This window comes from Rhinichthys klamathensis, unplaced genomic scaffold (assembly GCF_029890125.1).
Source record: "Rhinichthys klamathensis goyatoka isolate OS25496 unplaced genomic scaffold, OSU_Roscu_1.1 h1tg000487l_1, whole genome shotgun sequence".
Classification (NCBI taxonomy): domain Eukaryota; kingdom Metazoa; phylum Chordata; class Actinopteri; order Cypriniformes; family Leuciscidae; genus Rhinichthys; species Rhinichthys klamathensis.
Window position 1 is genome coordinate 1793102 of NW_026606974.1, and position 64658 is coordinate 1857759.

General features: G+C 37.2%; 5 protein-coding genes across 8 annotated transcripts; 1 reads left to right on the plus strand and 4 right to left on the minus strand.

Annotated features, from left to right (window-relative positions):
• Positions 1 to 12682: 12682 nt before the first annotated feature.
• gadd45ga (growth arrest and DNA-damage-inducible, gamma a) lies at positions 12683 to 14069 on the minus strand. Its single transcript, XM_056237546.1, has 4 exons — positions 13926 to 14069; positions 13724 to 13825; positions 13369 to 13579; positions 12683 to 13263 (listed from the first exon to the last, which is right to left on the minus strand). The coding sequence occupies exons 1-4, from the start codon at positions 13976 to 13978 to the stop codon at positions 13150 to 13152; spliced, it is 480 nt and encodes a 159-aa protein (XP_056093521.1). The 5' UTR covers positions 13979 to 14069; the 3' UTR covers positions 12683 to 13149.
• Positions 14070 to 18453: 4384 nt separating this feature from the next.
• creb3l3l (cAMP responsive element binding protein 3-like 3 like) lies at positions 18454 to 23318 on the minus strand. The gene is made up of 10 exons (XM_056237532.1): positions 23178 to 23318; positions 22404 to 22535; positions 21720 to 22050; positions 21502 to 21599; positions 21001 to 21093; positions 20787 to 20893; positions 20192 to 20260; positions 19994 to 20078; positions 19728 to 19818; positions 18454 to 18846 (listed from the first exon to the last, which is right to left on the minus strand). Exons 1-10 carry the CDS (start codon positions 23316 to 23318, stop codon positions 18458 to 18460), a joined length of 1536 nt encoding a protein of 511 aa, XP_056093507.1. The 3' UTR covers positions 18454 to 18457.
• Positions 23319 to 24227: 909 nt separating this feature from the next.
• nim1ka (NIM1 serine/threonine protein kinase a) lies at positions 24228 to 37090 on the minus strand. The gene is made up of 5 exons (XM_056237533.1): positions 36989 to 37090; positions 30399 to 30995; positions 29515 to 29866; positions 26786 to 27054; positions 24228 to 25217 (listed from the first exon to the last, which is right to left on the minus strand). Exons 3-5 carry the CDS (start codon positions 29804 to 29806, stop codon positions 24462 to 24464), a joined length of 1317 nt encoding a protein of 438 aa, XP_056093508.1. The 5' UTR covers positions 29807 to 29866; positions 30399 to 30995; positions 36989 to 37090; the 3' UTR covers positions 24228 to 24461.
• Positions 37091 to 37970: 880 nt separating this feature from the next.
• On the minus strand, positions 37971 to 44039 carry znf131 (zinc finger protein 131). Of its 3 annotated transcripts, none has more exons than XM_056237530.1 (7): positions 43899 to 44039; positions 43079 to 43232; positions 42855 to 42956; positions 40459 to 40603; positions 39675 to 40360; positions 39449 to 39579; positions 37971 to 38890 (listed from the first exon to the last, which is right to left on the minus strand). In XM_056237530.1, exons 2-7 carry the CDS (start codon positions 43200 to 43202, stop codon positions 38378 to 38380), a joined length of 1701 nt encoding a protein of 566 aa, XP_056093505.1. In that variant the 5' UTR covers positions 43203 to 43232; positions 43899 to 44039; the 3' UTR covers positions 37971 to 38377. The 3 variants fall into 3 exon arrangements, with proteins under 3 accessions (XP_056093505.1, XP_056093503.1, XP_056093504.1); XM_056237528.1 differs by having other exon boundaries at positions 39675 to 40363; positions 43899 to 44038; XM_056237529.1 differs by lacking the exon at positions 43899 to 44039 and adding an exon at positions 43505 to 43808 and having other exon boundaries at positions 39675 to 40363.
• A 10323-nt stretch (positions 44040 to 54362) lies between these two features.
• selenop (selenoprotein P) lies at positions 54363 to 57696 on the plus strand. Of its 2 annotated transcripts, none has more exons than XM_056237536.1 (5): positions 54363 to 54459; positions 55313 to 55540; positions 55730 to 55939; positions 56043 to 56160; positions 56652 to 57696. In XM_056237536.1, exons 2-5 carry the CDS (start codon positions 55338 to 55340, stop codon positions 57225 to 57227), a joined length of 1107 nt encoding a protein of 368 aa, XP_056093511.1. In that variant the 5' UTR covers positions 54363 to 54459; positions 55313 to 55337; the 3' UTR covers positions 57228 to 57696. The 2 variants fall into 2 exon arrangements, with proteins under 2 accessions (XP_056093511.1, XP_056093513.1); XM_056237538.1 differs by having other exon boundaries at positions 56652 to 57303.
• The last annotated feature ends 6962 nt before the right edge of the window (positions 57697 to 64658 follow it).

Sequence of the window (64658 nt, forward strand, 5' to 3'; positions counted from 1 at the left end):
GTCAGGCTTTCATAATGCCTGTTTGTAAACATGCTGTAAAGCTGAAGCTAATATAGCAGATGCCGGAAAAAAAAACCTGTTCCAGTTAGACATTTATAATTTGCAAAACTATATATATTTACTTTTGTATACAATATACTACTATTATATTAATTACATATTATTATGTTATATTTATAAATTAATTAATATATATTTGTATATCAATAATATTAATTGTATATACATTAAATAAATATGTATTCTATGTAGAATAATGATTTATATATTATTTTACAATACAAATTCAAATACTATGCTAATAAAAGTTAAGCTGTTTATATATGTACACACACACACACACACACACACACACATATATATATATATATATGAAGAGTTTGGTTCCAAAACGCGATAAACGCCATTTCTAAAAAAAATTAGTTACTGCAAAAATCAGTATTGTATCTGGTTGGTATTGAAAAGTCAATGTTTAATTTTAAGTAAAATGCGATATCCGCCGTGTTATACTGTCATGTTTTCTCCCTTTCTTTCCAAACCGCGACAAACGCCAGTCTCCCTTCTCTGCAGAATGCGATATATCCGCTCTCAACCAATCACAACGCACCATTCCACGCAATGTAAACAGTAACGGCAGCGCCTTAAATACACCCGGTTTCCTAGTTTTTCTTATCTATTTTGTACTTTTCGATCAACAAACAAACAAAAAAATGAATAATTTTGACGGCATTGATGAACCTGTGGTTGGGTAAGAAACGTAAGGCATCGAAATCGAATCATTTACGTGAGGAGATTAAGAAGATGAGGCACTCGGGAGGAGGAAAAATGTTTTCAATCTTCTTTACAGTTCTTAATAAAAATATTATACTAATAAACTTACGTTGTTGTGTATTTTCAACAGTTTCAATATGAAAAAAAAAACTTTTATATTGATTCAATGGATTAATTGCATTTTGATTTTTTAAAAAAAATGGATTTATTGCATTTTGGGGAAAAAAATAATCCGTTTTTATAATAAATCTTTGAAAATCAAAACCTGGATTTTTTTTTTTTTTTTGTTACGACCTACAAATGCTATGTGAAAGTTAGAAACAGAAAATAGTGGTTTTCATCTTTCCACTTTCTTGGTAAAGAAAACACATTTTTACTCAAATTAATCTAAATGGATTTATTGCGTTTTGGAACCAAACTCTTCATATATATATATATATATATATATATATATATGAATTTTTTATTATATTTTTTGAACACAGATAAATATGTTTCCTACAGTACTGCAGGATCTGTTCTTGGACTCGGAGGGGTACAATAAAAGTTGCAACAGTTCTACAGTCAGTCTCTGATTGGCTAACAGCTTAGCCTGTCTCCAAAGCAACAGTGTATCTCAGGACAAAGACATCCCATTCAAGCATCTTCAGTGTGCATCGTCTCAGAGAAAACAAGTCTGTGTATTGAACGCTCTTGAACTTTGGCAGCCAGAGAAACTGTGTTGAACCCTGACAGGACTGTTGTCATTTGTATGTTTTTGTGCCCTAAAGACACAATCAGTTACGCATTAATCTAAGTTAAATATTTTCAAAGTGAGAATTTTAGAGACACCTTTGAAGACCGAGAATGAGAAAGATATCCAAAATCAATATTGCAATTTGACCTGTAGCACACGACCCTGTTTATCCAGGATATCAAAGGCGATTCATCTGATGTGGGATGTATACCAGATCACTGGGATGCAAAAGGTAGATGATAAACACAAATGACATCATCAGCGGGGGTTGTAAACTCCGCTCACCCTTTTTGAGCCAAATAAAAACAAGCTTAATAAAAACACCTCTTTGATCAAAACAATAATAACTCTGTTCAAAACTCCTTCTCTTTGACACAGTTGACCAATCCTCCAATAGCCAATCAGAGCTCTGTTACCACCAGCAACAACCCCTACACCAGCAAGGCAATGGATCCAGGTTTCTGATTGGTCAAAACTCCACAAGCACTGCGCTGGGAGCCCCTCCCTCTACTCGTTCACATCCACACAGATTAAGCAACATCATCAAAACAAGGCAAGCTTAGTTTTGTTTTCCTGTAGCATGGCTCCGCACAACAACAGTGGGCTGTGTTTTGCTATTTGGTGGAAAGAGATTCTTGTGTAAAGGGAAGAGGAGAGTAATAGGGAGAATCCTTGTTGCCAGGGTTACAGCATTCTTTGAGGAAGCAGGAATGATGAGATCGGGTGAAATATAACATGTACTACTGAAGGCAAGGAGTTGCATCAGTTACATTATGATTCAATCATACTGGAAAAAAGCATATGCCTGCAAGTGTATATTATAGTTGTGTAAATCGCGTGAATATTTCATCCTGTGCACTTAATGGTGCAATATTTATTTATTTATTATATATTTATTTTATTTTAAATTTAAACAAATATTATTAGTACGTTTTTTTAATTAATATTTAAAATGCATTTTTATTTTATTTATTTATTTATTGTTTACTATTATACTATTTGGACCAGTTGGGTACAGCTAATCAAAATGGCTATGGTGAAAAAAAGTTACTTAATAAATCTTAATAAATTGCTAATCATGTGTAGCCTATAATATATATACACACAACGTGCATATCATTATTTGTGTGTGTTATCTTTAAACCTGTACAGGATATTTTGGCAAGTATTACTTTTTAAAAATTAAAGGCATTTTTTTATTTTTATGTTTTTTGACAAACTGGGAATTGCTCATCAAAATGGCCATGGCAAAATGTTAATTAAAAAAAACCCTAGTCAAAGTATGTAAAATGGGGTGGGGAACCTCTCCACACAATGTCAATATAAGACTGATGTTGTTGGGAAGGCATTAGAGGGAGAGAGGGAGACACATGCTTCGAGTGTCTCGCTGTTTACTGCTTGTTTGGACATGTCAAGGGCATCAGTTGGTGACCCTGACCTTTCAGATCCATCTGTCAGGAAAACAAAACTTTTCCATCCCACACTGAGCAGCTTCAAAATGTCATTTTCCCTTTTTATTTTCTCTGCAACCTGTTTTTAGCTCATTTGTTTGCTCTGTACACCTGCCTGTGTGCTAAAGGTACAGAATAAAATCAAGAGAATCTAACTCAACTGTAAGTCGTCTGTTCGTTTTGATCTATTGATCACGTCATTTGGTTGATCGCTGTAATGGCCAAGCTGTTAAAATGTTTCTCTGTGTTTGTCTTTCTATTGTCTCTTTGTTATGTAGTAAATGTCTTTGATGACAAGCAGGTGCATTAATGGAGCTTAGACCATCATAAAGATCTCTGGAGTCAGTGAGGCTTCTAGACTCTTTGATACCCCTGTGTAATCCTGTTAAACTCTAGGGCTTCTTACACCGAGACAGTTCTATCATATCCTTTTGGATTAGGGAACTATCCCTAGTGAATTGGAGAGGCCCTTTAATCTGTTTCGCTGAATCAAGCAGACTAGAAATCAGTTAGTGAAACTGTAATATTGATAACTTTAAACATTCCCCTTAACAGACAGACTGGGCATGCTGACAAAATTTGTCTAAGTACAGTGGAACAATCAATGACAATAAATACAGTGCTTCAGTCATGCTGGATGGATATACATTGACATTTTTTTGCTGGAGCTTATGAGCCCAAACTTGTAAGTTCCCCAAAGAACAGTCAAATTTAAAGTCTAGAGGTTCTCCAGAGGGTTCCTTCTTTTTTAGTGTACTACTGCTATGATCCAAGTAATTCAGGCTGCTTTGGATTACGCATGTGCTGCTTAAAACTCCTGGCCTAAATCCTGACACTTTCTCTCGCAGGGTGTTGAGATATGTTTTTAAAAGTAGATCTTCTTTAGACTTTACATGGTGGATAAAACTGACGACGCTGAAAAACCAGCGCAGCCATAAAAGACACTTTCAATCACATGTTTTTGCATTTCACATTAGGCGCTAAACTAACGTCTCACGCATGCGCACAGCATTTTTATAACGCCATGTCAAATATACTTTTAAAAACGTGACTAAAAAAAAACCCTAGATAATTTTTCATTAAGTGCTGCGTCTCGCATTTAAAAAAAAAAAAGCACACGTACTAGGCCTACTGAGTGAACTTGCCTCTTACTCTCTATTGTCATTTCATATTGAGATGATCTCAAAATCTCATAAAGCAAAGCTTCTGCCAAACGATAGTAAAGAAGCTATTGCTATAATTTATCAATCATAGGCTGCTAGGTAATTGATATCTGCCAGCACAGAAAAGTTAGTAAAGACATTGTTAAAATAGTCCAAGTGACTACAGTGGCTCAAGCTTAAGTTTATCAAGAGACGAGAATACTTTATGCAAATATAAAGGTGCAGTCACACTTACCGTTGTTCAAGAAATTTTGCAGGAGATATCATTCAACGTAGCCTATAGCCTACAGGCTACTAAGTGAAACGGCTTCTCGAACAAGAAAGAAAATAGGGCAGGACTTGATTTTGACGGTGAACGCTGTCGGTGATCGCGTCAGTGAACGCTGCAAGAGAGAGGGGTTGGTTAAAGATTAGTTTGGTTAAAGATTAAGGCACATGAATTAAAATAATACTACAAAAATGTAAAATATATATTAAAAACAACTGCTCATTCTGGAGTTTTCGCATGCGGGCGAAAAAGTTGGTCATGTGAATTTGGCACATTGACAGACAAAAAGCTGCTTCAAGGGTTTGTTCACCCAAAAATGAAAATTATGTTAGTAATTACTCACCCTCATGTTGTTCCAACCCCGTAAGACTTTCGTTCATCTTCGGAACACAAAGTAAGATATTTTTGATGAAATCTGAGAGCTGGCTCAATCCTTCATAGACTGCTAGGTAATTGATATCTGCCAGCACAGAAAAGTTAGTAAAGACATCGTTAAAATAGTCCGAGTGACTACAGTGGCTCAAGCTTAAGTTTATCAAGCGACGAGAATACTTTTTGTGTGCAAAACCCACCAAAAATAACGACTTTATTCAACTATTCATTCTTCTGTGTGGGCCTCTGAGTGAGTTCACGTAGTGTAACAGCGCAGCACTTCTGGGTTGTAAGTCAGAATGTAGGCTCACTATTGGCCAGCATCACACACATCACACACATGACCAGCGTCGGCCAATGGTGAGCTCACTCAGAGGCCCACACAGAAGAAAATGACTAGTTGAATAAAGTCGTTATTTTTGTTTGTTTTTTGCACACAAAAAGTATTCTCGTCGCTTGATAAACTTAATGTTGAGCCACTATAGTCACTCGGACTATTTTAACAATGTCTTTACTAACTCTTCTTAACTGGCAGATATCAGTTACCTAGCAGGAGGAGTGATCCTGCTCTCAGATAAGATATTTTTGTTCATCAAAAATATCTTAATTTGTGTTCCGAAGATGAACGAAAGTCTTACGGGATTGGAACAACATGAGGGTGAGTAATTACTGACAGAATTTTCATTTTTGGGTGAACTAACCCTTTAATGACTTCTGTGTGAGCTGCTTCATATATCGCAACATTATTTACAATGGACATTTGATTTTTATTGGCCCGTGACATTTCACCCAATTGTCACTAATGTGACTGCACCTTTATTGATTATACAAAAACGTTGTGCCAGATGCCAGTCAAAACATTTTTGTCACTCTAAACACCTCAAGAATTTCACCTCATACTTCTCTTTATTGGCCTCTGAATTATTCTGAAAACATTTCTTGCATTTCTGTATGAAATCTTTGTGAGAGTTCTTTTATTTAAACTCCATATGCAGCTCACATTTGGCAATCTGCTGTACCTGCAGTGGCATCTGGCATAGACTTTCAGATATCTCAGGCATGTGGAGAGGCACATAGTGCCGATATCGCAACATACCTATTGCGTTTCACGTCTGTACGGACAAATCATGTCTGTACAGTTCCGCATTTGATACTGATATTTCACGAATGGCCGCTCTGCATTCTGAAATAACTGACATACATACTTATACTGACATAGTTAGGCATCATATTTAAACAGTGCCAAATTTGTCACCATGCTTTTCCAACAATTGGGACAGCATTGGACAGACACGTGACTACAAAAGATAACCTAAAAATGTCAGGAATGCTGACGTTGTCTTCCACCCTGCAGTACTGCCTTAATAGTAGATCAATGGGAAGGAATGCAGAACAATCTGAGCAGCATGTGACCCATGAATATCCTGGCACTGCTTCGCACTCATACCACACAGTTCTGGCCTGTATGTAGTGTCTGTACCCAGGTGCTGCAATGCTATTCCGGGCCTGTTAGTTCATGTACTCTCAGATCAGAACTGGTTACATAAAGAGCAGCCAATCATAATCCAGAAGATCACAGACTTCTTTGGAATGAAAAAAGGTACTGCTTGTTCAAAAAGTACATTGAGTTTGTTTATCTGTTCCACGGTACTGTTTAAGCGTCATGCTTCAATATTACAAACTTTAAAGAGATAGTTTAGCAAAAAACTTTCTTCTAACAAAAGAAGATATGTTGAAGTTTCAATGTTTCATCCGTTTTTGCCCACACAATGAATTTTTAATTTTAATTTTTGCGTGACCTTTAAAAAGGGAAAGATTGATTTGCACAGCCAAGTTGAATTCTAAACTTGACTATCAATTTTATATCTGGACGTATTTACATTAAATCATTTAGCAGATGCTTTTATCCAAAGCGTCTTACAAATGAGGAGAACAATAGCAATCAAACCGACAATTGGGCAACAATATGCAACATATACACTATATTGACAATAGACAACTGACCTTATTTGCCAACAAAATTCCGCTAATGTGACTGCACCTTTAGTCTACCATCATGACCATATGTGTGAAATCTAACATTGAAGAGCATCTATACAGTCCAATTAGTTTAAAACAGCACTTTCAGAAAAGGCTGGTGTCGAACCCATAATCTGCTCTCAAATCTGCACATCTCACATGCTCATTAGACCCAGAGAACACTGTCTATGGCTGGTGATCAGAGTGAGCGTTAGTGCTAACAGATGCCAGTACTACTGTCTGGGTTGAGTCACTAGCTGCAGGGCTTACAAAGGAGGGGCACATGTGTGCATTGCAGACATCAAGCCAGCTGCGAAGTGGTTTTCATGGTAATGTGTATTTTTCTTGGTGTTTTGAAGCCTTGTGCACCTGTGAACACAAATGAAAAGACACATAATGTTTTAATCGGAGGGGAGTAACAAGTCAGTGCAGTTTATAAAGTGGTGAGTAGTATAACGCTGAAACTTTGAAACGCACTTTGTGCACGGGGAAGTTTGGTGACCTTTTCACTCACGTTTCCTGAAAAGTACTGTGGAACTTCAGTGTGTGGTTTTCACAGAAGGCCTCTTGGTCTCTGAGAAAAACACCAAGCTTCGGGCGGAAATATGATGAGAAATGTGATTCGTATTGAGAGCATGTGAGGGACCATCGCTAGTCACATGAAGCGCACTCTCCACTGAGCAGGTGACAGATGTGTGAGTTGCTTAAGTCATTCAGTGAATGCACTCCCACTGTAGGGGGGAAAAATGACCAAACAGTGGAGGGCAGATATATTACAACGTTTTTTTTTTTTTAAGTGTGAAATGTGTAAATGTGAAGTGTAGATACACCGTCCCTTCCCCACTAACTATAAAAGCTTTTGAGAAAAAGCATTAACTGCACCTTTGAAACAGATATAGACATTTTTCTTGAAATGGTTGTCTGCAAGCCATTGTGCAAACCATTGTGTATGTTTGTCTAGTCCTTGTGTTCTGCTTGTGGAGTGAACTGTCTGTCTGCCATGTCTAATTGGTTTTTAATTGCTCTGGTTCATATACAGGTCCTTCTCAAAAAATTAGCATATTGTGATAAAGTTCATTATTTTCCATAATGTAATGATAAAAATTAAACTTTCATATATTTTAGATTCATTGCACACCAACTGAAATATTTCAGGTCTTTTATTGTTTTAATACTGATGATTTTGGCATACAGCTCATGAAAACCCAAAATTCCTGTCTCAAAAAATTAGCATATTTCATCCGACCAATAAAATAAGTGTTTTTAATAAAAAAAAAAAAAAAAGTCAACCTTCAAATAATTATGTTCAGTTATGCACTCAATAGTCAATACTTGGTCGGGAATCCTTTTGCAGAAATGACTGCTTTAATGCGGCTTGGCATGGAGGCAATCAGCCTGTGGCACTGCTGAGGTGTTATGGAGGTCCAGGATGCTTCGATAGCGGCCTTAAGCTCATCCAGAGTGTTGGGTCTTGCGTCTCTCAACTTTCTCTTCACAATATCCCACAGATTCTCTATGGGGTTCAGGTCAGGAGAGTTGGCAGGCCAATTGAGCACAGTAATACCATGGTCAGTAAACCATTTACCAGTGGTTTTGGCACTGTGAGCAGGTGCCAGGTCGTGCTGAAAAATGAAATCTTCATCTCCATAAAGCTTTTTAGCAGATGGAAGCATGAAGTGCTCCAAAATCTCCTGATAGCTAGCTGCATTTACCCTGCCCTTGATAAAACACCAACACCAGCAGCTGACATGGCACCCCAGACCATCACTGACTGTGGGTACTTGACACTGGACTTCAGGCATTTTGGCATTTCCTTCTCCCCAGTCTTCCTCCAGACTCTGGCACCTTGATTTCCGAATGACATGCAAAACTGAGTAACAGTCCAGTGCTGCTTCTCTGTAGCCCAGGTCAGGCGCTTCTGCCGCTGTTTCTGGTTCAAAAGTGGCTTGACCTGGGGAATGCGGCACCTGTAGCACATTTCCTGCACACGCCTGTGCAAGGTGGCTCTGGATGTTTCTACTCCAGACTCAGTCCACTGCTTCCGCAGGTCCCCCAGGGTCCGGTCACCTCTTCTCGTTGTGCAGCGTTTTTTGCCACACTTTTTCTTTCCCACAGACTTCCCACTGAGGTGCCTTGATACAGCACTCTGGGAACAGCTTATTTGTTCAGAAATTTCTTTCTGTCTTACCCTCTTGCTTGAGGGTGTCAATGATGGCCTTCTGGACAGCAGTCAGGTCGGCAGTCTTACCCATGATTGCGGTCAGTGGTGGACGAAGTACACATACCATGTACTTGAGTAAAAGTAAAGATACTCAAGGTAAAATATTACTCAAGTAAAAGTAGAAGTGCTGCCTTTAAACATTCACTTGAGTAAAAGTACAAAAGTATTTGCCTTCAAATGTACTTAAGTATCCAAGTACTTTGAATTTTTTATGGCTATAATTTCCTATTATAATTTGTCACAAGACTCTTGCTTAACTCAGTCTAAGTGAAGACTAATGTCACTCTTGGCACACCAATCTATTAATGAAATTACATTAATTAGTCTGATATATATATATATATATATATATATATATATATATATATATATATATATATATATATATATACTGTATATATACACTACCGTTCAAAAGTTTGGGGTCGGTACGATTTTAAATACTTTTAAAAGAATTCTCTTCTGCTAACCATGGCTGCGCTTATTTGATTAAAAATACAACAAAAATCAGTTATAGTATTAAATATTATTCCAGTGTAAATCAGCTGTTTTCTGTGTGAATATATAGTAAAGTTCAATTCAAAATTCAATTCAAATTTATTTGTATAGCGCTTTTCACAATACATATTGTTTCAAAGCAGCTTTACAGAAAGTGCATTTCAGAAATGTACATAGAAGAATATAGTTAGTTAATCATCATGTATTAAAGTGTAAGTTATTCCTGTGATCAAAGCTGAATTTTCAGCATCACCAGTGTCAGTGTCTTCAGTGTCAAATGATCCTTCACAAATCAGTATAATATGAGGATTTGATGCTCAAGAAACATTTATTATTATTATCAATGTTGAAACAGTTGTTGGTCTGTCAGTTGTACAGTTTTTTTTTGTTTTTTTTTTTTAGGATTCTTTGATGAATAGGGTTAGGGTTAGAATCTTTTGTAACATTATAAATGTCTTTACTGTCACTTTCGATCAAATTAATTATTCCTTGATAAATAAAAGTATTGATTTCTTTCCTCCAAAAAATAAAAATAAAATTCTCACTGACCCCAAACTTTTGAACGGTAGTGTATATATATATATATAAATTGAATTAAATTTGTGTGTGTTTAATTTTGGAGGGAAGGGGACTGTTCCCATAAGGTATAAAACATTTACAGTATTTACTGCATATATTTTTCTCCAGCGCCTATGGTCATAATTATTAACATTAATGCTATGATACATTCACATAAACCTGCACAACCCCATTAAATATATATACACACACATATATATATATATATATATATATATACATACATACATACACACATAGCCTACACACACACACACACACACACACGCGCAGACACACACACGCGCACACACACACACACACACACACACACATTATATATATTCTATATTCTATGTTATGGGAGCAGCCAATTTCCCTCCAAAATTAAACACAAAAACGTTAATGCAGTGTTTCTGCTAGGCTACTCCCCAGAAAAAAAAGCTATTATATGCAATTCATTTTAGTGGCAACGTAAGCAATGTACATTATGCGTTAATACTTACCGATAATTGCTGCATTAATAGCTGCTGCTCTCTGTCCCGCTTAAAATCATTGTCAACGCGATTTGTTTGGAACTATTGAGAGCTACACGGATAACGTGACCGCGCGGCGGCGAGATCACTGTCACAACCATCTATGTTCGCAACTCTCATATTTAACGGCTCTGGTTCGCGCTTAGTAGATATCGCCAAGGCAAGTTCAAAACAAAGCACGCGCGCGCTGTACTGTGATTGGTGGCTCGTTTGGCCAGTTACGTTTTTATCCACTCATAAATAAAAAGGAACGACTGATTTTGAAAATGTAGTAGAGTAAAAAGTAAGATATTTGACTTTGAAATGTAGTGGAGTTAAAGTAAAAGTCTCCCAAAATTTAAATACTTGAGTAAAGTACAGATACGCAAAAAAGCTACTTAAGTACAGTAACGAATTACATTTACTTCGTTACTGTCCACCACTGATTGCGGTTTTGAGTAATGAAACAGGCTGGGAGTTTTTAAAAGCCTCAGGAATCTTTTGCAGGTGTTTAGAGTTAATTAGTTGATTCAGATGATTAGGTTAATAGCTCGTTTAGAGACCATTTTCATGATATGCTAATTTTTTGAGACAGGAATTTTGGGTTTTCATGAGCTGTATGCCAAAATCATCAGTATTAAAACAATAAAAGACCTGAAATATTTCAGTTGGTGTGCAATGAATCTAAAATATATGAAAGTTTAATTTTTATCATTACATTATGGAAAATAATGAACTTTATCACAATATGCTAATTTTTTTAGAAGGACCTGTATGTATACAGTGAACTGAGAGTGAATGTCAACTGATATTTAATATTCTCATTGGTCACAACTGATCTAAAATTGTTTTAGGCATGTATGAATACTCCTTTCAAAGAAAATGTCTGAGTGTGTGTTACTAGAATGACCTTAAGGGGATCTCCATGGTACCTCCATTGTAATTGACCCAGTTTCCTGATTTCAATGCATTAGCTGAATTAATGTTTACAAGTTAACTGCAAAGGGAGTGTAAGATTTTTTTTTATGCGCAGGGGCTGTCTGCAGTTTTTTTGTTTGTTTTCAAAAGCAGGTGCGTGTTGCTTTGTGCATGCATGTGCTTAGCTTTCTTGTCAGTTGACTTTCAAGTGCACAAAGACTTTTCAGCCACTACCTGAAATGCTCTTTTATGTTTTGATACACTTTGCTTCGGGCATTTGCCATTACACAACACCTGGTGCAAGTATTTGCTGTTAAACACATGCAGCTCTTTCCAGAAAATTTCCAGTGATGTAACTTCTTTCAGAGTCTGCAAGCTGAGAAGCTTACTGGACAGCGTGAGATCAAAAAGACCACAAATGAGTATCTGTCTTACTGGTAGTTTGGCACCCTTTCTCTAGTAAACCACAAACCATATGTACAAAACTTCAGTTAGTAAGGATAGTCAGCAAAGAAATAGGATTTCCATTAACTTTTTGGTACTAATGTAATAAGATTTATGCAAATTATTTGTTAATTTATAACATTTTTTATATACATTTTTCTTTTTTTTTAAATTAATGCAGAAAACAGCATATTCGATTTTTTAAAATCCTTTGTTTCCATTTTAAAATACTGACACCTTTACTGTAATTTCTACTGTTGTTTGGTGAGTTCAGTTCAATTAGTCATCTAACAGATCTGGCCCTGCCTCTGCTCCAAATGGATGGTCCAAAACCTACACATGACAGAAGTCAGTCCCCCATTTCAAAGGGGGCCCTTCAGTTGAGCAAGCGGTTTAAAGAAAGCAGCTGGTGCATGGGTGGTGAAAGGTCAGGCAGCGCTTGGAGAGATGCCAGTTCCTCTAGTCTAGTGCAATCACAACCTCTCTCTCCCTCATGTAGACTGAACTGCCCTGAAATCCCCCCTATGATGTAACTGGGTGAAAATAAAACACATAGCTGCAAGCCCACAGCTTTGAGAAGAAACATACCATAATTGCATTTTAAAAGGCATTTATTAAAAAATTTATTGCAAAAAAAAGGTGGCTTTGTCACCACAATTTGACATTGCATTGTGTATATTTGACAAAATAAAAGCACAACTTCATAATACCACCAAATACTGTAGGACCCCCCCCCCCCCCCCCCCACACACAGGATATCACAAAAGACAAGTTACACTAGTGTCCATGTAATATTTTTCAGATAAGATCCCAAGTGCCCATTCTTCAAATTCTTCAAAATATCACTTAAACTTAGTTCCTCTTTAAAATCCACATCACACCAATTCCATGGTCTCTTCACCTCCGACAATCTTATAAACGGGCTCTCACAGTCCACCTGTCCTTTTCTCTTCTATTGTCTCCATGATTCCACCACAATAGACTTGAGTGGCACAGGAGCCTTGACTTTTCCATGCTCGTCCCAAAAAAAAATCCGAACCTCAGCTTTTCCAGGACGGCCAACCGTAGCCTACGCTGGGTCAGTCCACTTAGCTTCCCGTTGTGTGGATAATCCAGACTACATCTGAAAGCTTTTTAGCTTTGCACCGGTGTACCCTTCAGGATGGATGTATTCAACTTGTTTCATTCACGTGAACATGCCAAAGGCATCTCCCATCAGCGTTCCGGCAGAGTAATAGTAGGCACCCATTCGTAGACATTGCGGCTCTCCTCACAGAACAGACCCAATTTCTCAAGCGCAGAATCTTTCCAAGAGTCAGAATTGGGGCTCTTTGGAAGAGAAAAAAAGAAGCAATATTAATATCACATGCAATTGTAAGGCGTTGGCAAATTGTAGGTGTATCATATGCAATGGAAAGGAGGTGATCTTCTCACCGTTACAAGTATGCAGTGTGCGTCCTTAGGTTCCTCATCCTGATCGCTGCCCACGATGTCAGCAAGACGTTCAATGTCATTCACACGAACAATGTTGATGTCGTTGTCAAAGCAGAAGGCTTGAATGAGAGTGAAGTGGATCTGCAAGGCGATGTCACATTCGTACTCCTCATCCGTAGCCAGGACACAGAAAGCCACACTGTCTGGGTCACTGAGGTTGCACAAAGGAGAATATTGATTAGGGAATGGTTCAACATGTTCTGCTTGCATCTATGCATAGGGAAGACTAGGCAATTGAAAAACCCATAAGGTTTGGTATTCTATGGACCTAATGAAAATAAGAACAGATACTTACACATTCATGACTTGTGCAGACTCGTATACCCCAACGGTAAGACAGTCCTGCTTTTTAGCGGAGACCAGGAGCTCCTCTAGTGCTGTTCCTGCACTCTGCATTCTGGAGAACACAACCGGCTTGTTAGTCCATTTACTATACTCAGCATTTGATTGATACAACGCAAATAACGAAAACAACATCAACTGAACAAGACACTTACCTATCGCCAGTAGTAGCTGCGTTATCTTGTCCACTAAATTCTTCAAAAGTCATTGTTTAAATCCACGTAAAGTCGCGTTTCGCGTGTTTTTTCTCTTCTGTGAGCTGTGAGTTTGTGATGCCGTGTCAAGCGCTGGCTGTGTTTTTATACGGGATCAGCGGAGTTTCTCGGCAGTGGGCGGACTTTCCGCTCATACCCGGTTCTGATTGGCTGGCGGCACGGGTGCATGTAAATCGCTCTGATGCAAGTGCTTTGCCTGTAAACAACCCACGTGGGTGTTCAAATATCACTTCATCAACAACACAAAGCGAGCACGGCCCGTACTCTTTCTTACTGCTTAGGTGCAAGTTGTTGAGTTAATTTTTTATTCTTTAATCCTCCATCTCAGATAGGCTATAGAATTGTTGTGGCGAATCTCAAATCCCTCATGCACATTTGTTTTTACATTGATTTCTATTGTTTTATCATATTGTATTACACCATAATCATTAGCCTAACCCTCACCGTAAACATATTTAGATTTTCATTAAGACTTTATTTATCATATTTATTAACTTTTTTTTATAGTAGCCTAGGGCTGGTCTTTTCAATGTAGGTGAATTCAGGTGTTGGATTGTTGATGTTGCTCCAGCTTAAACCAGTTTATATGTATTCGGTAGGGTTGTCCTTGTGGTGGGGACCACAATGTAAGCAAAACATGCCCCCCACCCCACACACACACACACAAAGAGAGTGACTGTGAGTGATCGAGGCACACGCCACTCTTTTGCATTTGTAAAGGAGTCATCCTTACGTGTCTTTGTCACGTGACTGCTTAGCCTGCCCTAAAGCAGGAATAATAGCCCCATGTCCCACCTGCCCCTGGCTTTTGTTACACCCTGCAAAAAGTGTGTCCAAGTGAGATCAAGAGCCAAAACTTTTGTTCCTACTTTTTGGAAGTGACTGTGAGTCAATTCAATGCATAGGCCTACATAAATATAAATAGCCAGTAAATAGGCTATCACTCAACCCTTAACCTGTTTAGTCATAATAAATAAATTAATTGATCAATCATTCAGAAAAATCTCCAAACAACATAGCTGTACATTTCAGACTACAAAACCAAGACTTTTTTAAACCGATGTAGACTATTGGAAGCTCTTTGTAATTCTGTATGTAGTACGCTGGTTTGCTGGTCTTATAGTCTCAGCCAGGTTTTAGAGAGTTTTTAGGCACTTGTGAGATTGTAGACTAGTTGAAGACCACTTTTAAACTGCAACAGGGAAGAGCATCTGTTTGCTACTTTTAAGGACTTTTCTCCGAATACACCAAACGCTGTGATTACTAATATATCTTTCATTATAGCATTGAGTTTTTTGGGCTGTTGAGTGGTATTTCGTGCATATTTGAACCATGCAAAGTGTGTAAGGCGGCATCTAGCGGTTGTGCGTATAAACGCGACCTTTCACGCAGTGTGGCCAAGTGGGTCACGCGCTATACAGATGCAAGATACACATTTTCTCATTGCTCAGGGATGATGAGTATTTGCTCATGTTAACACTCCACGAATTCATGCATCTGAAATTAAATCTGCAGGGTATGATACATGATACTACGGTTAAACTGTACAGCTGATGGTCGAACGTGAAATAATAGCAATAGATTTATTGTTACTCCTCTTCTAAACCACCGGTGCAGAACTAATGATAGTACAGTGATGGGAGATGTTCTGGCGCCACCTGCAGGAACAACAAGGAAGTTACATCACCGATTTATCAGCGTTCCAAAGATATTTACATTTCCTTTCAACTCTTCTACTCTTGCTCGTGGATATTTGAGCGATATTGATGATATTTGTAAACAATATTTTGTGCTTTATATATGAGCTTCTTTTAAGGTTATGACTGTGTGTGTGTGTGTGTGTGTGTGTGTGTGTGTGTGTGTGTGTGTGTGTGTGTGTGTGTGTGTGTGTGTGTGTGTGTGTGTGTGTGTGTGTGTGTGTGTGTGTGTGTGTGTGTGTGTGTGTGTGTGTGATAGCCAAGGTGGTACAGATTTGCATCTCAGTTTTGGTTAGTGCATATGGGACAGGATAATTGGTTTCTATGGGTTCATTTGGGTTCATTTGCATTTTCTTTTAGCAGCCAAAAGAGATGTCTAGTTGTAACATGCTTGGACATGCACAGAAGATTGACCTAGTTTCAGTGTAAGACCTTTATAGATCACTTTCTAAGAATCCCAGTAGTGTTTTGAAATTAGTTGCATCATATGCATGGCCGGATTTACCTCATTAATGCTAAATGCATAAATGTAAATATTGTGACATTAGACAAAATCATTTTTTTGAGGCAGTAAGTGCATCGCATTACGTTTTTTCCAACTTACTGGTTATTTGGTTTATTGTGGCTTTGTGGGCAGTGGGCACTAATTTATTTCTGTCATTTGGCCAAAATCTCAATTAAGTGTTTCGCACAGGCTATTTAAGACAGTATTGGCAAATGCTAGACCAAGATACTCTTCTCCGCTCCTCAAATACATAAAACATTAGCCTTAATGTTTCTTAAGTAAAGAAAACGCTGCACTTATTGTTCTTTATTTACTCTTGCATTGCAAACAAGCAGAGGCGGTCCAAACTGCGTGAAGAAGCACTTCATTCGTGATCATAGTTCGTGATAGAGGCTGTGGAGTTATTAGGTTTGACTGACAGTTTGAGGATCCAATGGAGATACGAGGTTCAGTCACAAGCTCTTTTTAATACGTTGCATTGGTTAAATTTGTACAAAACACACAGTGACCAATAGAGAGCCTAAGTCCCGCCCCTCCGCTTCCGGCTCATGGGACCTTATTTCGGAAATATGTATGGTAGTCAATGGCGAGAGACAACTTATCTTTTTATTCCGTCTGAACTGTGCCCTGAATTACACATATGATGTTTGTCAATTTAAAAGATAATTATTAAAGTCAAGAAAGTCGCAGTTTGTCATAAAACAGAAGAGTAACATTTAGTTTTATGTGGAAATCGCTCAATGAACTACATCTCCCGGGAAGCGAAACAACGAGCGAGATCCGCTGCTCGTGTGTGTGCAGTCTGGTACAAAACACTCAGGCATGACTGCGTAACGTTACGATTATAACGTAAGACTATAGACGAAATGACAGACGTTAGCTTCAGTAAAGTTAGCTTCATTCATTGAGAGAAAATGTGCGCCTTTTGGGTTTGTTGTCTTTTTAATTACGTATTTTCACAGTCTTAACAGTTTTACATCAAACTGCGACTTTCTTGACTTTAAAATGTATCTTTTAAATTGACAAACATCATATGTGTAATTCAGGGCACAATTCAAACGAGATCAAAATATTTGTTGTCTCTTGCCATTGACTACCATGCAATATTTTTCCGAAATAAGGTCCCATGGTGGTCGACCGGAAGGGGAGGGACTTAGGCTCTGATTTATGAAAGGGAGATACGAGGTTTCTGCACGATGTTTAAAATTTGGTTAATTTAGATAGTAATTGTCTTACAGTGTTTTACTATTAGAGTGAAATAATAATAAAACATTCCTCGTAATTGAAGACATGCAAACAGTGCCATGCATAAATCTGACCCTGATCATATGCGTCGACTCATATCTAGAATTATGTACAATTCTTTGTTGTTCATTAGTTGTCATTTCTTTGTATCAGTTTTCATTGCAATGAATGACAAAAAAGCATGTCTTTATAGTAAACTGATCCTTTTTTATTGATAATTACATGATCAAGACAGATATGAAGAGTTTATCAACATTCCAAGTTTGTAGACACATCAGTGCATCATATGACCAAAGATTGAAAGAAATCAATAAAAAAGACTGCAATAAAATAAGTCTTTTAAGAGACGAAACAAAATATCTACATCAAAAATGACATCAAAATGCTTCACTGACACAGCAGATTATGACATTTGTTTTATATGTATATATATACATATATAGACATAAACACTTTTTTGTGTGTGTTGATATATGTGCAACACTATACCCCCTCTAAAATGTACATTTAAAGCTAAATTTACAGCAGTTTAACGGAAGGGGTTCTAAGCCACAAATAATGTACAAGCAGAAAACAACCTTTACAAAAGAATTAGCTTTTCCCTTTTCTAAATACACTCCCATGTCACTATGACTGATATTTCAGTAGTGGAATCTCTTTAAGCATGTGGCTCCCTTACTAAAAAAGGGAAATAATATTTTACTAGATGCCCAAACACCTACAATGTCTCAAGTAATACAGACAAATAAATACATTTCCTAAAATGTACTAAAACTCAATGGGGATGCAATGCAGAGTTCAATACGATATAACTCCTTCACGTTTCCATTAAAAAAGAACCATCATTTGTGCAGAAGAAAATGAACAATAATGGCTGGGTTTCATAAAAAGTGCTATTATAGCATGACAATAGATCCATATAAAAAATAAAGGAAAAATGGTCAGACTGTGATGCTACAATTAAGAGAAATGGCTATACTGAATATTTTACCTAAAACAAAGCAAGGTTTGTTTTAGATGCTTTCCTACATTTCATCCGATCGGTGCTGTTGTATTATAACTGACGTGGGTTTCTGCTCCATCCAGCTCTCCTTGGTTTTGCTCTGCCCGTCGTAGATCCCCGGAGACGCTGCGGAGTTCCTGTGAGACTCTGAGAGAGCTCCGTCTGCTTGGAGATCTGACTGGGCAGCAGTGGGGAAGTCAGCGGATGAGTTGCTGTTGACACCAGACTCGGAGTCAGACTGCTCGACCCGCTGGTAGTCAGGTGTGTGGTTCTGACCACCGGACAGCAGCACCTGCTTATTCTCTATGGTGGCCACTAGGAGGACATCCTGCTCCGGCACTTCTTTAGCTGAGGTGGATATAATGTCCTCTTTCATGATAGCTGGGTAAGACCGCAGGGCTCGGGACATCCCTAGAAAGCAGTGGAAAACCACATTCTTAAATGACTTGGTTACAAAATTGATGCTAAAATAAAAACATCGTAACACCAATCTCTTTCTGCACTTTTTATAATATTATAATGTAAATAGCTTTTGATTTAGATTTTATTTTAGAACTTTATTTTGCTCCCAGATATCTAAGTAAGAAACATGAAGCTGTTCAATTAATTTGCATATTAATTTAATTTTATTATTTAGAATTACTAGAATTTTGATTTTTAAAAACTTTAATCAGTTTATTTTTGTAGGTATATGCTATTCATTTTAATGTAATTTGTTCATATTTATATTAACTATTTAACTTATTTTTAAATAAATGTTTAAAGTCACCATGAAATCAAAATGGATAATCCTTACTTTTATGGAATATTGCAGTATTTCTTATAAATTAATTATTCTTGCACATCTTTTTTTAATTTATTAATGTGCCCTAGTAATCCTAAATCAAAATAACTTCCCCTCCCTCTTCTCTGATGATGTGTTTACTGGCGCGAGGGCGGGACAACCTGTCACTCACATGACATCACAGCAATAGCAAATCACAGCCATCCAATCAACTCTCGATGGACAAAATCAAGTCCCGCCCTACATTTTTTTCTTGTTTGAGAAGCCGTTTCACTCAGATATACGGCACAATATGGAAGAATCGCAACTTCTGTTTCATGCCGACTTTAAATAAATGTGTTATTGCTGTGATGTTAAAATTGGTATTGAGAATAGTGGGATTTCACTGGTACACCAATGATTACTGAAATAGCATTATTGTATAAGTAGAACAAAACACAGCAGAACAACAAGCAGGACAACATTCCTCACTACCCTACACAGGAACAATGACAAACGTTGTGCTCACCTGTAGATGATGTATAGAGATCTTTCTGATTGCTGCTGCCAAAAGGATTGACTGAGGGGAAAATGATCAGACAAAAAGAAAGCAGGAACACCTAGAAAAAACAACAAAAGAGAAGGTCAAGAAACGCATCACACTGCTATTGTATTCATCCAAGACAGAATGTTCCGATTACATGCAGGTGAAAGTTTAAACTCATACATCATATTTCATTCAAGGCCAATTCAACCCTACTGAGAGATTCAAATGCCACATGGGGGAAAACTCACCATGATACAAGTGCTAGTCGTGGTGGTTTTCATTGTGGACATTTTCACCATAGCTTGCAATTTTCTTAGCTGTTCAATAAGGGACCTAAAGATACAAACACAAAAGTTCTAGTTAATAGCATTTAGGTATTATTACAACCAATACTAAGATGAATTAAATAGAAAATAATGTTGTGCTGACACATGATGTACACTTACATGTTTTGTTTCTGCAGCATCTGAACTTTCTTTTGTAATTCCTGGTTGTGAGCAGTGCAGATCGCCACCCTATGGACACACAAAACATTTATTTCAATTACTTAACAAACAACACAAAGTCATTTATTCAAATATTTAACATTTGTTCTTTTGAACTCTATTTTTTAAAGAATCCTTGAGCAGCAAATCAGAATAATTTGTGAAGGATCATGTGACACTGAAGAAAATTCAGCTCTGCCTTCACATGAATAAATTACATTTTAAAATACATTCAAATGGAAAACAGTTATTTAAAATTGTAATAATATTTCACAATATTACAGTTTTTTATGTATTTTTGATCAAATAAATGCAGCCTTGGTGAGCATAAGTAATAATTGTAATAAATAAATGCTTTCAATGCATAATATATATCATTCATTCCTGAAACCTTATTAATGGAATTAATTATAGATCATGATTAACTGAACTATAACAATTACAAACATTCAATATACATTATATTATGCAACACCTTTATAGTTAGGTGTTAAGTGCTGCCTCTATTTTGAGAGACATTATAAGTGTTATATGGTGTCTGTCTCTCCACACAAACCTGTTTTCTAGGCCATCAACATAAACTTTCTTCTTTTTGCGACTCTCCTGAGCAGACTGCTTGTTCCGGATCTTTCTCCTCACCCTCTTCAGGGTCCGTTCCTCGGCCTAAAGAAACACAGCCTTTTAACTAACACTAACATATTATATTTAATTTTGCGTTTCATTTAAACTTTAATATGAAACCATCATAAATCAGAATCCATTTCTCTTACCTTTGTAAGAGGCATCTGACTTGGAATACTTGCACCTTCTTTTGCCAGAAGTCTCCTCTCTTCATCGGTCAAAACAATCTCCTTGAATTGGAACTGGAGACAGAATATGCACATTATAGCCTCGCCGATTTTTTTTGTGTATATCTGATTGGAATCTGATCACATTTAGCAAAAAACATATAAAATGCGATTTTTACAAATCCGTTTTCAGCTACAAACAAATCCTATTCAAATTGCATTTCTGGAAATCCATTTCAGCCTGACCGCTCTTATAGGATTTTGTGACGTGACTTTCTCACGCCACGTAAACAGATCAGACGTTGTTATAGGAAACTCGCTGCAGAAACAAGGTTATGTTGTTGCCGATCGAGCAAAAAATAACAATATAAGGGAGACATGTTGAATTTTGATACCGATAATTTAGATCAGATTCCAATCGGATACACATATAATCAGATTTGGACACAGCATTTGTCTATTTTTTTTTTTTTTTAAATGTACCTGGTTGTCTGGTTTGCTATTTTGTGTGGAGTCTTCAATCGTAAGTGAGCAGGGTGGCTCAGGGGAGAAGTCATCGTCCATACTGACATCAAAATCATCTGACAGGAAGAAAATAAACTTAAGATGGGGCACTTAAATAAGCCATTTGAACATATAAACAAAACAAGAAAATTTTACGCTACCCCTTCACACCACAGCCCACCACAACATTACCTTACCAACATCTATGAAGACATCGGACTCGGGATTCTCCGAGCGGACACTGAGCAGGGCATCTGTGTCCTGTGGGAGTGTGTAACAGTGGTCTGTCTGCACCACCTGGGCCTCGTAGCTCTCCATCACACACTCGGAATAAAGCAGGGGTTCGAGGCCTGGACTGGGGATGGTGTCTGTCTCACTGCCATCATGTGGACTTTGGGGGGTGGTATCCTCAGAGATGCCGCTGTCACTGCCATGAGGAGACTGAGACAAGCAGTTGACAGACAGACCATCCTCTTCCTCACCCAGAAGACTGCTGAGAAAGTCCTCTGTATCCATTCCATCCAGCATCTGCAACGATAAAAGCATTAATCAAATTACCAAATATAATAAGTATTATATTATTATTACTATTATAATATATATATTGATTTGACAGCACTAATATACAGTATATTAGTGCTGTCAAATCGATTAATGCATAGAAAGATGCAATCATAGAGCTAGTCTATGATATGAAACTGATAAAAAGAGAATTGAATACAGATTTGACAGCAGACAGCACTATATATAAAATTCTCTTTTTATCAGTTTCATATCATAGACTAGCTCTATGATTGCATCTATTATAGAATCTACATGAGAAAACCATGAAAATATAAATTGTTTTTAGATTTAGATCACAACACATGAAGGTTACGTACATTATGCCCTAAAAGCAAATCATCCAGGAAGTCATTCCCCTCTGTGAGGAACAGATCACCGGATCCCGGGTCTTCATCTGGGAAGATTAGACCAAGCAGGTCTGTATTCTCCATATCTTCGCTTACTGACATCTAAAAGAGATAGCAGAAATCAAATGAGAGCAGGGTAGATCCGCAGTGAGGCTGCGCACTGACAGCTCGATCAAGTTCAGACCCCGCCCACTCTCATCATGTGACTGTAATTCCGTCTTTAAACGGAACAACACAAATGACATCTAACCACTTTACCGCTGATAGTCCAGCGCATGCTAAAAGTCACAATCGCAAACATAAAACGGTTGTGTGTGATAATTCCTGACAAATAGTTTTAAACCCAATTAAAATTACTGGGAACATTACTGTAACACGATGACAGCTCGTTTAATTATTCACTAACAATAACTGTTACTATAGTGCCACGACGATACAGGTATGATTTTAATCTGATTTGGTTATGATCCGATTTCCTATATGTTCAACACACTGCAATATGTGAAGCAGCATTTACAAATTTATTGTTAACAATAATACTAATAATAGAACAGAATATAATAGAACAATAGAATGCTTATTGTGATAAATGTTATGATGCATTACATACATCATGTAAAAAAAAGTATCTTGTAAAGCATCTGACAGGTCTGACATTTGACAGTTTTACAATAACTGAATTGTGAGGAAATGCCATTTTGATGACATTTCCATCTAAAAAAAAGCTGTGAAATAAACTCTTACCTCTGTTGATCTTGTACCGATACAAGATACGTTGACATATACAACAAATAGGAAGTGCCTTCTCTCTTTGTCTTGAAATGCTGTTCCTGCTGAAATCACCCTCCAACGAGGCAAAAATTGCGTCATCACGTAAGGGTGCATCAGTGCGTGCACGTCTTCTAGGAAAGGCTTTCTGGGAGTTGTAGTGTAATAAATTATGCCTCAAATAAGTCGCTAATGAGTCTGTACTTTTGTAAAACTTAAATCGACAAAATCCTAAAAACATACAATAAATTATTTGATTACAAAAACAAACGTTAATTAGAAACTTAAATGTGCAACGTGTACATTCTAGCCTATGCATATCATGTGTATATTGCATATTTATAAATCGTGTATTTTTGTATGCACACGTTTTATGTTTTTTTAGGACTCTTAATCAATGATTTTTATACTGTAAAAAAAAATGCATTTAAACACTTACAGGAAACATTCAGCATTTTTTAATTCTCATAATAATAATAATATCAATAATTTGGTATTATTTATAAGCTGCTTTCCGCATACCATGGGGACCAAAATCTTTAAAAAAAAATTCCAGGTTTTACTATCCTTGCAAGGATACCTTACCTGGACTAAACACACACAAAGACACACCTATTCTTGTACATCTATCTTTGAGAGGACATTAATTTCCAAAACCCATCACAACTAAGTGCATAACCCAAACCCTTAAGGAATTTACCCTAAACCAAGCCTTAATTATAACCTTATCCCTAAAACCAACTCTTGACCCTTAAACAAGTCTCAGAAAGTGAGGACCAGACAAAATGTCCTCACTTTTCTCTCTTTGTCCTTAATCCGATGGTCTAAAACTCCTCACAAAGATAGTTGTACAGGTGCACGCATACAAATATTTTGTTTACACTATAATTTCTGTATTTTCTATATTTTAAATCATATATAATATTCATTTTTCAGGGGACTCTTATTTTATCTTTAATTTTTCTAACATTTGTGGTAAAATATTGTGTATCTGAAATATATTTGCAAAGAGAATGCTCGAAACAATGCAGTCTAAAGCACTTTATTACATTTATGACATGACATCCATGACATTAAGACAAAAGTCTTGCCTCACTCACCTGCAAACACTCATACTTTCCATTCATTCGTGTAAACTACTTTCATTAGAGACATTCACTGATCTCCTTTTCAATGAAAAAAGATATAACAAAAGAGGTATATCAAATATAACTAGCTGAACTATATCTGTCCCTCATTTCTATATAAGCTTTCTGAGCATCACAGAATGATGCAGAGTTTGGACGTATGCCTCAGGCTCCTGTATGTCTTCAGACGCTCCTTTTTAGCATCAGTTCCAGTTACTACATGAGTAACTACTGGCATGCTGTCCACTGCTTGTCGTTTATGTGAGCGGTGTAAGAGGATTCGATAGACTCCAGTGATAGAGCTCCTGCAGTCTTTGCCCTGGTTGTTACGAATGTGGTCTGCGGTGATGCCAAGAGCCTCCAGGGCGTTTCTCACCTCTATCTCATGCTCTTCAAGCTCCTTTGACTTCGACTCAGCCAGATGGAGCGGGTCCATTTTGAAGGGCTCCATGGCCTTGGGAAACTCCACCGGCAGCAGCCACTCACAGCCCATCATCTGTTCTACACTGTATCGGTCAGATGGCTGGGATTGCAGGATGCCCCGGATCAGTTTCTGACAAGCTTCCGGAACCCAGGTAGGCACTGTGTACGCCCCATCCAGGATGGAGCGCTTCAGCTTGGCCACCGTTTCGGCGCGGAAGGGCATGGAGCCGGTCACCATGAAGAAGAGCATGACGCCCAGGGCCCAGATGTCCACGCAAACACCTATGTAGTGTTCGTCTCGGAAGAGCTCAGGGGCGGCATAAGGGGGAGAACCGCAGAAGGTGTTGAGGGTCTCGTCGCGACGGCTGACGGTGCTGAAGCCAAAGTCTCCCACTTTAACACAGGTGCTACAGGTGTAAAAAACATTCTCTGCTTTCAGGTCTCTGTGAATGATGTTATTGTCATGCTGCAAAATGACAAAGAGAAATTACTATTAACAACTAAATACATAGATATTTTGAATAACAATGTTTATACATTAATTTAACTGGTTATATATATATATATATATATATATATATATATATACACACACAGACTGTATATTTATACACTTTAATATGTTTTTTTAATATTATTTTTTAAGAAATAATAATAAAAGATAATGTCACAATATTTAATAATGTTTTTATTTTATGCCTCCCAAAATTATCAAAATTAATTAAAATTTAGAGATTAAAACATGTTTATCATAGAATACATTTTATGTAAAACATTACATTTCATGATCAAATGTAGCAATCTATATACAGGGTTTCTGAATTAACTTTAAGTTACGGGCCATTCAGAACTTCTACTAGCCAAAGCAAAATGATCAGAAATAAACCAGAGCTTAGATTTAAATATAGCCTATTTATTATTAAATCTGATTCTGAACTATCGTATTGCTTTTGGCTTTATGACAGTCAATCACTGTCTGTGATCACTGTACCATTCAAATAAAATTAAAAAGAAATAAAGACAAAATTCTCTGTGACTTCTCTTATAATTGCCTTGAGTTTACCTGCACGTAGCAATAAAGACACAAGGACGCTTTTTGCCCAAAAGTCTTGGACATGCGGCATTTATGGGAATGGATTAGAAAAAGTGGCCTCTTAATTGTCTCCAATTTAACCTTCCAATTTACTGGGACAACTTTTATAGAGGTTAATGCAAAACAGGGCCCTACATACACATTTCCAGGCACTTTACAGGGTGTCAGTGAGGTGATAGTATTGATATGTTCATCTTAGATCTGGTATAGTCTAAGATCAATATATGAATTTAAAAATGAATGTAAATTTACATTCATGTTCATCATAGAAGAGGTGTATTCAGGTCATTTCATGTATGAATTGCATTTTTATTGTATTGTATTTTTGTATTGTATTGCACCTGAAACCGTTAACTAGCATGAAAATACTTAAAGGGGCACTAGGCAACTATTTCAACTTAATAAAACCGTTTAGAAATCATTTGGATGATTTCAAAACCTGTTCTGGAGAGAATGGTGACTTTCCCCGCTCCCCCCAGCGTTCCCAGGAGGAAAACCAACCTTGCAACATGGGTAAGTTGGAAATAGGAAGTCTCGTGAGAAGCGAGAACGAGCGAGAAAAACACGAACTGCTTTATGGCAATTCGACATAATTCTATGATACTGTGTATGATGTATTATCCACCTCGGTAGACATAGCTCCACACGATAAAGTTGGCCGGCTCCGATTATAACAAATGCACATGAGCAGCGGTAGAAAGCGGGAGGAAGTGAGGGAGCAAGTGAGGTTTTTTTGACACTGTTGTGAAAATATACGCCGCACAGCTGTAGGGGGAGCTCGATGAGAAAACATGCGTCAACAAAAGCGAAAATCAGCGAAGAAATGGCTAGAGTTGCCAAGTGCCCCTTTAAATCTGCCAAATTTGAAAGGCCAGGAAAAAGAGAGAAAAGTAATTGAATTGCCTCCTTGAATTCTATTCCATGCTTCATGTACATCTCACCATATGCTTCACGGCTGAGAGAACTTGAGAGAAGACAATCTTGCTGTCGATGTCGACGAGCTTTCCCTCTGTGCTGATCTTGGTGTAGAGCTCTCCTCCGCTTGCGTACTCCATGACCAGGTGCAGACGGGTCAGAGTCTCCACCACCTCGTACAGACGGATGATATTTGGATGGTGCAGCTTTTCCATGCTTGATATCTCCCGGGAGAGCAGTCTTTGGGTCTTTTGATCGAGCTTGGTCTTGTCCAAGATCTTTATGGCTACTTTGTCTGTGAATGACAACATAAAGTTTCAGCTACAGGAGCTTCTCATTCAGAAAACATTCATATTCATTTGTCTTTGATACTTAAAGCATTCTAATGCAATTTGTATTTATGAAGTGCTTAGTCAAAACAGCAGTAAATGTCCACTGTAATAAAGGAAAGACCTTTGAGCAGTTTTGATATCAGATATGGTGTGCCATGCGATATGGAATGTCATTCTACACCCTTTCTTCAAGATCTGCTGCAACACAACAAATACACTGTGCATGTAATTCACATCGCTTCGTAACGGCACACCATGACCTCCTATCCCTTACACACACCAATCTTTGATGAGGCCTACAGCAATTCTAAAGGTCTCAACAGAAATGTGACTCCTCAAACCGATCCATCTGTCTGAACCAGACAAATTGTCTCAGCTTGACTTTGACCGAGGGCATGCTTCCCACATTATCAATGTAACACTGACCATAAAGCACACTTACTGGGTTATATGGGTTAAAACTACATATAACAGCACTGTATCACGGCAACAAGTTTGGCAGGAAAATTTAATTTGAATGTATATATTGTATTAATATATTATGTATTACTACATTAGTTGGCGACACTTAATATTCAACAATATTATTGATTTGACTGCACTGGCACTATTGGATGAGAACTGAACTGAGCTGGACGATGACATCACTGTTTTTTGCGGAACTGCTTTATAGATTTTAGATGAAATTAAATAATTAAATAATTGATGATTTTTACAACGGAACTGAATCAACACTGAACTGACTTTAGCTGAACAATGACACAATTCTCTTTTTATAGGTTGCTTTACAGCCGAAATGAACTCTTTTTGGATCATTTAATTATTTGTTATCTTTTGGATCAAATGTAGCAATATTCTCAATTTTTTTGCTGTAATATATATATATAATTTTTCACAACTTTCAACATGTTTAGTGATGTTGCAACATTCAAAAAAGTAAATAAAAAATAAAGATTATTAATTATAATATACAAATATTTAATACTTGTTTCTTTTTACATTTTAATATTCAAAATATAAAAAAAACCTGGTATCTAATTCATCATAGCCTGATAATTCTCTGTATACACTGCTGATCAAAAGTTTGGGGTTAGTCAGTAAGATTTTTTAAAATACATTTTATTATTAATTTCTTTAATTTAATATTTTTTTAGCAAGGATGGATTCAATTGAAGAAAAGTGAAAGTAAAAACTTTTACATTGTTACAAAAACTTACTATTTCACAAAACAAATGCTGTTCTTTTGAACTTGAGTAATGGCTGATGAAAATTCAGCTTTGCCATCACAGAAATGCATTTAAAAATATATATATATTAGAAAAGAGTTAATAATATTTCCCAATATTACAGTTTTTACTGTATTTCAAATAAATGCAAACTTGCTGAGCAGAAGATACTTCTAAACATTTAAACATTTTACCGACACTAAACCTTTGAACAGTAGTGTAGCAATCTTCTAATCTTCTTCTGAATATTTGACTTTTCACAATTTCACAATTCTCAACATGTTTAGTGATGTTCCAACAATGATATGAATTATTCTAATATTAATTGTATTAAAAAATATTTAGTACTTAAAAACGACTTGAGTCTAAATATACAAAATTGTACACAAACATTAGGGGTCATCGATATGGATCGATACATCGATCAAATGACTAACATCGATGCAACGTGTAAAAAATCGATACCTATATTTTTTTCAAGAGACACCTTTATTACCACATCTTCACGCAATGTCTGTCTATGCATTACCGGCGCCAACACACGCATCCTCGTTTAAACTCACCTGTAAGGGCTCGGCAATAAGGACAGCGTGAAAGACGGAGGGTCACTGTCCCAATCGGGGCAGTGCTGAATCATCGCAAAACTTTTATCAGTAGCACGTGTGTTAAGCCTTGCCAATTTAAGGATTCCAGGACAAACAGACGCAAAAAAGAAAATATTTCGGTACTCGAGCACAGTGTGAAGTTTTCTGTGCGCACACACAGAGAGAGTTCTCTTTGGCTTTTGTGCTTGAACGGACACAATTATGTCAGAATGCCCGTCTTGGCGAATATCCTAGTAAACACAGTCGTTCATGTCTTAAGTAAATGTAAAATGTTAACTACATTTAAATTTCTGTGCCTGAAAACTTGAAAAACCTGAAAAGCACTGATTAATTAATTTGTCTCTGTTCTATTGTATTTATTTGTGCTATTGTAATTTGGTTATCTGTGGAAAATATTCTTAGCATTGAGTCTTTGCATGTCTGCATTTGCCCCAGACTGCGATCAGTTTCAGCCTTCTATAATTTACTGGACAGACTTTTATAGAGGTCAATGCAACTAAAAAACAGGGCTCTAAGTATGCATTTCCAGGCACTTGCGGGAAAACTTCTCAAGAAAGTCAAAGCATATGTACCATTACATACAATTGCTTACCTTTCGTTAGGGCGTGGATGCCCAGCTTGACGTGAGAAAAGTTTCCGCAGCCGATCTCGCCACGTATCTTGTAGAAGCCGATGCGGCGACCCAAGGTGAGCTCTCGCACCATCTTCTCATCTTGGCACATGTCCAGATTGAGCTTCTCCAGCGGGGTGAGGCGGCGCGGCTGGGTCCCCTCGTCGTCCGTGCAGATGTCGGAGCTGTCTTGTCGGCTCCATCGTGCATAACGCTGGGGACCCACAACTGAGACCCCGACGGAGCCCCCCCCAGACGGATAGACGGCAGTCATCCTGCCACAGGCCACTGGGGGGCTTAGCTCATGGCAGGAGACCTGGAACTAAAGCACCACCTGAAGGTAGAAAATGATACACAAGGAGGAAGATTTGCTTATTTACCCCTTGACCTCTACATATAAACTCAAGGAGCTTATTATAGAGCAAATAGCATAATATAAATATTTTAAATATTATTGTACACTATAAAAAAAGTTGCCTTACATTTTGTAAGTACAATCAACTTGGATGTTTAAGTCATCCCAAATTAAATTACATTCAACTGACTGAATCTTGTATATTTTTTTTTTTAAATTGCTTAACTTATTTTGATGAGTTAAAGCAATGTAAAAACATATGTTGTCATAACTTATTGATCATATCATTTTACAGTGTAGCATATATTCTGGACACTACTATAGCCTAAATATAGGGGTAATATGTATAGCAAAAGTAAATATATAAGTATAATAAATAATGAATAAATATAAATATGTACATAAACTAATAATATTTGTATATAAATACATTGTAATAAAATAAATGAACAATTAAAGGATTTTTTCATTACAAAGCATCATCGCACATTCATGAATAGTCCTTTCTCACCTTCACATGTTGTCCTGAATGTCTGTGTCAATTTCCAAAATTAGCTCATTATCGCCACATCTCAGCTCAAGGTTATACACATATCCAAGTATAAAGGAGTAGATGTTTCGGGTCGTCTGCTTCACCCAAGCGGCCAGGTGCACAATGCTGTTCCTTGCCCTTAGTCCTGCGTCTCCCTGAACCTCATCAGATATGCCCGATTTAATTGGTGCGTTGCCTCAGCGATAAAAATAGACTGGGGATCAGCGTTGAGAACGATGAGGGCTGTGATTGTTGCCTGGCTGCTATAACAAGGCTCCACGCTGCTCTCGGCAGTCCTGGTTACTTGTATGGCGCTTCCTCTCATTTAACATCTTTGGCTGGTTGGTCATTCAGAAATGGAGAAACCACATGGAAAACAGCCACTCCCTCTGATTTGTTCATGTCGGTGTGTGCTTTTTCTGAGCTTCTGACTCACTCTACAGTCTTCTTTCTGGGATTAGCGTGTACAGATATCCTAATCCGTGCCTTTTTTAGTGGTCCTTAAATATCCAATGTAAACTGTAGGGACTAAACTAAATTAATAAATTAATAAACTAAACCTGAGTTCCTGTTTACCTGGGGAGAGAGAGAGAGAGAGAGAGAGAGAGAGAGAGAGAGAGAGAGAGAGAGAGAGAGAGAGAGAGAGAGAGAGAGAGAGAGAGAGAGAGAGAGAGAGAGAGAGAGAGAGAGAGAGAGAGAGAGAGAGAGAGAGAGAGAGAGAGAGAGAGAGAGAGAGAGAGAGAGAGAGAGAGAGAGAGAATACATTAAGACCATGACACTGCCTTTACCCTGTCCTTAGCTCAACTTTCCTTAAGATAAACCCTTAGTTTATGGGGTTTTTTTCTTTCAATTTAGTTTGTCTAAACCTGTGTGGAGTTATTTTGTGGCAAAGTTTTTGAAGCTTTTACACAATTTTTTTTTTATAATTAAATTATTTAAAATTGTAAGAAAACAAAAATAAACACGTATTTATAATTCCATTTGAAATCAATTAAATGTCTTACTACAAATGTGACTGAGATCAGTGTGTTTTGTGTTTCAGGATGCAATTAGGGTGAGTTTGCTCAGTTTCTTTAACAAAGTCCCTAAAGAGCAAAATAGAAGTACACAGAGTTGCCTAGAGCCACTGAGCACTAACAGCACACATAAAAAAGCCCTACACACCCATTACGCCACAAATATCATGATGTATGAAGCAATAACAGAATATCAATTAAGATTACGCTTAATCTGACTGTATTGACAGTAAAACAATTACAAAAGTAAATACCACTGTTAATATTTTTTTTAAGTAAATTAACTTTTAATTCAGCAAGGATGCATTAAATTGATAAAAAATGACAGTAAAGTCATTCATAATATTATAAAACTATATTTAAAATAAATGCGGTTCTTTTGAACTTTATATTCATCAAAGGATCCTGAAAAAATGTATCAGTTCCCACAAACAACTGTTCAAAATCGATTATATTAAGAAATGTTTGTTGAGCAGCAAATCAGCATATTAGAATGATTTCTAAAGACACTGATGTGACACTGAAGAGTAATGATGCTGAAAAGTCAGCTTTATAATTACAGTACAGTAATACATTATAGTTTGAAATGTTTTAAAATAGAGGATGGGCACCTTTGTAACTGACCCCAAACTTTTGAATGGTAATTTAAGTATTGAATCATTCATAATGTTGTTGATATGCGATTGAACACTATTTTCACTTGATAGATGATGTTACAATAGTTACAATATCTACCTGCAATTTGTTTTTGCACATGCTCTTTGATCTAGGGACACCAGGTGTGTTAAATTGAGGCAGTTTCTCCTCACAGGACTATTGAGCATTGCACCTGCACAGGCACCTTTAAGTGTGACGATGTGTTCTTTGCAGGTGGAGACGAGCGGTGATGCTGATATAAGCTGCTGAGCTTGGTTTTCAACAGAGTTCTTTGACGCAATAGACCCAAACTGTATTCTTTTGTTCTAACTCCCTGAGCATCAGCATTTTAGGATTATATCCAAACCAACCAGATGTGTAGAAAGTGCTTTGAAGCTGATCAGGTGTTACAGTCATATATCTTTACGTGTGTATTGTATATCTCTCTAACTTGTTTGTTTGTGTTACTACCATAAATGATAAGTGATTTGACAACCGAATAAGAACCCAAACAGTCTTATACGCAACCAGCAGGTCTTTCTGAGAGGTCTTTTTCTTCATTAAATCCCCTGGCGTCAGCACTGAGCATTCAAAGAATAAGACTGCAGATTATAATAAGATTCGCACAACAACATTTTGTTGATTTCAACAATCTTGAGTGAGAAATACTCTGCTTTTTAAAAGTTTTGGGTAATTTTTTTTAAATGTTTTTGAAAAACAGCTGCATTTATTTGATAAAAATACAGTAAAACCAGCAATATTGTGAAATATTAATAAAATAGAAATTATTTTTAAATATATTTTAAAATGTCATTTATTACTGTGATGGCAAAGCTGCACAATTACTCCAGTCTTCAGTGTCACATGATCCTTTTTGGTGCTCAAGAAACATTTCTTATAATCAATGTTGAAACCGGTTATGATGCTTAATATTTTTTGAGTAAATTGGGACTTTTTCAGGATTCTTTGAGGAATAGAAAGCTCATAAGAACAGCATTTATTTTAAATATTTTTTGTAACAATGTAAATGCCTTTAATCTTTGAAAGTATATGAAAGTATATGAATAAAAATGTCATCAGTGTACCTTTAGTGTACTGATTGATAAACTGATCATTATATAAACAGTGGGATGGTAGCATACAGATAAACATAGGGCTGAAAATCAAATCTACATCTATCTGATGTAGATATTTTACCTTCCTTATATTTTCTAACATTCTGAATGCCCTACTTCACACACTCTATACCACGGCATCGCACACAAAATCAAAGTGATGTTTCTCATGAATACTCAAATCCGCAGGCTTCAAACGCTGTGCTGTATGTGTGTGTGCTGCTGATTGCTGAAGGGGCTGCAAAGATTCAACAGCTGACAAAATTCTCTTTTAAAGTGTAAACCAAGCAGGAATCCTAAAACGATCCATTCAAGTGAATGGATGTGCATGTGTCTGCATTATGATCTTCTCTTTCTCTCTCTCTCCCCCTACTCCACCCTCTATCTTACCCATAGAATGAAACCAGCTTTTTTATGTTATTTATTTTTTTGCTGCTGTGCCTTTAAAGGGTTAGTTCACATAAAAAAATGAAAACTCTGTCATTAATTACTCACCCTCATGTCGTTCCAAACCCATAAGACTTTCGTTCATCTTCGAAGCACAAATGAAGATCTTTTTGATGAAATCTGAGAGCTTTCTGTCCCTCCATTGACAGCTACGCAACTACCACTTTGACGCTTCAAAAAGTTTTTTAAATTGATCGTAAAACTAATCCATATGAATTGAGTGGTTTAGTCCAAATTTTCTGAAGAGACTCGATGATTTTATATAATGAACAGATTTAATTTAGGCTTTTATTCACATATAAACATTGACCAGCGAATATAAACAGAAGCTCAACCGAACCTGCTTGACGCGCGAGAACAAACCTCTTACGGAAGCTCAAGCGTGCTGCAAACACGAGAATGAACCTCATTGGTTTTTGCAGAAGCTCAAACGTGCTGTCTAACACACAAGAATAAACCTCATTGGTTCTTGCTGAAGCTCAAACGTGCTGTCTAACACACGAGAATAAACCTCATTGGTTCTCACACGTCAAGCAAACATGCTTGAGCTTCCATTCACCACAATGTGAGTTGATGAATGTTTATTTGTGAATAAAAGCCTAAATTCAATCTCATCATATAAAGCGATCGTGTCTCTTCAGAAAATTTGGACTAAACTGCTCAATTCATATGGATTAGTTTTACGATCTCTTTATGATCTTTTTGAAGCGTCAAAGTGGTAGTTGCGTAGCTGTCAATGGAGGGACAGAAAAGCTCTCAGATTTCCTAAAAAAGATCTTCATTTGTGTTCAGAAGATGAACGAAAGTCTTATGGGTTTGGAACAACATGAGGGTAAGAAAATGTCATTTTCATCATGTAAATGCTCTCGTCATGTGAAATGACATACAGTGCTTGGTTATTTATTTTATAGTTTACCTTCGGGTCCAATATCAACCTGCTTCACCCCTAAATAATTTTTCTTTTTTTAAATGTATATAATTTAATTACGTCACACATTTGGAACAACATAAGCATGAGTAAATGATAACAGAATTTTTATTTTTTAGGTGAAATATCCCTTTCAAAGTGTATATTTTCTATTGAAACTCTTTTTTTGTCTAATTTCTAAAACCCAAATTCCGTATCAATTAGTCAAAAACAGCAAAAAGCTCATCATTTAGCTCTTCTCTGGTACACGGCACCATTAGCGTGAGTCTCACAGGCAGGATTTAGAATGTGGTACTTACATCAACTGTGTGACTCCCTTCGCACTGACTACGCGTGAAGCATTGTCCACAGGGGCCATTTCTACCGATACGGCCCTGATCTACACACAAGATAAACACTCCCCAAATGGGATATCAGTGGCCCCCGAGCCTTGTTGCATGAACAGGGCTCAGCTAGCAAAATCTTTCGCTCAATGCAGACACTCATTCCACAGAAAGTAACATTCTTACTATTGCTCATTCACTTTATGACTTTCCTCACTGCATCCGAATATACCAAATTCACATTATTCATTAAATAGCAGGCAAAAAGTCTTTGAATTTTTTTTTCTTCAAAAAGTCGATTCTGAAGTGCACATCCTTTTGATACGTTACTATCCCACAAGGCCATGGGGAAGGATTTGGGAATGGCAGTAAAGCGATGCGACTGACACCGTAAGTCACATGACACTGACAATATAGCAATGATATAGCAAACGTAGTACATTCATACTACAAGGAACATCCTTGTAAGTTCCAAATCAAATGTAGTACCTACTCAGTATGCGATTTCATTAGCAGCTTTCGTGTACACACTCATAGGCACTGCTACACAAAGCCCCCCTGTGTGTGTTTTGATTGAGACACATGGCCAGAGAGGGGAAAAAAAGAGCTCAGTAGTGAAAAGATCAGGAACAATAGGGGGCCAGAGGTGCCAATCTGGAATTTCCATCACGTAGCTACAACTACCGACATGGCAAATCATTTATTGAGGAATAAAGCACTTAAAACCTATTTTGGACCTGATATCAAACCCAAAGCCAAGCACTGTATGTCATATCACACGAGAAGAGGGCATTTAAAGGGATAGTTCAAACAAAAATTAAAATTCTGTCTTCATTTACTCACCCTCATGTCGTTCCAAACATGTATGAGTTTGTTTCTTCTGTTGAACACAAAATAATATATTTTAAAGAATGTTGGTAACCAGAGAGTTGACTTTCAAGTACATATTTTGAGGAGGCACTGCTATGCATGACGAAATGAACTGGTTACGTCTCTTTCTAAATAATGCTATTAATTCTAACTGCATTAAAATGCATAAAACCACAAGCATCACACATGCTTCAGAACATGTTAACAGATTTTGATACATATCTGAATATGTCCATTTTAATGAGTCCTTAAATAAGGAACATAATTAAGGAGTTCAATTGATGTTTAGACCTTTGAGGGAAAAACATGCAGATTATGCGACGAAACCACAAGGCTGTTTCCGTTGCATTGTGCCCTGTTAATGTATTCCCAACGCATCAAAGCAGCTTTAATCTCAGACCTAAAACCATGTTTCATGTCATCCAACTAAGGAGTCATCAAAGGGGCCTGAACAAAAGTTGACATCAATCCGTGAGAAACTAGAAAGGATCATTCGATATAATAAATTACAATATTCTCAGTAAATTAATACTTCTATTCAATAGCTATATGGGATCAGCTTTGTTCATTCAGGCCTGGAGATTCACACACCTGTACTGTTCAAACACGCATGCGGTTTTATTATTTACACCTGAGACCCTCTGTAGACCCCCACAAATTCCCTAAAGCAAGACTAAATCGTGTTAATCACAAATGGCATTGGATTAGAAGATTTCAAACCAGTTTGTCAAGCTTTGTAAATGGTTAAAATGTAAAATATTATGACATTTTTTACACTTATAATAATAAAAAAAGAGTAAATATACTATGACATATTATTTAAATTAATTAAATATAAAATAATATTACTGGCAACAAAATTGCTCTTCAAAGATAAGACACTTTCAAGACACTTACTGTTGACACCACGCATGTTAGTGTCAGATTTTGGTGACTACTTGAACTGCAATATGATCATAAAATATGACTAATAATAAAAATATATATATTATTTTATTTATTTATTTTTTAAATGAGATGATGTTCGCCAAAGATTAATTGTAGTTTACACGCTACAAATGCTGTTGGGTAGTAACACACCAGGTACATCAACATCAAGATTAGTCGATTGATAGCAACACAATTGGTATCTAGAAGCCTTGTAAACAATTTGTAACACACATTAACTGATCATGCTTTTATGAATGTACTAATCTCTCGTATAGTGATAATGGATTAGGGTAAATATCCTTACCTTTCTTAGGCGTTGCGAAATCATTCAGTGTCTTATCTCGGTACGTGTCATTGGCCTGAATGTGATGCGTGAGGACTCCAGGCACCATCACAGGCCAAGTGACGGACAGCTTCGTTAACCAATCGCATCTCAGGGCGGGATTAAGGGGTGTCTTAAACCAATAGGCTATTCGGACATTTCTTAGACAGACCAAAAAATGTGGGTCTTTTGAAATTGGCTAAAAATATACAATACGTAAAAATAGTTAAAATGGACGGCTATAGTTTTCTAAAAAACAACAAAAACAGTCACTTACCTTTTAGTGTAATTTAGCACTATCCTAATCAACGTTTATAAAGTAACAATTGAATATTACTGATGGTGATCCTATAAACCAGTGGTATTCAAACTTTTTCATCCCATTTGCAAGTAAATATAACCACCCACTTTCAAAATATAAAAACAGCTATATATTTGTATCATTTATTTATAAATAACCAGTTAAACTATGTGAGAAAAACAGTAAAAGTTGTGAGAAAACAAAATGCTTCCATGTTGGCTTCTGCAAGAAGCACGGATTATAAAAAATAATAAAATTAACGCATAAAACATATTTAATAAAACTACATTTTGTAATAATCATATTTTTTAGGCTCCCCACTGTCCAACACGCTATTCAAAAAAAAAAAAAAAAGGTCTTCCTGCAGCCCTCTTAGAAGTTTGCCGATGACCCCCCTGGTTGAAAACCAGCGATCTTGAGGTTTCCTGACGGCCGGGCCAATGCACCTCAATTTAACCCATGTCTGCTTCAGCAGTAAAGAGTTGCTTCATGTCCCAATTATTAATGTCACTACTCAAAATTGGCTCAGGGTTTCAATTTGTGACAAACATTTCACAAGGTTACAGACATTCAGATTTCTCTCTCCTCTAGCATCTGCATGATCACTGTAATTCAGCATTGACTGAATGAGAAAAAAAAGATTAGAAACAACCCAGGACTGCATTTATGTTTCTCTGGAGTATTTGGGAACACATTTTGCACTTTTTTTTATTTTATGAAAATAAGCTTCTTACACACACTATAAACATACATCCAAAAACAAAAAAACATTTCTTCAACCCCAGAAACAGTCTTGGCGACGTGCACTATTCTTGAAATCAATTACATCTCTTACTATTCTTATCCACAACATACATTAAAAGCATGACTGAACCTGTGATCAGATTTATAGAGACACTGCTTTCAGAGAATTGATACGCAAAGCTGAAAGAAATTAAGCAGGTGATCCAGCTTTGTTGGATGACACTAGAATGAGCATTACTGTATAATTTTAAGGGGTGGGAAAGGAGAAAAGGCCTGGTTAATCTCCCCATTTCATTCTTAAAGTCTCCATGCACAGCAGAAGCCTTTCATACATTTGCAATCTTTTCTTCTTTCAAACGGTCCACGGCCTCTTGTTTAACGTCACAGTCTGCTGGTTCTGCAACAGTCACCTGTGCTATTTGGATGTCCATTGCTTGCTCTTTCAATCTCTCACCGTCTACTTGTAAAACCACTGTCTCTTCCACCCCACCTTCCGTCTGAGGCTTCTCTTCCTCCACCACTAGAGTCTCCTCAACAGCAACAACATCCACTGGCTCCACAGTAACATGCTCCACCCGTATGCCATCCTCCAATATAACCCCCTCCTCTCCCTCCTCATACTCTGCCATAGTCAAGACTGTGGTTGGGTCTGAAATCAGGACTTCCTCTGTGACGATAACCTTCTCCTGTAAGTCGTGGTGTTCTTGCAGATGAGTATGGAGGTCTCTGGGTTGTGTGAACCACTGATCGCAGAGGGTGCAATGATTGGGTTTCTCACCCGTGTGGGTCACCAAATGGTCCTTGAACTGCTCCCAACTATTGAAAACACTGCTACAGACCTGAGGTGCGAAAAAAAGATGAGTGAATAGAAATACAAGTGAATAGGTCTGCATGAAAGATACGCGACATAGCGTAGTGTCATTATATAAAATGCATACATCGCGTTTCTGAGTGAAGCACTGAACAGTTCTTGCACCCTAACAGCTCTTGCTCTGGTGTTTTTAGTGTCTGATAGAGGCTCAGATCACAAATGCTGCTCTACACAAACTCATCTCGGCATGTTCTGTGAGTTTTGGTCACTTATAATGTGCATTTGGGACGGCAACACGCACCATCTATAAACCCAAAACGCTTATAAATCAGTTGTCAACAATAGATAACATTTAATAACCTTAAGCTTTGACATTCAAAACTGACGATGTTAAGACAACCATTAATATTAGCATTGTGATTTTACAGCTGTACTCTCAACTAAATTATATTTTAGTGTAATATTACACATTTTACAGTACAAGGACAGGAAACCCAGAGTTTAAATCATAAATTGCCATTTTTTTTCAGAAAGTTTGGTATATTAAAATACATGTTTGGACAATATGTTATTGGTTAAAACCAACCTGGCATTCATAGAGCTTCTTTCGCCCTTTTTTGGCTCCAGAGCCATTTTGACACGCTGACATGTGGCACTTCAGCGTACTATTCCTGGCAAAACGTTCATGGCATTCTGGACACTCAAAGGGTTTCTCACCTACACATATATGGATAAGTGAAAAACTGATTAGATATTAAACTTGAATACATTTATTAAGATACATTTTACCTCATAATAACTCACTCACACACCTGTGTGCTTCCTTAAATGCTCTTTGAAATGTCCAAAATGATCGAACTGCTTTTCACAGTACTCGCAAACATGCACTTTCTTTTTCTGCCGTCGGGACTGTTCCTCTGCATCAAAATGAGAATTATTCAGGTGCTGTTTAAGGGCTCCTTCCCGAGCATATACTTTGCCGCAGTGCCTGCAAACAAAGCCCCTATCCGGGGTAGCGGTGTGAGTCTTCAAGTGCTGTTTGAGGTGGTAGTAGAGTTTGAAGCAGCGCTCACACTTGTCACAACGGAAAAGATTGTCCAGCTGAGAGATCTGGACCTCCACCACTTCAATATTCTCCAGCGTCTTGGAGGCAATCACAGCCTCTTCCGGCACGACTACCGTCTCATCCTCCTTTTTCATCACATGGAGTATCGGCTCTTCCTGTTGGTACTTGCTAGTGATATCAGCCAGCAAAGCCAACGCGGAGTCATCCGAAGACGGTTCGGTGGAACTCCTGGCAGCATCCACTACCTCCACCAGACCGCTTTCCTCTACCTCGATATGTTCCTCATCAACCTCCACCTCGATTTCAACAGATTCAGTCTCCACTGAAGGAAGAGTCTCAGTGATGACATTGAAGGTCTCTGCGATCTTCCTCTTCTTAGCCTTGCTCTTTCCAGTCAAGACCTGGGGGGGGTTTAATGAGGTGGTACCATTCCTTCTAGGTGGGAGAAGAAAAAGAATTGTTTAATAATAAACTTCAAGATCAAATCAAGCAGAAGAACTTTTTTTGAGAAAGTAGAATAGGTGAGTAACCTGTTGTTCAAGGCTTTAATTGCCTCCTGCATTTGAAGGTACTCTGCTGCTCTCCAGACATCACAGACTTCTTCCTCACCATCCACAGCTAATGTAGCCGTATAAGTGAACTCCATTAGGTGGCGGAAGGCGATGTTGCCAACACCTGTTCATTGCAACAGAAATATTCAAGTAATATTATTTGAGCATATAACATTCTGGAGTAATTTTTTGATTTTCACTATCGGGGCTGGGGGTACGTAATGTGCAACAGCAGTAATGTGTGCATGTTTTGTCAACTGGTCCACTTGGAACCAAAAACATGAGGTCCAACCTGAGCGGATTCAGGTCTGATATTAGTAGCCTCTGGTTTCTGGTAAAACAAATGTGTTTTTTTTACACAATGGTCCCAAGAATATCTGAAAATCTGCCAATCATAAAATATGCCAACTTTCCATTATTTATTTTGGGCGTTTAACAAAATATAATTAAAAAAATAATAATAATTCTGTGATAATGTTAATCCCCTTTCTTCTCAGCCAATCTATGCTTCTTTGCCTGAATTTATTTATTTATTTATTTTTTTAACACCATGCCAACATCCCAGCTTCTGTGGCTATTTTCATGGCAAGAAAAAATCTATAGTAAACTAAATCGGTTTTTAAAATCAATTTTCGCTAAAACTCTCTATATATATATATTTGATTTAACTTTGTTAAAAAAAAAAACTTCCAAAATGTTAACTGAATAAAAAAAGATTTCTCGAGGTATTAAAACCAGCAGAAAAGAATAAAATTAATTTAATCTACAAATAAGGTAGGAAGATAGGCATACATTTAAAACTACACCTCCCATGGTGTTTCTTATTTGTCTTCTTTATTTTGGTCATAGCCAATTGAAAAAGTCCTCTCTCGCCACTGGTGTGCAGGGCTTCAGGCTGTGTAGATGTCACAGTTTTTTGCATTTGGGTCTAGCATGTAAAAAAAAAAAAAAATTGTTGTCGGGTCAGACTATGGTCTAATTTTATCAGGTCTGTCGTAGTGATTTTTTTCTTTAAGCAAATTATTTTGTTGTTTATTTGCTCTATAACAGGCCAAACTGGCCTTAAACAAAACATTTCTGTAGCCATTTGAAATTAGAGGCAACCACTGCATTTTAATCACGATCCAAAAAAAGATGTTGCACACATGTAGCATGAGCAGTTGTTTTAGAAAACAGCAGACAAACTGAATGAAAATGCAAATTTACTCTCTGACAGTAGGTGGTGCTTATGGAACAGCAGTTGGTTACATTGGTTACCACTGTACATAAAGCAGCACTGCGCTTATAAATGCTACTTTATACGGAGATAAGAGGAAAATAAAATGCCATAGAAACTTTTCTGAAGACAGACAGTTCCCTTCAGAGATACATTCATATAAACCCCCACCCCCAATTCAATATTTATTTTTCTTCCCATTTTTGCTCTTTTTTACGTTCGTCTTTACAGCGTCTCTAGCCAGTGTTAATGTGCTGTTTACAGGATTAGCAAATATACTTCTTGAGATAATATAAATATCTAATTACTTAATATACAGATAATATATTGAGATATTCTTTGAGTTGAAAACATTAAACAAACAAAAAAGCATTTAAGCTGAAGCATAACAAATGGAAAAAAACGCTAATAAAGCAGACTGCGATTTATTAGCGTTATCTGGCAGAATGTACTTATACACTCAAGTCAGCATTTGGTTATCGTTTCCACGTTGATCCACTTGATAATTTTGATCAAAGTAATTGCAAATTTCTCTGCACCTTGAGGCAGACGATGACATTCTGTGAATACAACTTAACAAGCTCCACAGCACCACCCAGTGCATTTAGTTATATCTGAGTTTTAGTTTGCATGCTTAGGATTTCACTGCATTTACGGCCAGCAAAGCAACATATGTAGCAAAATTCGAATAGTATTTTTATTATGCAAATAACAATCACAGATCGAATATTCGACTATTTATGCGTACACCCCTAATTTCCAAACAAATTACATTTTGGGAAATTATTGCAATGCAGTTTGTGCGCAGGTACGGAATAGAGATTTATCAAAATGAAACTAAAAACCGTGTGTTTGGAGCAAAAACCAGTCAGTTCCTATTTACGGCCGGTCGACCAGTGCGTCTCTAGTCCTGGCGGCTCTTAGGACCCAAGAAGACCTCTACTGAAGTAGGCCTATATCTGTCTTCAATTAAAAAAATTCTGCCAACAAGCAGAAAACTATACTGTGTTGCAGAAAGGCATTCCAGTTTAGACCGCTTTGCTGATTAAAACTGCCATTATCCAGGAAAAAAAGGCCACAAGGTAATAATATACTCTTCATTATGACAAGAATATATAACCATTTTTGGTTACATACAATTGTATGTATTGTTAGGTACCTTCAATCTCCACTAGAGGCTCTTGAGTGAAGTCCTGGAAGAATTTGTGGAAAAACTGACTGCATGCAGCCAAAACAGCTTTGTGGGCCCTAAACTGATGTCCTGTTAAATAACCAGAAATCATCAGCACCACCGAATATGTGCAACTTTTAATTTAACTGTATAACATTTAGCATAATTCAGAAAGGCATTAGGTTAAGAGGAACAGAGACAGGAAACCTTACCATCCACAATGAGAGTGATGTCTGTGAACTGATCCAGCTGACGCTGCTCATTCAGTTTGTCAAGCATCACTTTATAATGGGCTGGAAACTCATGCCCATAGTCAACATCTCCATCAACTGACATGGTTCAGCCCTTGCCCTGCGCATGCAAGTACTATGAAGAAGGGGGGGGGGGAAACATGATGGAATAAGAAAATTATTGGCGTATAGTATTTATGTCATAATAATAATAATAATAAAGAAATGAAGATGCATGCAACCTCTTGGTAACAAAAAGCAGTTACAATTAGCTTTTTTTTTTTTTGGGCTGCAAGATTAAACCGTTAAATGTCAAAGCATTTTTAATGCAAGGCTATTTATCTGGAATCTTTAACATAATTATTTCATTCAACACAGATAATGCTTTTAGATAAATTAGGCACATACTTTGTAATGGCCCCTATGCCAACAGATCCATAGATTAGCGGGCATATCTAAGCAGTATGCCGAATAAGCGCGCATTTCTACAGGGAGCTTCTCTACGCAAGACTGGCAGCTTTACACCCAGCGGGTTTACTGCTGCAAAAGCCACGTACTTCAACAGCCCAACCGTATAGAGATCCAACAGAAAAATACAAACGGCAAAAGAAGCACTGTGTGCAGGTCAGCTTCATGTTACTCGCACGCTAGGCCTGTGGCTGCTAACGCATTCGCCATTTGTTTTCTGGACCATTGTCGTTACGTCATCAAATCGCGCATTAAAATGCTATTTTAATCAGACAAATTCCCTTTCGGCTAAATAATGAGTGACGCCGGGCGTCTAACGCTCCGGAGAACTTACCCCGGGTGACGCTTTGATGCTTATTACGGTGGTTTATACGCGTTGGAGGCCTGAAGCGATCAATGTGCTGTGTTTTTCCTCCGCTCGTCGAAAAAGGGCGGTCGTTCTACTCTGGCCTCGAGTTCCCATAAGCCCTTGCGCATGAGTTTTATCGCGCGAGGCTGATAGGTGGCGTTTACCAAAGCAACGGTGCCCAACAACGACCCGTTATGTTCAAGTATGGAAAAGGTAAATAAGATTCAGATTCAGATTCATTCTTTATTGTTTTCACAGACTGTACTGTACCAGGAGTAACATTCAACACGCATAACATGCACATACCACACATAATTGTGTACACATAAATAGACATAATTGCAAATAAAAAATAAATAGCTGCTAAATGTTTTTTTTTTTACAGTAAATAAATTAGGCATTCTGTGAATTCAACGCTCTTATAGCTGAGAGTACAAAACTTTTCCCTAGCCGTGATTTTTTAGCTCACTGTCTATCGGCGGCCTAAGGGATGAAGGGTAAAACATGAGTTAAGAGGGTGACTATGGATTATGTATAATGGTGTTTGCTCTACGAATGGTAACTTAGCAGTGTCAGTGAGAGCTGACAAGTTGGGTGTGGGAAGACCAATTATTTTTGAGGAAGTGTTAGTGATTTTAAGGAGCTCGTTTCTATTAGTGAGGGAAAGCAGTGAAATAGCAGATGGCCCAATACAGGAGGATGGGTTCAATGATAAGAAAAAATCTTGGTGTGGTTTTGACTGAGAAAGTCCTGAGTTTTATGTATGACAAATAGTCTCTGTTGACAGCGCCTATGCATGTCTGTGATGTGCAGAGCCGGACAGTAACGGAGTACATTTACTTGAGTACAGTACTTACAATTTTGAGGGATCTGTACTTTACTCGAGTATCATTTTTGGGGAGTACTCATGACTTTACTCAAGTACATTTGAGAGGCAAATATTGTACTCTTTACTCCAATACATTTCTATCCATAACCGTGAGTACCCGAGTAAAAAAAAATAAAAATTCTCGGAAACCCTCAATTTGTTGTTTCCCTCTCAAACGTGATTGGATTGTGCAGGCGCCACTGATTGGGACAGCCTATCAGCAATCACTTTCAGCTTTCCGCCAAAGTCAACTCCATGGTCAGATTTTATATTCCACATTAATGTAAGCCAAGCATTTGGTTTGATGTTCTTGAGTATGTGGTGTGTTTAACACAGTCAGGTTCAAATGTGGCAGTGGCGTAGCCACGAGGGATTTCTGATTTCTTAAAAAAAAAAACTTTAGGAGGCAAAATATATTTTTACTGATTATGTGAATTACACTGCGCAAACCAAAGTAGGCTACTACCCAGCGAATGAAGAAGGGTTGGCGCTCAGTCTCCACAGTACATAAAATATTCATTTTGTTTTATTTTATTTTTCCGGTTTGTATTTATGAGGAAAAAACAATGTTATGGACGTGTTCTCCGTTACGGACGTGAGCGCTCTGAAAGCGGCATAAAAAATGCTTTAAAACTTTCACAGAGACCTCAAACAGAAAACACAAAACCTTTCTTTAACCTGAATTTCGTTTTGCATTAATTGTATCTTAATTTTAATCAATGTTTCATCAACCAATTGGCTGGGTTTAATAAATTAGAAGTAAATAGCAGACGATAGATAAGAAACGGAGGCGCCGGCCTGTGAACTGGATCTCGTCTCATAAATGAACCGAAACTCAGTGTATAAGGTAGCCTACTTGCCTCTCACAGACATGTCTACTTTTAAACAGAAAAAATCAAAACGAAAGAAAACAGACTACAGACTGCTCTCTGCTTATGTAATCCGTATGAAATGTGCATTTCTCTCTGGCGTGTTCACTACTGAAGATCGCGAGTCAGCATCGTCAACTTCATCTAGCCGACACTGACAAAGAAAACACTTGTTTATTAACAAGTGTTTATTAATAAACAATTAAAATATCTCCTTGCTATATTTTACATATTCATAATCATTCCTTTTGCCGGTTCTATGTGACAGCTTTTAGGTGCTTTATTGGCAGCGCCACCCTTACGTGTGTGTGTGTGTGTGTGTGTGTGTGTGTGTTGTCCCCGCATTTAAAGATGGGACCCCCAAAAATTTAATTAAATTAAATAAAGCAACATGGTAAAAAGATGAAAATGACTTGATTTTACTTTCAATTCCTTTTACATTCTCCAAGGTATTAACATTAACATTTTTCATAACTCCATGTAGGACGTTTCTGTGCATAAATGTAAGCACTGTGGCAGTAGATTACTAATGCAATATTTAGAAAATCTACTCTTGTACTCTTGATACTCAAGTACTTTTAAAAACAAGTACTTTAGTACTTTTACTTAAGTAGACATCTGAATGTAGTACTTTTACTTGTACTTGAGTAAAATTTAGCAAGGGGTATCTGTACTTTTACTCAAGTAACAAAGCTCTGTACTCTGTCCGCCTCTGGTGATGTGATGGTAGGTAAATAAGTAAATAATATTGTCTGACAATTTGATTTGGGTTAGAAAAAAAAGTTATTTAGGCTATAATGTGCTCTATATTTACATTTTACAAACTAGTTAAGCATTATACGAAAGCCAATCAAAGCCTTGTACATAGACTACTCTTTCAGCCTCAAATTTTATTTATTTACTTATTGTTAATTGTAGGCTACAACACAAGAAAGGGAACAACCAAGACCCTATATGCCAAGACCAGATCTGCAAGTTTTATGAAGATATATTTTAGACTAAAGAAAAATTGAAGGGAGCACAATACGTCAATGTGTTCTCTAAATGTAAATGTCTAGGGAGAAACACAATGAGTTCTGTTAGCAACGATTCAGAGTTTGAATATACAACTTCCAAAAGATATAATATTTTAATTCATTGGACCAAAATTAAAAGCTTGAATAGCTCAGCTTTCAGCCACTAGAATAGTTTTTCCACAGAATTTGTGTCTGGTTTTCCAGTGCAAATGTCTACAGATTCTTAAATTAAGATTATAAATGACATTAAAAAAAGTCTACAAATTCTTAAATCAAGATTGATAAATTACATCAAATATTAAATCTTTTTTTTTTCTGTGAAACTAAAGTGAGTTAAAACAAGAACAAACATCTGCCAATGAACATAAATCTACTTAATTCAAAGGGAAGTTTTCATCACTCATTGACAGATATTTGTTCTTGTTTTTTTAAGCATAAACTAACTTTGTTTTGTTCAATTTTTCATTAGTTTACATTTGCATCTCAAGTAAATGTATCTTGATTTAAAGATACTTTTTTTGCTATGCTTGCAACATTCAATGCTATGGCTAAAGTATAGACTTTACTTATGCCATGAAACAGATTTTAATAATGGGGAAATATCTCTTCTTATTTAGCAGTGAAACCTTATCACAAATAGGCACCTTTGTTGGAGTGTGATTGTCATCCAATATAGTTGCTTCTGTTTAAAAACACAAATAATTATAATAATAAAAATACACAAATTATCAGAATTTAAATTAAATCAGAATTTATTTCAACGAAAATATTTATTCTGATCAGTTAATTGTTGAAAATGAATTGTAGCTATATGTTGTAATGTAATTTGTGAGAGATTTTTTCCAATGCATATACAGGTCCTTCTCAAAAAATTAGCATATTGTGATAAAGTTCATTATTTTCCATAATGTAATGATAAAAATTAAACTTTCATATATTTTAGATTCATTGCACACCAACTGAAATATTGCAGGTCTTTTATTGTTTTAATACTGATGATTTTGGCATACAGCAAAAAATTAGCATATTTCATCCGACCAATAAAAGAAGTGTTTTTAATACAAAAAAAGGTCAACCTTCAAATAATTATGTTCAGTTATGCACTCAATAGTCAATACTTGGTCGGGAATCCCTTTGCAGAAATGACTACTTCAATGCGGCGTGGTATGGAGGCAATCAGCCTGTGGCACTGCTGAGGTGTTATGGAGGCCCAGGATGCTTCGATAGCGGCCTTAAGCTCATCCAGAGTGTTGGGTCTTGCGTCTCTAAACTTTCTCTTCACAATATCCCACAGATTCTCTATGGGGTTCAGGTCAGGAGAGTTGGCAGGCCAATTGAGCACAGTAATACCATGGTCAGTAAACCATTTACCAGTGGTTTTGGCACTGTGAGCAGGTGCCAGGTCGTGCTGAAAAATGAAATATTTATCTCCATAAAGCTTTTCAGCAGATGGAAGCATGAAGTGCTCCAAAATCTCCTGATAGCTAGCTGCATTGACCCCTGCCCTTGATAAAACACAGTGCAGCAACACCAGCAACTGACATGGCACCCCAGACCATCACTGACTGTGGGTACTTGACACTGGACTTCAGGCATTTTGGCATTTCCTTCTCCCCAGTCTTCCTCCAGACTCTGGCACCTTGATTTCCGAATGACATGCAAAACTGAGCAACAGTCCAGTGCTGCTTCTCTGTAGCCCAGGTCAGGCGCTTCTGCCGCTGTTTCTGGTTCAAAAGTGGCTTGACCTGGGGAATGCGGCACCTGTAGCCCATTTCCTGCACACGCCTGTGCACGGTGGCTCTGGATGTTTCTACTCCAGACTCAGTCCACTGCTTCCGCAGGTCCCCCAAGGTCTGGAATCGGTCCTTCTCCACAATCTTCCTCAGGGTCGGTCACCTCTTCTCGTTGTGCAGCGTTTTTTGCCACACTTTTTCCTTCCCACAGACTTCCCACTGAGGAGCCTTGATACAGCACTCTGGGAACAGCCTATTTGTTCAGAAATTTCTTTCTGTCTTACCCTCTTGCTTGAGGGTGTCAATGATGGCCTTCTGGACAGCAGTCAGGTCGGCAGTCTTACCCATGATTGCGGTTTTGAGTAATGAAACAGGCTGGGAGTTTCTAAAAGCCTCAGGAATCTTTTGCAGGTGTTTAGAGTTAATTAGTTGATTCAGATGATTAGGTTAATAGCTCGTTTAGAGACCCTTTTCATGATATGCTAATTTTTTGAGACAGGAATTTGGGGTTTTCATGAGCTGTATGCCAAAATCATCAGTATTAAAACAATAAAAGACCTGAAATATTTCAGTTGGTGTGCAATGAGTCTAAAATATATGAAAGTTAAATTTTTATCATTACATTATGGAAAATAATTAACTTTATCACAATATGCTAATTTTTTGAGAAGGACCTGTATATATTATACAAAAAAAATAAACATTACCTTGTTTTAATAGTGCTTTAGCTATTTATAATATTGTGGGCAATCTGTTACGCCCACTGGAGCCTCAGTTGCTATGGCAACTTGCATACCATGAAAGTTACCTTCGTTTTTGGAACCGAAAGTTGAGGTTATCCGCTTACTTGCCCTTAAACATACCCGGCTATGTCACATAACCTGCTTTCTGGAATACCCCTTGATCTATTCTGTCAAAGACCAAACAATTCAACATGGCCATATTACCATGCCAAACAGTCTGAGAGTTGTCATGACAGAACAGCATTTATTTGAAATAGAAATCGTTTGTAACATGTCTTTACTGTCACAATTTAATGTATCCTTGCTGAATAAAATAAAACATCCATTATGTTGTATTAAAAAAAAAATTTGTTCTGACCCTAAACTTTTAAACAGTAGTGTATAAGTAATACAGATATACAGTTGTAATCAAAATTATTCAACCCCCATTGCAAATCAGGTTTATTGGCAAAATTTACAGACTTTCAGCTATTTGCAATGAACAAATTAAACAAAATAAATTGAAATAGCTCAACACAACAAATGTTTCGGGGTTTCCCCAAATTCAACTGAAAATGCAAATTTTAATGACTTCTGCAGTCTCAAAATTATTTAACCCCTTCATGGCAAGCATTTTTAGTACTCAGTAGAACACCCTTTTGCTGTTATGACCTGCTGCAAACGAGATGTATAACCAGACACCAGCTTCTGGCAGCGTTTCTGAGGAATCTTAGCCCATTCATCATGAGCAATGGCCTCCAGATCAGTAATATTCTTGGGTCTGCGTGCTGCAACCGCTTTCAAATCCCACCAGAAATTTTCTATGGGGTTCAAGGCAGGTGACTGTGATGGCCACTGTAGAATCTTCCAGGACTTCTTCTGCAACCAAGCCTTGGTGGAATTTGAGGTATACTTGGGATCATTTTTCTGTTGGAAGGTCCAATGATGCCCAAGCTTCAGCTTCCTCAATGATGGCAAACGTTTTCTCCTAGGATTTCCTGATACTTCAATGAATACATCTTGCCTTCCACACACTGCAGGTTTCCAGTTCCAGAGGATGCAAATCAGCCCCTAGCGCATCACCGAGCCACCACCATGGTAGACTGTAGACAGAGTGTTCTTTTCAGCATATACTTCATTCTTCTTTCTCCAGACATACCGCTGATCCATAGGGCAGAACAATTCCAATTTGTTTCATCGCTCCACAGAACAGAATCCCCAAACTTCTCTGGCTTATATATATGATTTTGAGCAAATTGGAACCAACTTTTCTTGTGCTTTTGGGTCAGTAGTGGTGTACGTCTTGGAGTTCTGGCATGGAAACCGCATGAGTTTAGTACGCGCCTTACTGTCCAAGCTGGAACCTCAGTGCCTGTTGCCATCAAGTCTTACTGCGGGTCTTTTGCAGTCACTCAAGGGTTTTCCTGAACCTGCCTTCTCATAAATCTCATGGCAACTATTCTTTTTCTGCCCCGTCCAGGCAGTGTAACCACTGTTCCTTTAAAGTTCACCCAAAAATGAAAAGTCATTAATTACTCACCCCCATGCTGTACCAACCCCGTAAGACCTTCGTTCATCTTCGGAACACAAATGAAGATATTTTTGATTAAATCTGAGAGGTGGATACCTGCTACATAGGCTTCCTAAGGGAATGACTCAGGGGGGCAGTGGAGAGCTTTGTCTGCCAATCAATAATTCAGTGTAATATATTTTATAGATATATAGAATAAGTGTTAGTATTAATGGGTCAAGTGTTGAGCCATTTCTTGAAAGCAGCTAAAGACTCAGCTGCTCTGGTTGAGTTAGGCAGGTCATTCCACCAGCTGGGAACTGTCAAGAAGGTAAAGGTCCGTGAAAGTGATTTTGTGACTCTTTGGAATGGCACCACAAGGCGCCGTTCACTTGCAAAACGCAAGCTTCTGGAGTGCACATAAGTCTAAAGTCGTGAGTTTAGGTATGGGGTGCAGAGCCAGTGGTTGTTCTATATAGGTAAATATCAGTGGCTTGAATTTTTGATGCGAGGGGCAATTGGCAACCAAAGCAAGTTTGAGGAGAGGTGTGACGTGCGCTCTCTTCAGCTCGTTAAAGACCACTCTCTCTGCAGCGTTTCTGGATCAGATGCAGAGGTTTGGCAGTGCATGCTGGAAGGCCTGCCAAGAGAGCATTACAATATTCCAGTCTGGATAGAATAAGAGCTTGGACAAGGAGTTGTGTAGCATGCTTCGATAGGAAGGGCCTGATCCTCCTAATGTTGTATAAGGCAAATCTGCAGGACTGGGCAGTTCTAGCAATGTGGTCTGTGAAGTTTAACTGATCATCAATCTTAACTCCAATGATCCTGGATGTCCTGGATGGAGTTATGGTTGACGAACCTAGCTGAATGGAGAAGTTGTGATGAAGTGTTGGGCTGGCTGAGACCACAAGCAGTTCTGTCTTCGCAAGGCTGAGTTAAAGGTGGTGGTCCTTCATCCAGCAAGAAATGTCTGTCAGGCAGGCTGAGATACGAGCAGCTACCGTCAGATCATCTAGCTGGAATGAGTTGTATGTCTTCAGTGTAGCAGTGATTGGAAAAAAACATGTTTCTGAATGACAGATCCTAGTGATGACATGGAGATGGAGAAGAGAAGTGGTCCAAGCACTGAGCCCTGAGGCACCTCCGTAGCTAGATGTAGCGACTTAGACACTTCACCCCTCCATGACATTGTGAAGGACCTAGCTGAGAGGTAAGACTTTGGAGTGCGGTTCCTGAGATGCCCTTCGTCATGAGGGTTGACAGGAGGATCTGGTGGTTAACTGTGTCAAAAGCAGCAGACAGATCCAGAAGGATAAGTACCGAGGATTTGAAAGCTGCTCTTGCCAGTCTCAGAGCTTCAATAACCGAGAGCAGGCCAGTCTCAGTTGAGTGGCTGCTTTTGAAACCAGACTGGTTGTTGTCCAGGAGGTTGTTCTGTGAGAAAGGCAGACACAAGTGTTTTTGCAATAAACGGAAGAAGGGAGACCGGACTTTAATTTTCTAAAAGTGCTAGATTTAGAGTGGGTTTCTTAAGCATATGACATTAAAACTGATCACTTTTAATGTAAAAGGTCTAGCAAGAAGCTATAGCTTTGATTGCTGGAACTAAGCATGGAAGCAAAAAAACTGTAAAATTAAATACAGCATAATCTTAATTCATATTGAATATCTTTAATTGGAAATTAATTCAATGCAACATTATTTAGTAAATTGATTTCAACAAAAAACTAGCACAGGTTGTACTGCAGTATGGCAGCACCCTTGCTACAAAAGTTTTAACAGAAGTTAGTTTTGTTTTCTTTTAAATGGTTTATCATGCTTGTTATATAAATGATTAGAGTGGAAATCCATTTACTAAAGAATGTTAACTTAACTGACGGCTTCATTTCCACTTTCAAATATGAACCAAACAAAGCTATGACTTCCCTGTGACCCTAACCAAAGTTGCTTACGTAAGATTATGTCTTGGAATAACTTAATTTGCTTAAACAGTTGTGTGAGGGGTATATCTAAGAGTGTGTAGTCATGGCTTCATCTGTTAGGCTTGATAAATGTTTTTAGTTAACTGTGAAGCACTTTGGGCAGCACCGTTGCTATTAAATGTGCTATATAAATAAATAGAAGTTGAAGAATACCATGTTCGGATGTTGTTTAAGTTATCTTAAATGAAGTTTTATGTAACAAAGTTCGGGAGGACCACTTTCAGGTAATCAACCAATCAGCTCAGGAGGAAGCCGCTATAAATAAAGCTTTTCCTCGCCTCTTGTCTCACGACAAGTGTCTCAGACACTCGGCTGGGTCTACCCCAGTATAGGGGGGAGTACTTTGGGTTCGGGCAAAATTCCGAGCTCGGAGCTCTCCCCCGGCGGCAAGCCAAACACGCATAAATACAACTTTAGATTTCATGTACGTGTGAACTCGTGAACCTATCAAAACCTGTAGAAATGAAATCAACCGATTGTCCATTTGACTATAAGTATTGTTTCTGTATCTTAAGTAATTTTGAGGCTGGATCCCATTCCCTACTAATTGTCTATGGACTTTGGAAGTGGGGAGAACTTTGTCTTCAGTAAACTCTCTGTCAACTGATTGAACTTCAACGTTGACGCATGTCTTCATTGAGCATAATGGTCTCTTCATGTGGCTTAACTTTAATTCCCCTATACATACCTAAAATCAAATAGATCAGACAATTTCTGAAGATGCCTTATATTTAATGTTCAGTTGTCACACTATCCATTGATTTGGTTTATTCTTTATTAAGAATTGACTTATATTGTTGTTTGAGAATCAGTTAATCTTATTCAATTATTTCATAATACTTTTTTCAAGTTAACTATTAACTGTCAGTAATCAGTAAATCTGTGTTAACTGCATCTAAAGTGCATCACGGTCAAACTGTCTTCCAAATCATGAGACCTGATAATGAAGATTAACTAAATGAAATTGATTATAAACCGGTCCAGACACAAGGATCACAGACAATGTCAACCTGAGACGTTCTTCGAATGTTTGAAACAGATTTTGAATGTGTATGTAAGTTTTTCCAAGCAAATGTGTTTTATCATTGTTTCTCCTTACATAATTTCTGCTGCATGTTTATCAAAGATCAGCAAAGAGACAGGAAGTTTCAAAGTTTCATCTCAGCAGGAAAAGTGCTGACACTAACCCAGCTGTGCACTGCTGCACAAACAAAAAATACAGGATGTTAAGAGAACCATGCAAATAAATCCACATTGATTCTCTCCAAATGAATGCTTTAAAAATCACGTTGTCCACAGTCCTCTGATACTCAATTGGTTGTATTTTCTTTTCAGTGTTGCACCCAGCCCCCTCTTTCAGGCCTTAGGGAAAACAGAGGTCTGGAATGCAGTTCTTTAACTGTTTCCTCTCTGGACATTTTTAGCAAAAACAAAAGTTAACTTTGTGTTTTCTTCTTCTTCTTCTTCTTCTTCTTTTAACAACAGAGACATGAAGAAATGAACAAGTAAGAAAAAAAAACGAAAAAGACTTTGCAGTGACAACAAAATATCGAATGCACTTAGACTTTTTTTCAGCTCTAAGTTCTGGCTTGTACCTTCAAACACATTATGGAGGTTACATATATATATATACTGTATATATATATATTATTGCTGATGCGTGTAAACCCTGGGTGAATAAGTGAGCTATTAAAGTTTTTGAAACAGAGACAGGGACCTTTGCCCTGCTTTTAGTCAGGAAAAACAAGAGGAGTATAAATAGGAGGAGCCGTTTGGGAGCGTGTTGTTTTTGTCTAGAATCAGCTCAGAAAGCATCGCTGGTGAAGACTCTCAAGTAAAATAAGTAAGTGTGCACTCCTCAGTTATGAGATATCTTATTATTTTTGCTCTTTTTAGTTCTTTTGTAAAACAACATCTTTGCATTACTTATGCACTTTTTAAACTTAGATTAAAAATGAGATGCTTGAGGTTTTAATGTAGTTATATATGAATGCATTATTTGCGCACCAGTTCGTGCACATTAGTTTAGCTCTGACAACTACATGTTATAAATTTGCAATGTCCTCCAATAGCATCTGGATGGACTACTATGGACCGTCCGTAAATGATACTATGGTAGTTCACCCAAAAATGAAAATGATGACAGAATTTTCATTTGTGAACTCTCCTTTACCATATAATTACCATAATTACCGTAAATACAGGCACATGAATCTTTTTTGGCTAATATAAGAACGATGCGATTAGATATGCAATTGCTGAGTGGGCAGAAATTGTATTATGAGTGTACCAAAAGAGGCTAAGTTAAGTCAGTATTTTATCATACATTATATATCAGTATATTTATTTTATATTTTATATTGATGTAACATTTTAATCTAATAAATAAAATATAAAAGAAACAATAAAATATAGACAAATACAAATATATAATGTGTTATCGTTATATGTAAGTATATATGACATTTTAATATAAAAATGAATCAAATATGACATAATTAATAAAATAAACAATAAAATACCATATAAAAATAAAATATGCATCTTAAATGTTTGTTGCTGATTGTAAGGTTTGAATTGTATCTGCATTGTACAGTTCAAATGTCTGCTCTAGAGAACACCAAAAGACCAAAGTATTTTTTATTTTCTTTCTTTTTTATGAATGTGAGGCATAAACTGTTGATCTTTGTGTGTAGGTTAGTGGGCTTGTTGTTTGGAGTCATGTGGAAGGCGCTCAGCCTCACCCTAGCTCTCTGCGTCCTGGCGGGCTGCAGTGCAGAGAGCGAGACGGATGGAGCCCGCTGTAAACTTCCTCCTGTGTGGAAGGTTGGGGAGGTGGAGCCCATGAAGAACGCTCATGGACATGTGACAGTGGTGGCTTACTTACAGGCCAGCTGACTGTTCTGCTTGGAGCAAGCATCAAAGTGAGTCCAGACTTTTTATCGCAGTGATTAGGTATACTAACATTTTAAAATAGCAATGTTTGAGAAATAACAAGTTTGATGAAACCTTGTTTTTCAAAACCATATCTGGTCACATTCTTGATAGTGTTTTCTCTGTACTGTTTACACAAGGTGTATTTATCTAATCCAACTTGTTGAATGTTCTTCAAGGCTTAATGACTTGCTCCTGAAGTTGGAGAACCAAGGTTATGTAAATATAACCTACATGGTGGTAAACAACCGAGAAGAACGGTCCCAAAATCTGCACCACTTGCTCGAAGAAAGACTGTTAAATATCACCCTTTACGCCCAAGACCTCAGCCAGCCAGATGTCTGGCAGACCGTGAATGCTGAGAAGGATGACATTTTGGTCTATGACAGGTTTGGCTCACAACTTAATCAGCTTAATTCACCCAATGAACATGATTACCATATTACTTTATCAATATACCACTAAATACCCTTTTCCTTTTTTTTTTACCAGGTGTGGCCGACTCACTTACCATCTGTCTCATCCATACACCATCCTGAGCCACCCACATGTGGAGGAGGCTATAAGAAAAACCTATTGTGATGGCATTTGTGGAGAGTGCAACATAGAGGTAAAACAGCTGTGATTTTACAATAAATATGATGACCCCCCCCCCCCCCCCCATTTTTTTGTTTAGAAAAAAAGAGAGAAAAAATCTGAGTATTTAAAAACACTATCATTATTATTTTTCATTACAACATAAATTCTCATATTTAACTTTATTATACATAAATGCAAATTTTACGGAAGTGATGCAATTTCATAGAAGCATGAATAAAAGCATTAAAAAAGGTTCTTTACATGGCATCTCCATGAAGAACCTTAAATATCTATGGATCCTTTCCATTGCAAAAAAAATAAAAATTCTTCATAGTGGAAAAGGTTCTTCAGATTATTAAAATCACACTAAGAAAAATAAAATGGTTCTTTAAAGAATTGTTCACTAAAGAGATCTTTGGGGAACCCAAAGTAGCTCTTCTATGGCAATGCTGAAAAAAAAAAAACTTTATTTTTAAGAGGGCATACAGTATTTTCAATATGCCCTTTTCCTCTGGTCATTAGAGTTCACTGCAACTTGAAGAGTGCAAGAAATCCACAGATGTGAATACACCAGCAGATGAAGAACGGCCTCACCATCCCGATCATCATGATCATCACGAACACGGTCATCATCACGGTAGTGCGGAAAGGCATAGGCATGGTGGCTCCCACCATCACCATCCTCACCATCACCACCACCACGGCCAACAACAGGTTGATGTGGGTCAGCAGATCCTGACCCAGATTGACTTTGGTCAGGTAGCCGTTAAACAACCAGTGATGAAACGACCTTGAGCCAAGCACACTAGGTGAAAAGTCCAGTTCAGCTGACAGCAGGGGGCAGACTCTCCTGTGGCCAGCTGATGCTGACACTGACGACAGCTCTTTGGTGGGGAGGGCAGTGGGCACGTGGCAGGCCTCTGACACTGTGAGGAGACTCTTCCAGCCTCCTGACACTGACAGGGCCTGAAGGTGGAGGGCAACAACATCAGGGAGACCTGACAGTGACGTCCCGCCCACCCCACTGAATGAGAGCCGTCGCAATCAACCTGAGCCTGACCAGCAGGGGACGCTAGTTGAGTATGACAAGAGAAGTAAACAGGGCCGTTGCCTTGGTTGCAAAATTGTCTGATCATTTATAGCTTCACGGAAACATCAGTGAGCCCGGCACTGCTGGTCAGCGCTCTCGTTTTATCTACCAACTAGTATTTACACCTCAGCGTGTGGCAGCACTGGACCTTTGCATCCCATTCTGAATGATTCGCAAATTGGTTCTTTCTAATGGAAGCTAAACAATTCAATCTAAATAACCTAGTTTTTGATATTTTTCTGGTTAAATCTGTTATATAACAAACAAAACGATCTGACTTTAATGGGTCCAGTGTCTGTTTTCTTCTGAGAGTGTGTCAGGTTCATCATGTTAGTGTCTTTTCACCTCTAGATGCTTTATGTGGCATTTATGAAGGCAGGTGCGGAAACTATGCTCTAGTGGTGCCTGTCCGATGTTAGGCCATACAGAGCAGAGGGCAAAGATCACGTAACATCCTGGAACCTTTGCTATACCCAATCTAGCTATGAAAATCAGGGGTATTAAAATCTATTTTGTCATTATTCTGGAATTCAAAAAGTTGTTTTAGGATTGCTGTGTGGAGATAGAGGTGGTAAAGTAGGCGGAGAGATTCTGATCATGAATTTTAAACACTGTTAAGATACTTCATTTAAAGGTAATGGACCACTTTATGATCTATATCTGTTTTATTTTAGTTACTAACACAAATGTTGTAAGCGGGTTGTAAAATGTATATGCTCTGCATTACAAAAATGTTAATGGATCATAGGGAAATTTACAAAACGTAACTTTTACTTCACATTTATTAGAGAGGAGTTTGGGAGGGAGTAACTGGAAAAAGGTTGTCATTGTTATCTTGAGAAGGACTGTTTGAAACATTTTACATACTTAATGAAAGTTTTCTGGAAAATCTAGTATCACCTGGAAGACCCGAGAAATTGTATGAAAACAATGTTTGTGATGGTGCCAATGTCATATGAATGTGAAAAGCAAGTGGAATGTAAGAGAAAAAAAAAACATGTTACTCAGATAAACTCAAATAAAGTAAAAAACAAAACAAAAACAACAACAACCTTTGTTCATCCACTAACTTTGTCACTGTAATTTGATTTTTATACTTACCAACCATTTCATTTCATTTATTTTACAGGAAATGTTAAAAGTAACATTAAGGTACAATTTAAACGGGCCTGACTCAGTTTAAAAACTGGTTTCCAGCAGGTTCCTGTTCTGCAGAACATAAAACACAATTTACGACACATGAGAAACCATAATAGTTTAGTCACTCTGCCTCAAAACGTCTTAACAAGAATTTAAAATTCTACATTTTTAATGATAACCTTGATAAATTAATTTATATATTTTTTTAATTAAAATAATTTATTTTAATTTTATGATTACTTATAAATCAATATTATACATAACTTTACATTATACAATGAATTATTAAATTGTACTAATTTTGTTATATATTGCTATTATCTAAATATTATTTAAATATATGATTTAAATATTTTTATATAATCAATTTTAAATAAACATTTGATATTTTATATAAAAAAAAAATATATATATTAATTAGAAATTTAAATGATTAATAAATGGATTTCATTAATTTAATTTAATTAATGACTTATAAATACATAGGCTATTATTATTATTATAATAATTTGTAATTATTTGTCTCATCATTTAAATGTATATTTAGGCTATATTTAAATTATTTTACATTTCTTTAAACATTTTATGAAATATGTGTACGATTTCTAACCTATAAATACATATTATAAATGTAATTAATATGCAATTATTAGTGTTTTATAATTTAAATAAATATTTTATTTGATTTATTTCTTAAAATAATTCATTTAAATAAACTATGAACATATTTTGAAGGGAATGGAAATATAACATCAAAACTTGTTGAAATTTGAAGAAGTTAGTCTGTCCACGCGTGTATAAAACGTGTCATTCTGAAATTCACCTACAGATGGCGCGCGCGCTTTGAATAATCTTTCGTCCACGCTGCTCTCCCTTTGAGAGCCTCTCTAACATTTTTTCCCCCAGACCTGGACTCATGAGCTGTCTGCAGTGTTTCCTTCTAGACACACTGAACTGAATTATCTCTGTCCATGTGCGTGACTTTCTCCTGGCAGAAAACAGGTAAAGAGAAAACGAAGGAGAGATTTTCTACAATAACTTTAAGCCTATACTTGCAGTATTAATAGCAAGACAAAATATGAGCCTCTCGGTTGCAGACTATGGGTTTCTATGCATGATCCCACATAAATCTAAAGCAGCACATCCAAATGTATAATGTTGTTGCACTGTAATATTCATCAGAGAGGTTTTCATCATCGCTTAGCAAAGAAATTCATGGATCTTCCTGGATACAAAGGTAGCTGTTGAAACAAGGAAATGTGATTATTGATCTTATGCTACAAATGTTACAGGGTCAAATGATTGTCCACACAACCCAGACCACCCTCGTTGATTTGAAAACAATGAAACAGATAGGTTGGGTTCCTATCCTGAATGAATTGAGGCCATCTATTTAGTGCAAATTTTCACTATAGCAAATAAAACAAAGGTAGAAAACTTCCTGGATCTACCTTTGTTTTATTTGCTATAGTGAAAATTTGCACTAAATAGATGGCCTCAATTCATTCAGGATAGTAACCCAACCTATCTATTTCATTGTTTTCAAATCAACGAGGGTGGTCTGGGTTGTGTGGACAATCATTTGACCCTGTAACATTTGTAGCATAAGATCAATAATCACATTTCCTTGTTTCAACAGCCCACGAGATGCCATGTGAACGCCAACTCCTTTAAGCACATCTCAAACCTCTGGTCCAGAGTACGCAATGCAAAAGGTCAACAAGCAAGTATCGAGGCGGTAAATGATCAGGGTGGGTGGCTTTGATAGGCCTAATTGTCCTGAAGATCCAGTGCTGGGGAGCAGAGACTCATGAGCAATTACTTGCATGTCCTGAGAGGCGGACTGTGAGAGTGGGCTACACAGATTCAATCAGCCTCACGCAGTGTTGCTAAGTACGCGCCGCTCGCCAAATTGCCTGATTTGCTTTCCCCATCAGCCGAGGACCTGCTGCTTCTGTATCCACTTAGCAGAGACCGGAGAGCTTCTATCTGGTGCTTGCTGGACGCCTGCGCTTTCCTTCTTTGCCAGTACATTAAGGCTTCGGTGTGTTGACCATGACCTTCATAATGCATCAAGCCTTCTCCACAGCATGGCTCTCAATGATGTGGTTAAGCTAGTCTGTCATAAACATCACACCAACCTCATACTAATGGACCCCTTGAGCTGCAGGTTACGGTTTGTTCCCGTTTTCCATTACTAGACCCATATGAAATGAGAGTGAAGACAGCTTCCTGTTGTGTTATAAACTGGAGATCATCATTACCTATGCCTAAGGGAGATGATTCATTTATTAATTTCATAAACATCATGTCAGGAACACAGTAATAGTGAAGTATTTATCATTCGTATATTGTTGGGAGACATTATGAACAAAGAAATTGAATACTTCCGAGAAATAGAAAAATATATAATGCAAGAATTTTTATACAATATTTTTGTTTATGCAGTAGCCTACAATTCAAAAGTTTGGGATCGGTAAGATTTTCTTCTGTTTTTGAAAGACTCACCAAAAGTTACATTTTAAAATAACGGTTTTCCATTGTAATATATTTCAAAATGTAATTTATTCCCGTGATGCAAGGCTGAATTTTTCAGCATCATTAGTCTTCAGTGTCACATGATTCTTCAGATATAATATGCTGATTTGGTGCTCAAGAAACATTTCTTATTATCTTGGTTGAAAACTGTTGTGCTGACCCCGAACGTTTGAGCAGTATATACTGTATATAATTGTTTCGGAAGCAGACTCAAGAGATGGATAATGAAGTTAACATGAGTTTATTGACAACACTGAGCGGAGACAGAATGCAGGTAAGTGATATGAACAATGATACTTTGGAGAGCGGTGTGCACTGTGCAGGCGATGAGTGGAATGGTTCTTCTTACAGGTATGGAGACTGATCGTGGTTGAGACGGAGGCTGGAACGAAGAACACTGAAGACGATGGAGTGGAGACTGGTCATTGGAGAATCAAGGTTAGCGATAGCAGGGTAAGTAGTCCTCTTTGTATGAACCAGACCAGACAGTGAACAGAGGTGAAGAGTGTGGGAACAGAGGAGAGTGATGGGAAGTGTAGTGCTGGAACCTGGCAGACCTGGAACTATAATATACTGTATATATAACAGTATATAATACAGTATATAATATATACCGGTCAAATGTTTGGAAACATTTAGGTTTTTTAATGTTTTTGAAAGTCTCTTATGCTCACTAAGGTTGAATTCATTTGATCAAAAATACAGTAAAAACAATAATACGGTGAAATATTATTACAGTTTAAATGAACTGGTTTCATATTTTAAAAATGTAATTTATTCCTGTGATGCAAAGCTGAATTTTCAGCATCATTACTCTTCAGTGTCACGCGATTCTTCAGAAATCATTCTAAGTATATTTATTATTATTATCAATGTTGAAAACAATTTTAGCTGCTTATTTTTTATTTTATTTTTTGTTGAAAATCATAATACAGTGCCATTCAAAAGTTTGGGGTAGTTAAGATTTTTTTTTAAAGAAAAGGAAATTAATACTTTTATTTAGCAAAGGCACATTCATTTGATTAAAAATGACAGTTAAGACATTTGTGAAAATAATAAATATTACAAAAAAAGTTATATTTATAATAAATGCTGTTGTTGAACTTTCTATTCATCAAAGAATCCTGAAAAAAGTCATTACAAATCACAGTTTTCTCAAAAATATTAAGCAGCAAAACTGTGTTTAACATCTATTAAGAAATGTTTTTTTCAGCAACAAATCAGCATATTGGAATAATTTCTGAAGGATCACGTGACACTGAAGACTGGAGTAATGGCTGATGAAAATTCAGCTTTTCATCACAGTAATAAATTACATTTTTAAAATATTTTACAACAAAAAACAGTTAATTTAAATTGTAATAATATTTCACATGTGACTGTTTTTACTGTATTTTTGATTAAATAAGCCTTTGTGAGATTGTGAGAAAAAACCTTAATGTTTCCAAACTTTTGACCGGTACAGTGTATATATATTATGGACAACTTTTAAAGGTTTATTTCTATATAAATGCAGACTCTTAGGTGCCCATAACGCAAGTATAACACGTTTTCCTTATATTGCTTGGTAAAAAAAAAAAATTCTTTTAACATGCTGGAGGGTTTTCCGTTTGTTGTTCACAATCAATCTTATGTCCAGTGCCATTTCAGTTCATTTTTACCTGGAGGGAAATTATGCTTGTATAGCTGAAACGTATATTTTCACAGTAACACTCAAACGCACAGTACACGCATTCATCCAGTACAGCACACCGAGATTAAATGAACGGTCCATGTGACATGTCATTAAATAAAACACCAAACAACCAACAGCATACGGCCACAGATAATCAAATTGTTTGAAGCTATCTTTATTAAATTGAAGAAAACATAACAAAAGCAACCGCTGCAAATTACGTTCATTTGAGGTATGACGAATTCAACCAATTTCAAAAGCAAACCGTACAAATGTTTCAGTAACAAACCTGAATCGAGTTCTTTATAATGCTCAGCGGCGTGCATCCATGAGGCAAACCCATAATTTGAAGAAAAATTGGCATAAAACTTCTCCAAAAATATGTAGCCACATACAGGACTTAACATAGGCCCACAGAAGATAAAATGTACTATAGCATGTCTATATATCATGTGCATTTGTCAACTTGTGTGTTCAGACAGACCTATGCATTTTAAGAATTTACGCAAAAGACAGATTCATAAGAAAATGCTACATGAGGAAAGAGAGAGGAGCAGCAAAAGCTAAAATGCATATCGTACACCACATATCATGGGAGCTTAAGACATTCCCAATAAAACATGAACATGCTTCACAGCAATGGCAGCAGCAGAGGTGTATAATACTTGATATTTCTCAATAAGGCAATATCTTTACATAGAAAAGAATGGCACGTTGCTTAGCACAGTGTAAAGATTGACTACATTATGTATAGGCCCACTATACTATATATCTAAAATAATAAACATGTGCAGGAAGTGAAATCATTACCCCTTATCTATGCTTTAATATTACGGATTTAGCTTATGTCCTGCTCTATGTGTATGGAGGCACATAAAGTGTGGGTTGGGTTACTATTAAAATATCTATTATGTGCGAGTAAATTTCTGCATGTGATAATATAAAAGTAAATATCTGAACTGTTTTTTTTCCCCTAACTCAAGTTCAATATAAAAAAACAATACTTTCTCCTGTACCATACAGTATTTTTTTTTCACTACACCTATATCTACACTACATATATCTCTGATATGAGCTTCAGCATCAAGCCCTCCCCTCTGGCTCATTGTTCAACAGTTTTTGGATCCATTTGTCTCAGGCGTACCTGTGTGTTTGCACAATAACAAAGGCTCAGCATCATAATTATGCCACTTCATTCTACTGCGGAACAATAGACACTTGAGTTGTACAAAATAAATGATTAAATCAACAATACATTTGATTAGCCCAAGCTGTTATTATGAAAACACATACACTGCCCTCCAAAAGCAATTTGATATAAAAAACTTAGACCCACAGTAAACAAATACTGTGGGTCTAAGACGATAAAATAACTCCAGAATTGATGTGTGGACTGTAAATAACAGCAGATTTTAGACCTTTCACATACTAAGGAGAAAAAACTAACCACAAAGTCTGTCAGACCTGGCAGAACATCAACAGGGAAGATCAGTCGTGTTATGTGATGTCATTTATGAAGCTCAGCTCACCCAAAAATTAACGTTCTGTCATTTTTGTGTTCACAGTAACGCCGTTCACAGTAACCTGTATGCTGTTATTTTTTGACGGTAGAGCATTAAAACAGAACTGTGAAGAATCTTCCTCGTGGCTTTTTTCTATACTATGACACTTCATAGTGACCGGCTCTGAAAATAAAACCAAAAAATGATCCATAGGTGTCCTGCCCTATATTCCCTGAAGCCGTTATTCAATGGAAATCTTTCAACTGCTGAATCAGCGAACCGGAAATGTGATTGAATTGTTCTTTTGAGTTTGTTCTTTTCAATGAATTCGTTCATGGATCAACTCACTGACTTCATGACCCAGTCTGAATAGAGCTAAAGTATCAGTGAATAACGGCTTCAAATTTGGTCTTCCACTTTTATGGGTCTTACTTTTTTATGGGTTTTTCGGCCACTACTGTTTTTGCAAACGATGAGACTAAAATCTGCATTAAAACTGCTTAAATGTAGACAGAATTATCATTTTCAGGTCATATATGTCTTTAGCTTCTGTTGGCATATGCAATATGAAGTATTAAAAGCAA

Bases quoted from the DNA above. Each gene is read 5' to 3' on its own strand.
- creb3l3l (XM_056237532.1), bottom strand. From the start codon at position 23,318: ATGCACCCTTACGTGATGACGCAATTTTTGCCTCGTTGGAGGGTGATT. The intron at 22,536-23,177 runs GTAAGAGTTTAT...TATCTCTTTTAG, and splicing joins TCGGTACAAGATCAACAGAG to ATGTCAGTAAGCGAAGATAT. The intron at 18,847-19,727 runs GTGAGCACAACG...ACTGCTTTCTAG, and splicing joins TCTCTATACATCATCTACAG to GGATGTCCCGAGCCCTGCGG.
- nim1ka (XM_056237533.1), bottom strand. From the start codon at position 29,806: ATGACTGCCGTCTATCCGTCTGGGGGGGGCTCCGTCGGGGTCTCAGTT. The intron at 27,055-29,514 runs GTAAGCAATTGT...TGTCATTCACAG, and splicing joins CATCCACGCCCTAACGAAAG to ACAAAGTAGCCATAAAGATC. The intron at 25,218-26,785 runs GTGAGATGTACA...GTCATTTTGCAG, and splicing joins TCTCAGCCGTGAAGCATATG to CATGACAATAACATCATTCA.
- gadd45ga (XM_056237546.1), bottom strand. From the start codon at position 13,978: ATGACTTTTGAAGAATTTAGTGGACAAGATAACGCAGCTACTACTGGC. The intron at 13,580-13,723 runs GTAAGTATCTGT...GTGCAACCTCAG, and splicing joins TCTGCACAAGTCATGAATGT to TGACCCAGACAGTGTGGCTT. The intron at 13,264-13,368 runs GTGAGAAGATCA...TCTCTTCCAAAG, and splicing joins CACACTGCATACTTGTAACG to AGCCCCAATTCTGACTCTTG.
- znf131 (XM_056237528.1), bottom strand. From the start codon at position 43,202: ATGTCAGTTGATGGAGATGTTGACTATGGGCATGAGTTTCCAGCCCAT. The intron at 42,957-43,078 runs GTAAGGTTTCCT...GTTATTTAACAG, and splicing joins CATCACTCTCATTGTGGATG to GACATCAGTTTAGGGCCCAC. The intron at 40,364-40,458 runs GTTACTCACCTA...TCTCCCACCTAG, and splicing joins ATTAAAGCCTTGAACAACAG to AAGGAATGGTACCACCTCAT.